The sequence below is a fragment of the Musa acuminata genome, chromosome BXJ3-10 (genome assembly GCF_036884655.1).
Source record: "Musa acuminata AAA Group cultivar baxijiao chromosome BXJ3-10, Cavendish_Baxijiao_AAA, whole genome shotgun sequence".
NCBI lineage: Eukaryota > Viridiplantae > Streptophyta > Magnoliopsida > Zingiberales > Musaceae > Musa > Musa acuminata.
The window spans coordinates 14,969,029-15,041,117 of record NC_088358.1 but is presented as its reverse complement, the minus strand read 5'-3'; the positions used below and the strand labels follow the sequence as shown (position 1 = coordinate 15,041,117).

Sequence of the window (72,089 nt, the reverse complement as noted above, 5' to 3'; positions counted from 1 at the left end):
CCGCTTACGGAATGCTGGATGGTTGATGATGCCTTATTATCAGATAGTGATTCCGTAGTCCTAGTGATATATCTGGTCCTTAGACTTGAGACACCAAGGATGTCCTATATGAGTGCTCCACTCTTTGATACCAGACTTATAGGTTTGGCTGTCCCAGATCTAGTACAACTAGTCATTGGGAGTGGTAGTCAACCTTACGAGGGCTATTGAGTGTCGATAGAGGATCATCCACTCTCGGCATCATGAGAGGAATATCCCATGTGTTCTTGCTCAGACAAATCCCTGGCCAGGGTCATTCGGGTTGAGAGAGAAAGAGTTCTCCGGGAGAATCTGATTAGAGCGAGACTCGAGTAGAAACCGTATGGGTCTGACAACACCATGCTCGATATACGGTCTCTGGGATATTAGATGGATGAGGGACTATAGGTACATCATAACTGAGGACAGACAGGTCCAATGGATTGGATTCCCCTGTATCGTCTGGGGACTACGGCGTAGTGGCCTAGTACGTCCGTAGTCGATGAGTTAAGTGAATTATTACAGAGATAATAATTCATTGAGTTAGAAGGAGTTCTGACGGGTATGACTCACGGCCAGCTCGATATTGGGCCTAGAGGGTCACACACATATGGTAGGCATTGCGATGAGTAGAGGTTCGGATATGAGATATCCGACGGAGCCCTTGTCTTATTAGATGCAGATCCAATACCCACTAGGGGAGGACCCATTAGGGTTTGACAGGGGACCTCTATAAATAGGAGGGATTCAGAGCCTCATAGGCTAGAGCCTTTGCTTGCCTTTCCTATTCTCCTCTCCCTCTCCACCTCAGAGCAGGCCTGGAGTTTTGAGGAGCATCGTCGCAACCCTGCTGTGTGGATCACCACTAGAGAGGCGGACGCTTGACCTCCTTCACCCTCTCCTAAGGATCTGCAAGGAAACAGGGATATACGATCTCCCTAGATAACACAATCTACTCTATACGCAGTTTTAAGATTCGCGGATTTTGCGCACCAATCTTCGCACGACGACGAACATCTCTTTGGGAATCGGGGATTTTGTTTTCTTGTTCTTCCGCTACGCATGTGATGTCACCCCCAAGATTTCCCAACAGTGGTATCAGAGCTAGGTTGTTCGTGCGAATGATTGGTTTTGAACTGCGTGTGTTGTGTTTAGGAAGAATTTTGATGTCAAAATCGTTGACGCAAAAACAAGGAAGGGCAACAACAGTTGCTGCCCTTGATCTGCGTACGTGCAGCGCAGCCGAAGGCGGGCAGCACAAGGGCTGCGTCTACAGCAACCGGCCGGCGGCCTGCTTGCAGCAGGCTTACGTCCGGTAGGGCTGGCAGCCCACGGGCAGAGGCACCCACCTGCAGGCGAGGGCAACGCCCACCTGCAAGCGAGGGCAACACCCTCGCCCCGCCGCACAGGCCGCCGCTAGCAAGGTGGCGGCGGCGGCAGCGTAAGAGGGAATTAGGGTTTTGGGCAAAAAGATAGTTTTGCCCTTGTGAATTTGAGAAATTCTAGTTTCTATCTTTTATCTAAATTACAAAAATACCCTTAGGAATTGAGAAATTTCCTACATGTCCTTGATTTCAGAAAATATTAATTAATTAAAAGGTTTAGTTGATTATTATTTTTATTATTATCTAGTAGTCCTACATGATGATGATTATTTATACATGTGATGTATGATGTGTGGACGGATGATCATGGACCGTATGATGTGTGCAATTGTGATTATTATTATTGAGGTCTGCGTGCCTCCATTATATTTCTCGTTTATTGTTGGGCCTGCGTGCCTATGATTAAGTTGTAATCACATGAGGAGGCACAGCGGGAGCATGGATACGATAGCGGGACCCACGAGATGGACGATCGTGATGCATGAAGATGCATCAAGATGTTGACGGAACCGACGAGGACGAGATGGACGATCACAGGGCATGGAGATGCACCGTTGCACACATAGATCTTGATATAAGTGATTAGACCTACTGGCTCGGGCCTAATCATATTAGGTTGTGGTCCATGATCATCCGGTGTGATTGCTTATACACATACTAGATATGTATATATATTTGCATGCGATGTAGATATATATTAAATATGTATATATGTAACATGTCATATTAGGAGACCAAATCATAGAAACATCTCTCGATAATATTAAGTCGGTAAACGTGAGGCAATTAGATTGACCCACGTGGCCTTCCATCGTTATAAGTAGGAATCGATTCCTGGTGTAGGTTGAGTTGGTCGAGTCCCTCGAGACTCACCTATATCGCGATTCGCTATCTTGCTTACGACATAGAGATGTCACCGGTGACCTGAGGGCATGGTATACTTGGTCGAGTCCCTCGAGGGTATATCATCAAATCAGACTAATCTTGTAACGAAGGTGTTGACTTAACCGAGCATTATGGTTAGTCGAGTCCCTCGATGCCATGGTGATTCGGAGACCGAACAGGATGGGAATCACAAGGAGTTGTGATCGATAAGAGTTGCCTACCTTTTAGGTTTAGTGTGATTGGACGAGTCCATCGAGATTACACTAAGACCCCGATTGGATCCTGATCCCCACTAGAAGTCTGCCGGAGACTTCCGTTTCATGTGCTGAGGGTGTCGCGTGACTCGTTAGTAAAATAGTGGGAGCATATTAAGATAGAAGTCCATATCTTGATAGTTTATTTCTTGCAAAATCTGCATGTTATTCATTTCTGCTACATCTTTATTTTCAGAAAATGTCACTTTCAAATCCCTTACGTGGCATACTTGATGTCGACTGCCTTACTGGTTCAAATTATACGGATTGGCTCTGTAACTTGAGAATTATTCTCACAGCGGAGAAAATCGTGTACGTCCTTGATATAGTGATGCCTACGCCCAAAGAAGGGGCAAACGAGGATGAGATTGCTCGCTACGTGAAGTACATTGATGACTCCACTCTTGCTAAGTGCTATATGTTGGGCTCTATGACTCCTGAGTTATAGAGACAACATGAAAAGATGGATGCCAGATCCATTCTCCTACATGTCCGCAAATTGTTTGAGGAACAGGGAAGGACTCAGCGATATGAGATATCCAAGAGCCTCTTCCGCGCTAGGATGACTGAGGGGACACCGGTTCAGAACCATGTCCTAAAGATGATTGAGTGGATAGAGAAACTCATAGGTCTAGGAATGGTCCTAGAGGATAACTTGTGTGTGGACATTGTGCTTCGGTCCCTACCAGATTCATTTTCACAGTTCATAATGAATTTTAATATGAACAAGCTTGAGGTGACTCTCCTAGAGCTCCTCAATATGTTGAGGGAGGCAAAGAGTACTATTAAGAAAGAGAAGCCAGTTCTCTACACTGGTGAGACCAAAAAGAAAAGGAAAGCAGAAAGGTCCCTTAAGAAGGGAAAGGGCAAGGGCAAACCAGGTAAAGCAAAGGTTGCTAAGAAAGACCCAGCAAAGGACAAAGGCCAGTGCTTCCACCGTGGTAAAGATGGGCACCGGAAGAGGAACTACAATGAGTACCTTGCAGAAAGGGCGAAATAGAAGCTTGGAGAAGCTTCAGGTATATTCATGATCAATCTCCAATTGGCAGATTTTTATGATAGTGCATTGGTATTGGATACCAGTATTGCTTATTACATCTACAATTTATTGTAAATTCTAGCAAAGCCGAGGGGAGATTGACGAGAGGAATATTGCATAAAGGTTTATTTATGCAAGACACTACTCCACATATCATGAATGTAAGTGTCTAAGAGGAAACGAGATGAGGTGAACAGTGCATACCTATGGCATTGTAGGCTAGGTCATATCCATGAGGGAATGATTCAAAAGTTGCTAAATGATGGATATCTAGATCCATTCGACTATGTGTCATATGCAACTTGTGAGCTTTGCCTTCGTGAAAAATTGACCAACTCTCCATTTAGTGGAATTGGAGAGAGAGCCACTGAGCTGTTGGAACTCATACATAGTGATGTATGTGGACCCATGTTAACTCATGTCATTGGTGGTTACTCCTACTTCATTACCTTTACTGATGATTTTTCAAAGTATGGATATGTGTACTTAATGAAGTATAAGTCCGAGGCCTTTGAGAAATTCAGAGAGTATAAGAATGAGGTGGAGAACCAGACTAGAAAGAGTATCAAAACTCTTCGATCAGATCGAGGAGGTGAGTACTTAAGTACAGAGTTTACTCAGTTCCTCAAGGACCATGGGATATTATCCCAATGGACACCTCCTTATACACCTCAGCTCAATGGTGTCTCTAGAAGGAGGAATCATACGCTATTAGATATGGTACGGTCCATGATGAGTTTCGCTGACCTACCCATTTTATTCTAGGGATATGCCCTAGAGACCACAACTTACCTTCTGAACAGAGTTCCAACTAAGTCGGTAGTGTCTACATCATATGAGATATGGAAAGGGAAGAAGCCTGAACTTACGGTTGTTAAGATTTGGGGCTGCCCTGCCCACGTTAAAAGACACAACCCCGATAAGTTAGAATCAAGGATAGAGCGATACAAATTTGTGGGATACCCCAAGGAAACTTGTGGGTATTATTTATATCATCTCGAGGACCAAAAGGTCTTTGTAGCTAAGAGAGCAGTGTTCCTTAAGAAGGAACACATTCTTGGCGAAGATAGTGGGAGCATGATAGAGTTGAGTGAGGTTGGAGAACCAAGCTCAAGCACCACTCTACAGCCCGAGTTTGTTCAGGTACCTAATACACAAGTTTCAACTTTATGTAGGTCTGATGGAGTATCCCATCCTCCTGAGAGATATTGGGACATATTAGATGAGAGGATATTGAGGATATTGATCCTCAGACCTACGAGGAAGCTATTATGAGTATAAACTCCAGGAAGTGGCAAGAAGCCATGAATTCTGAGATGGATTCTATGTACTCCAATAAGGTTTGGAATCTAGTTGATGCACCCGAAGGTATTGTACCCATCGGTTGCAAGTGGATCTTTAAGAAAAAGATCGGAGTAGATGGAAAGGTAGAGACCTATAAAGCAAGGCTAGTGGCTAAGGGGTATCGTCAAAGGCAAGGTGTTGACTACGACGAATCCTTCTCACCCGTAGTAATGCTAAAATCCATCAGAATTATATTGACTATTGCAGCACACTATGATTATGAGATCTGGCAGATAGATGTAAAAACCGCATTCCTCAATGGGAACCTCGAGGAGGAGGTGTATATGATGCAACCTGAGGGATTCGTGTCCAAGAACTGCCTAGATAAGGTGTGTAGGTTGCTTAGATCCATTTATGGACTAAAGCAAGCTTCCCGAAGTTGGAACATAAGATTTGATGAGGCAATCAGATCTTATGACTTCGTTAAGAACGAAGATGAGCCTTGTGTGTACAGGAAGGTAAGTGGGAGCGCTATCACCTTTTTGGTGTTATATGTGGATGACATCCTCATCATTGGGAACGACGTAGGAATGCTATCCACAGTAAAGGCTTGGTTATCTAGACACTTCTCCATGAAGGACTTAGGGGAAGCATCATATATCTTGGGGATTAGAATCTATAGAGATAAATCCAAGAGGATGCTTGGCTTGTCCCAGTCCAGGTACATAGAAACCATTGTTAAAAGGTTTGGCATGGAAAATTCCAAGAGAGGTCTCATACCGATGAGACATGGGATATCGCTATCTACGAGTATGTCCCCAAAGACTCCAGAAGAAAGGGCGAACATGAATATGATACCTTATGCCTCAGCAATAGGGTCTATCATGTATGTCATGCTATGTACTAGGCTTGATATAGCGCATGCTCTGAGTGTCACGAGCAGGTATCAAGCGGATCCAGGCTTGAAGCATTGGAAAACAGTAAAGTGTATCCTTAAGTACTTGAGAAGGACTAAGGATCTTTTACTTGTATATGGAGGTAATAGCCTTAAGGTTGAAGGCTACACTGACTCAAGTTTTCAGTCTGATGCCGATGATAGCAAGTCGAATTTAGGGTATGTGTACACCTTGAATGGAGGAGCAGTGTGCTGGAAGAGTTCCAAGCAAGATACCACTGCTGACTCGACCACAGAGGCAGAGTACATTATCGCATCAAATACAGCAAAGGAGGGAGTCTGGTTGAAGATGTTCATCACAGATTTGGGAGTCGTTCCGGATAGCGAGAAGTCGACTTCCTTATATTGCGATAACTATGGGGCGATTACTCAAATAAGGGAACCCGGGTCTCATCAGAAGCATGTTCTGAGGAGGTTCCACCTTATCAGAGAGATCATAACCCGAGGAGATGTAGCAGTGGAAAGAGTTCCATCCGAAGATAACATTGCAGATCCAATGACAAAGCCGTTGTCTCATATTGTCTTTGAGCGTCACAGGGGTCTGATAGGGATCAGACATATAGGTGATTGGCTTTAGGTCAAGTGGGAGATTGCTAATCATAGGTGCCCAACAAGCCAATCACGTGAATGATAGCACGTGTGACTTGATACAGAATCTTTTTGCTTATTATATTTTGGTGTATATCACTTTATAACTATTGCATAAATGCATAGATATATTGTGATGTCCTTGGATTTGTTCAATGGGAATCGGATCATGATGAGATCACGATAATGAGATCGATTCACCTTTAAACACATATCCTAAATAATCCGGGTCATAGGTTACTCGGGAGAGACATCGCGATAACCGGACAAACTAGTGTGCTGTATACCCGTCCATATGATGGATGCAATTGGTCTCATAGCTGCTCGTGTAGGGACACTAGGGATACAGTACAGGTGCTCATTGGAGAATGAGTTCACTGATTGATCCACTTACGGAATGCTGGATGGTTGATTATGCCTTATTGTCAGACAGTGATTCCGTAGTCCTAGTGGTATATCTGGTCCTTAGACTTGAGACACCAAGGATGTCCTATATGAGTGCTCCACTCTTTGATACCAGACTTATAGGTTTGGTTGTCCCAGATCTAGTACAGCTGGTCATTGGGAGTGGTAGTCAACCTTACGAGGGCTATTGAGTGTCGATAGAGGATCATCCACTCTCGGTGTCATGAGAGGAATATCCCATATGTTCTTGCTCAGACAAATCCCTGGCCAGGGTCATTCGGGTTGAGAGAGAAAGAGTTCTCCGGGAGAATCCGATTAGAGCGAGACTCGAGTAGAAACCGCATGGGTCTGACAACACCATGCTCGATATACGGTCTCTGGGATATTAGATGGATGATGGACTATAGGTACACCGTAACTAAGGATAGACAGGTCCAATGGATTGGATTCCCCTGTATCGTCTGGGGACTACGGCGTAGTGGCCTAGTTCGTCCGTAATCGATGAGTCAAGTGAATTATTACAAAGATAATAATTCACTGAGTTCGAAGGGGTTCTGACGGGTATGACTCACGGCCAGCTCGATATTGGGCCTAGAGGGTCACACACATATAGTAGGCATTGCGATGAGTAGAGGTTCGGATATGAGATATCCGACGGAGCCCTTGTCTTATTGGATGCAGATCCAATACCCACTAGGGGAGGACCCATTAGGGTTTGACAGGGGACCTCTATAAATAGGAGGGATTCAGAGCCTCATAGGCTAGAGCCTTTGCTTGCCTTTCCTATTCTCCTCTCCCTCTCCACCTCAGAGCAGGCCTGGAGTTTTGAGGAGCGTCGTCGCAACCCTGCTGTGTGGATCACCGCTAGAGAGGAGGACGCTTGACCTCCTTCACCCTCTCCTAAGGATCTGTAAGGAAATAGGGATATACGATCTCCCTAGGTTACATAATCTACTCTATACGCAGTTTTAAGTTTCGCGGATTTTGCGCACCAATCTTCGCACGACGACGAACATCTCTTTGGGAATCGGGGATTTTGTTTTCTTGTTCTTCCGCTGCGTATGTGATGTCGCCCCCAAGATTTCCCAACAGTGAGGAGTTCAAGTTCACCATCACTTGAGCTTATGCTCGAGTGGTCTTCAATTGTTCTAAGTTCGAAATCCTTCCTGTTCTTTAGAAGGTGGTTCTCAAGTTCTTTACATGTGTTGCATGTCATTTCATAGGTCATCAAAGACTCTATAAGTTCTTCAATTGGAAAATGGTTCAAGTTGTTTGATTATTATGTTACCGTTATTTTCGAATCCTAATTTTTAGAAAGCGATCCTAAAATCTTATTAATGAGTTCAAAATCTGAAAAACTTCTACCAAATGCTTTTAAACCATTGGCGATATCCATAAAACGAGTATACATGTCTCCAATGGTTTCGCTTGGTTTCATATGAAATAGTTCAAAATCATGCATTAAAAGATTGACTTTAGAATCGTTTACTTTACTAATGCCTTTGTGAGTGATTTTGAGAGTGTGCCATATTTCGAAAGTCGTTTTGTAAGTAGAAACCTAATTAAACTCAGTTTTATCCAAAGCGTAAAATAGAGTATTCATAGTTCTAGCATTTAAGGAAAATGCCTTCTTCTCTAAATCATTCCAATGGTTTATTGGAAGAGAAGACATTCGAAAACCACTTTCGATAATATTCCATAAGTTTAAATCCAACGAAAGTAAGAAAACTCTCATTCGAGTTTTCCAATATGTATAGTCCGTCCCATTGAAAAAGAGATGATGAATAAGAGAGTGATCCTCTTGAAAGCCGAAAAGAGCCTTTTCTCTTAGGTGTTAAACCAAAATAAGAAATACGAGGCTCTGATACTAACTGTTAGGAATGAGTCGCACTAATAGGAGGGGTGAATTAGTGCAATAGTAAAAATCATGTCGGTTCTAAAAATCTCTTTGTTTTGTACGATAAAATCGATTTAAAAAATGCATAACTTTGAAAGCAATAAGAAGAGCGTAACAAGTAATGAGAAGGCAGTTTACAGTGTAAAGTAAATTGCTCAAAGTAAAGGCAAACTATATTTTTATAGTGGTTCGGTCGTTGTGACCTATATCCACCCTGTCAATTCCTCTTCCGTCAAGGCCATCGGCAACCACTATCGGTCTTCCTTCAATAGGTGAAGACCAACCACCTTTTACAACTTGAATCTCCTTTTACCGGGTTTAGGAGATAACCCTTACACCCCCACTTACTCCTCTCTTAAACTATTCTAACACTTAGAACTTTTAAGAGAAGTTCACACAAGATTTGCGCAATGTTTCTTTCTATTTTTACCCTCAAGTCTTGTGTTTCTTAACCAGGGATGAGATGAGTCTTTATAAGCCTCAAGTTGATTCAAACTTGGAGCCTAAAAATATTTCATCTTGGGTTTCCTGGGTACGGGTGGTACCACCGCCTGACAAGGGCGGTACCACCACTAGTAGCATTTACTGCTGGCAGTACCACCACCCAGATCACTTGGGAGACTGAGTCTCCCTAGCGGTGCCATCGCCGGCCAGGCTTTTAACATCCTAGTTGGGCCTTTAATCCGGCCTAAACCAGCCCAATTTCGGGCCCAATTAGCCCCTAATAGAGTTGATGGGATTACCTCCCAATCCCAACTCCAATTATATGCCAACTATGATTCCTAAGACATATTCTAAGCATTCTAGTTTTGGTATATCAATTGCTCTTCCGATGAGCTTCCGATGATCTTCCGATGAACTTCCGATGAACTCCTGACAATATTCCGACAGACTCCTGGTAAGCTCCTAGACTTCATGATGATCTTCTTGGCGAGTTCCTATGAGCTTCTTTGGCAAGCTCCTAGACTTCTCGGTTGGTTCTGGCACAACTTTTGACGAACGTCCGGACTTCCGATGAACGTTTGGGCTTCTGACGAATGTCTGAACTTACGATGAACTCTCAAACTCCTAACGAAATCGTGTTCTTGACTCTATGACTTTATTTTGCTGTATGCCTTGCTATCGTAGTTAATCCTGCATACATAAAACACATTTCGATCTAGACAATTATTACTAAGCATGAATCATGTCGTCTGATATGTCATTGGTCCATCAACGCTTCATCCAATTCTTCTGTGCATCATCCTCTCTTACGGCCTATTGCCAAATCGGCCAGTTGATCTCCGTAGTTCTGATATTCTTGGCGCAATATCCACTCTTCTTGGCCCGATACCCAAATCTATGGCCCGAACCCTTCTATCGATATGTCGACCGATCCTTCGACGCGTCGTCCAATCTTCTAACATGTTTTCCTCCAGCCCAACATGATTCTTCCTACTTTAATTGTCTCTCCCTGATCGAAGCATCCTACGTCACTCAAAACGTAGATCAAATCATAAACACTTACCAATTGGTTTCATCATCAAAATCCGAGATTCAACATATATCTTTTTCAAATATCATCAATATCAAATAATACAAATTAGCCCTCAATTGACTTGAACCATAGTTAAATTGATCTAATTAAACTTGATTTACTAGAATCTAACTGAACTGATCTCTAATCCTCATTTAATTGGTCTGAAATCGCCCTAAACTAATATAATTCGAACTAGATTGTGTTCAATTTAGGTTAAACTGACTTGAATAAGTCAATCAATTCAGAATCACCCTAAATCGATGTAGACTAATCAAGCCTAGTTTAGTTCAATCAATATTTGGGCTCAAATCCAACAATAATATTGGGCTCGACTAGCCAGCCCATATACTGGTCACGTACACATGACTAGGCATGCATCACACTAGACTAGCCCAGCCCTTACCCATGGACTGGTCATGTGCGTCGCATGTGATCGCCTATGATGGTTGGGCTGCGTTAGCCTACGGGCTAGGGCCTGACCCGTGGGTTGGGCCTAGCCTATAGGCTGGGTCTGATCTGCTGACTAGGCTTGGCTAGTGGGTTGTGGCCTGACCTATGAGTTGGGCCTAGTTTATGAGTAATTTCAATCTAATTTCATACCACAACATATATTCACTTACAATTATATAAACGAAAAAACATAACAACACACATAATAACACATTAAAAGATAAGATTATGGGATAAGCTTTAATACAAACAAATAATCTTCTCAATTCAATAAGAATTAGAAATCATACTTTCAACGTATATAATCTCAACATATTCTTGACAAATAAATTTTAAATCATTCATAATAACATATTTTAAATTTCAGATCAAAGAATATCAAAAATTTTAGATGACATATTTTGATCTAACAAAAATTTTAATCCAGATAAGATTAAAGATAAGCTATAATGCTAGGAAACTTCATATATTTAATACATAAAACATGTACATTTTTAATATATTTAAATCTAAAAATAAAAATCTTAAGTAGGGGGTCAAAAAACATTATAAAAACTTCAATTGATAGATTTTAATATAACAATAAAAAATTTTGATATTTAAAAAATTGATAAATATTTTTAAACTATAAAACTTTCAACATTTAAAGAATTAAAATAAAAACTAAAACTTTTAGTTTCAAGAAAGGTAGGGAAACCTACCTCTCGTCAATAGGGTATAACTCCTCATTCCTCCCGTTGCTAAGCTCGGCTAAGTGAGAAACAAATGAGAGAAATCCCTCCCCTTAAGTAGGAGGAGGTGAGCCTCCATTAAAAAAAATTTATTTTTATTTTTATATTTATTTAATATGAATTATTTCTACTTAATATATTAATAAATATGATATCACCGTATTTGGAATGCTAAATAGTTATTGTTAGGATCAAGAGCACTAGGGGGGGTGAATTAGTGCAGCGAAAAATTTTCTAGGATTTAAAACTACATTCGTACGATGAAATCGTTTCCGACGTAAAACCGTTTTCGGAAACATAACTTGAAAGCGAGTTCATAAATTAGTGCAGCAAAAATAATGAGGAAGCAAAGCACATATGGAGGTTTGCAATAAGGTAAGCAGCAAGAATAAATGCAAACCAGAGAAGATGAGAGTTTATAGTGGTTCGGTCAATTGTGACTTACATCCACTCCTCCGATTCCTCTTCCGTTGAGGCCACCGGCATCCATTGACGATCTTCCTTTACTATGCGAAGATCAACCTTCTTCTTACACCCCTCTTCTCCTTTTACCGGGTTAAGAAGACAACCTTTACAAGCACTCACTCTCCTCTCTTAAACAGAATTCTAACACTTAAGTTAGAGGAGGGAAATTCTAGAGATTGCAGCAGAGTTTTCTCTCTTTTAATCTCTTTGTGCTTGTGTATTTTACCTAGGGATGGGAGGGGTATTTATAGGCTCCAAACTGGTTTGAATTTGGAGCTTAAAAATGTCATTTTCAGGATTTTCGGGGTCCTAGCGGTACTACCTCTTGACTGGGGCGGTATAACCGCCTGGCAACTCGGAGACTGAGCCTCTGGGCGGTGCCACCGCTTGACAGGGGCAGTTGCACCGTCCAGTCTTGCTCGGAGACTGAGCCCAAGCGGTGCCACCGCCTGACTAGGGCGGTTGCACCGCCCAGCTTTCCTAGGATATCATCTCCTGGGCGGTGCCACCGCTTAGCAAGAATTCTGGTTCGAATGAGTTGATTCATTCGGCCCAATTTAAGTCTGTCAAGAACCCAATTGCCCCCAGATTAAGTTAATGGGTTCACCTCCCATTCCTAACTTAATCTACATGTTAACTACGATATTTCTTAAGACATTTGCTACAACTTGCTCCGGTGCGTCAATCGCTTCTTCCGGTGAGCTTCCGGTGAACTTCCGACGAACCTTCGGTGATGCTCCGGCGGACTTCCGGCAAACTCCTGGACTTGCGACGATCCACTTGGCGAGTTTCGACGAGCTTCTTTGGCAAGCTCCTGGACTTCTCGGATTTGTTCATGCAGAACCTCCGATGACCATCCGGACTTCCGTCGAACTCTCGAACTCCCAACGTGATCATAGTCTTGACTCCGGCGTAACTCCTACTGCATGTCTTACTTCCATCGTAGTTAATCCTGCACATGTAAAACAAAACTTCGATCGAGACAATTAATCCTAAGTAATTAACCAAGTTGTCCAGCATGTCATTGGTCCCTCGACGCTTCATCCGATTATTTGGCGCATCATCCTCTCCTACGGCCTATTGCCCAATCGGCCAGTTGACTCCGCAACTCCGATATCCTTGGCACAATACCCGCTCTTCTTGGCCCGATGCCCGAGTCCACGGCCTGAAGCCTTCTGTCGATACGTCGACCGATCCACCGGCCCGACATCCAATCTTCTGACATGTTCCTCCGGCACAACATGATTTTTTCTGCTTTAATTGTCTCATCCTAATCGAAGCATCCTATGTCACTCAAAACGCAGATTAAAACATAAATACATATCAAGTGATTTCATCATCAAAATACAAGATTCAATAATCTTCCATTTTTTAATGATGACAACCACTTGATGACGGAGTTAAACTTAACTTTCGAAGTTTAAACAAACTCCCCTTATCAATATGCCATATTGATAGAACCTTGAATTCAAACTGAATTCAAGTCATTGCAATATTCATCATGAATACTTGCAACGCGTCATCATGAACTTATGCATAAACTTATGCATAACATCATACTTCTCCCCCTTTGTCATCAACAAAAAGGAAAAGTCCAACTATTCTTGTGTTTGAAATATAAGTTTAACTCATTACATGAAAAACATAATATCAAGTTTTATCATCATGCAGTTTTGAAGTTAGAAAATTTAGCAAGTGTTACATCATGCTTAGAACATTCAAGCTATCAAGTTTTAGATATGCAAGTTTTACAGCATACAAGATAGCACTTTTGGTAATGTTCAAGATAGCAAGTTCTACATCATGTAAGCTAGCAATGTTATAACATTTTAGAACATGCAAGCTAGCAATTTAGAGATGTTCAAGAAAGCAACTCTTGCTTCTTGAAATATTCAAGTTTGCAAGCTAGCAAATTTTTGCTTCCTTTGCAATGTTTGAGCTCGCAAGCATGTTTTCTTGAGATTTCAAGCTGGCAATTATCGGTGATATTCAAGATAGCAATTTCTTCTCTTTTGAGAAGTACAATTTTTGCTTTCGTCTTGAATTGTGCAAGCTAGCTAGTTTGCCTCTTTTCATGATATCCACGCTAGAAATTTTTGCTCCCCCTTTGTCATTGTCAAAAAGAAGGGAAGACCCTTATATCAATTTTCAGATTATGATAAAGGTAAGTATCAATCTTATTTGTGCATCATTATATATTTAAATTAAAACCTACACAATTTCAAAAACCTTATTTTTTATGCACGATACCGAAAAATAAATCAATCATCATTAATGGGCATATCATACATGATTAAAATTTTTAAGCATTTATTAACATATTGATCATGATACCAAACATTTATCATTTAAAGCATTCATTATACATATCATATGCAATACATCATGTATATTATTGTCATAAGTATTGCATGCATCATTTCAAATTCATGAATATTTCATCATTGCATGCATCATACCAAATCATAAAATATAAAATCATTATTAATGCATGATTCCAAATCATTATTCTAACAGAAAATGATAATTATTGATTTTCACATTATTTAAAAAAATTAAAGTATTGCATGCATTTTTATCTAAGGGAAAAATCATAGTGTTGCATGCATCATTCCAAAACATTTCAAGCCATGCAAGCCATAAATACAAAGAAATCATGTCATGAAGGATAAAATCATTTGAATACCAAAAGACATGATTTATATAGTAAATATCTTCTTTAAATAAAATGTTAAGAAGAATCATAGGAGTACAAAGAAGAGATATTGTTTTAAAAGAAAATGATAAGACCCTAAAGGTCTTATCGTCGCTCTGATACCAAATGATAAGACCCTAAAGTCTTATCGTAGGCTCTGATACCAAATGATAAGACCCTAAAGTCTTATCGTGGAAGAAAGGGGAGAAATGTGGATGATAATGATCGTTTCGAGGGGATCGGCCTCCTTGATCGCTTCGAGGGGATCGGCCCTCCTTGATCTCTTCGAGGGGATCGGCCCTCCTTGATCACTTCGAGGGGATCGGCCTCCTAGGGTTTGTCCAAAGACATAATAGTATTTTTCATAGATTACCGAAAAGAAGCAGTTACATCCCTATTTATAGAGTTCCACCCAAATTCCATCAAGACTTGAACTTTAATAATAAATAAATATTAAATAAATCTCTACTTGACTCTAATTGAACCAAATCGACTCAATAAACAACTGGACTAAACAGACTAAATAAACATTATTCAAAAGCTCAGAAAAAGGGTCCTAACAGTTCCTCCCTCTTCAAATCAGCCTTGTCCTCAAGGCTGAGCAGCATCAATCTCTGGGAGCTTCTCTTTCAGCACTTTAGCCATAGACTATCTGTAACGCATCACAACCCGTTGATCAAGTAAGTATGATCTCCACTTTTTAATAGTGTAAGCAACAAGTCGGTCTTTCAATGTAGCAATCGTTGCATGAAACTTCTGGCCCTGTATAATCAATTTTATCTTTGAACCTTTGCTATCACAAGTGAAAATCCGTCCATCAACGATCTTTACTTCGAATCTGTCATAGTCTTCAATGTGGTGGGCTAATCGGTCAATAGTCTCACTGTCCATAAAATTGTTAGTGCTACCAGTATCAATCAAAACTATAACAAGCTGATGTTCTAGAGTGTCGCCAACTTCCATAGTTTGTGGGTTAGAGTAGTCGGCTAATGCATGCATTGTATATATGGTAGGTCCAACATCTTCATTAAAATTTATACCTTCATGATCGGAGTCCACATTCTTAGCTTTCGGTTCCTCTCCAATTGGATCAATCATCAGAAGTTGCCCTTGTTTACATCGGTGCTCCATACTCCATTTTTCATCATAATACAAACCCCTTGCTGATCTTTCCTTGCTAATTTTTTTCTCATGTAGATTTGCAAATGAGATCGCAGCTATCATTGTACGGGGTTGACGAGCCTTAACTTCACACCGGATCTCTGGAATAAGCCCTTCAATAAATGTATCCAGAAGTTGTCGGTTCGACCAATCTCTAGCTTGATTTGATAATCTTTCAAACTTACTCTGATATTCTAACACTGTAGAAGTTTGATGAATTTTGGCAAGCTGACAATCAACATTCTCATATTCAGATGGGCCAAAGCGAACAAGAAGCCCTCTTTTGAACTGCTCCCACGAAGGAACTCCGTGAAAAGTTTCATACCAATCGTACTACTGGAGTGCATCTCCCTCGAGTTGGATTGAGGCCACTTCTACCTTAGATTCTTCTGGGGTTCTGTGAAAACGGAAAACATTTTCTGCCTTAGAGATCCAATTGGTCGGATCTCCATCTTTCCATCTCGGAAATTCCATCTTCATGTGTGAGTAGTTTGTGTCATAATCTTGGGGCCCTTTTCCTGTATTTTCAGATCTGTGCAACATAGAACTTGAGCTCCCACCTTGTTGAAATTTACTAAGGCTCCCCAGTAAGTCCTTTTTGAAATCATTAAGTACTTCTTGTAACCGGTTCTCAATTCTAATTTCCAATGCTTCCATTTGTGCTTTCACTGAGTCATCGATGGTTATTGCGTAAGACTGCAAATCTGTAATCTCAACTCCTATTTTTGGTGTCGGACAAGGGCATCAATACTGTAGATGCGAAGTTACCGAGGAGGTGGACACCAAGGGCAATGCTGCGATCACTGCGTTAGAGGAAGAGTAGCTACCCTGTGTTTGTGTCACTGCGTGAGATGAGAGCACCAAGGCTGAAAGGCGATGGTTGCGACTGTTGTGACCCAAGGAAGCAATCGCCCGGCAACCGACAACTGCAGCAGCGGAGGCAAAACAAGAGGGAGGTGGCGTTGAAGCGGCCGGGGTTGAGGCTGCAATGGTGGCAACCGGTGGCTGCGGCAACGATGCAGAACAAGGGGGCTGCAGCAACGGTGCAGATTGAGGGGGTTGAGGTGAAGGCTACGGTGGCTGGCAGCAGCAGTCGTTGCTGGCCGGAGCGCAGCGGCGGCGGTGGAGAAGGAGGCAGCGAGGGTCGTGGCAGGCTGGGCGGCGAGCGGCGTCGTCGCTGGCTGGGCAGCAGTGGCGACGGTGGTGGCAACCGGCGTTCGCAGCAGCAAGGGGATCCGCGACTGCGGCAGCAATGGGACCCGCGACTGCGACGGTGGTAACTGCCCTGTTTCGGTCACCACCGATGCAGAGCAAGGGGAAGCAGCGGCTGGGAAGCGAGCGGGAGCAGCGGCTGGGAGGCGAGCGGCGGTCGTCGCACGGGGGAGCAGCGGCTGGAAGGCGACGTCGGCGGCTGGAAACAAGGGCAGCAGATGTGAGTTGCCGTGATAGCCCTGTTTCGGTTACAAAAGATGCAGAGCAAGGAGGATCGGCTGCTGGGAGGCGTGCGGCGGTCGTCGCACGGTGGCCCGCAGCGGTGATGAGTCGGCTGGGCGACGACGGCGCTCGAGGGGAAGAGGAGTGCTGGAGGAGGCGCGGCTGCGATCGACGAGGGGCTGCGGCAACAGAGGAACTCTGTTTCTGCAACTGCTGCAACGAGGGGCTGCGACCCAAGGGGGGGCACGGCTAGGGTTGCGGCTGGGAGGCGGGCGGCGGGCGGCGGTGATCGATCGGCCGGGAAGCAGCGGCAGCGGTGGAGAAGGAGTTGCCCTGCAGCGGCGGTAGAGAAGAGGAGCAGGGCTGCGGCGGAGTGGGACGCTGGCAGCGTCGTCTCCTGGCAGCGGTGGTGGCTCGGGTGGGAGGCGGCGGTGGACTCTGGCCGGAAGTGGGGCAGAGTCGGTTGCTGGCCGGAGAGCAGCGACGGGCGGCGGGTGGGCTGGCCGGAAGCAGGGGAAGTAGGCGTGCGTGGCTGCGGGTGCGTGGCTGCGGTTGCTGTTCTTCTTTCTCTCTTTCTTTCTTTCTTTCTTTTTTTTTTTTTTGATAGCTTCGTTGCAGCGAGAACGCCAAGAATCGCTGCTCTGATACTTAGGGTCTTATCGTCGCTTTGATACCAAATGATAAGACCCTAAAGTCTAATCGTAGGCTCTGATACCAAATGATAAGACCCTAAAGTCTTATCGTGGAAGAAAGAGGAGAAATGTGGATGATAATGATCGCTTCGAGGGGATCGGCCTCCTTGATCGCTTCGAGGGGATCGGCCCTCCCTCCTTGATCACTTCGAGGGGATCGGCCTCCTAGGGTTTGTCCAAAGACATAATAATATTTTTCATAGATTACCGAAAAGAAGCAGTTACATCCCTATTTATAGAGTTCCACCCAAAGTCCATCAAGACTTGAACTCTAATAATAAATAAATATTAAATAAATCTCTACTTGACTCTAATTGAACCAAATCGACTCAATAAACAACTGGACTAAACAGACTAAATAAACATTATTCAAAAGCTCAGAAAAAGGGTCCTAACAGAAAATTAAGTAATAAATCCAAGAACTCACAAGGAAAAATTATGATTCATTTAGAAAATCTCCTCTTAAGAAAATATCAAGTAGAATCGTAGAAGATCAATTAATGAGAAATTTTGATTCATAATAAAATATCATGTATCGAATGTCGAAAAATCAAAATGATGATTTATATAAAAAATATCACAAGTTATATTCAAGAGAAAAATAATCATTCATTTTCAACTCATTCAATTTGTCAAATCAATATTTCTTAGATATGCATGATACTAAAACATGGTTTCAAATGTTTGACATATAGCATGCATAAATTCAAAAATTGAGAGAAGAGAATAATTTAAAGGTATAAAGATTTCAACCATCTCATAAACAAATGTAAGACCAAGTCATGAATCTAAAATTCCATGAATCATAATAATCAAAATGATCATCAAATGTAATCTCATGTTATTCCAAGAAATCGAGAACATGATTTTGATAAAACTCATCTCAAATTCAAATCATCAAAATCATTTTTATGGTTCACAAAATTCATAACATAAGTGGATTCATGATTGTTAGAATCGGAGCGGCACTAAGAGGGGGGGGGGGTGAATTAGTGCAGCGGATTAAAACTTATAAGTTCGAAAATGATTCCATAAAATGCAAGGAGATTTCGCTTTGATTGAAACTTGAGTAAAGTAAGAAACCGGAAACGATTGCAGAAAGGTAAGTACTCACATATTCAATGAACACGCCAATTTAAAGTGGTTCGATCAAATGACCTACATCTACTTGTGAAGCCTTCTTCAATGAGGCTTCCAACTTCCACTAGCAAATCACTTGAAGGGGAAGGACTAATACCCCTCTTACAACCTTTACAAGTGGTTCACACTCTTACAATTTTTCAACAAGAAGAAAGGAGGTGAACACTCAAGCAATTTGAAAACAAGACTTGCTAAGACTTTGCTAAGGCTCTTATCTCAAACTAATGTTTTGCAAAAGTTATATTCTATGCTGAGAATTGAGGGGTATTTATAGGCCCCAAGAGGATTCAAATTTGGGCTCCAAACTTTAAATTCTCTTGGGTTTCCGAGACTAGCAGTGCCACCGCCTGTCAATGTCTGTCAGACGGTGTACTGACGGTGCCACCGCCTGTCGGTGGCTGTGCCACCGCCTGATCTCGGGTGTTGGGCGGTGTCACCGCCTGACACTTCGGGCTCTGGGCAGTGCCACCGCCCGTCCCTACAGATCTCTGGTTGGGCTTTAATTCCATCCCAAACCAGGTCACTTTTGGGCCCAGTTGGCCCCTAACCAAGATATAGGATCGTCCTTTAATCCTAACCCTAATTACATGTGAACTACATACCCAAAACATAATCCTAAGCAAGTTTTCAACCGGCAAACGTCGAGTTTTGTTTCGGCGAGCTTTCCTGCGATCTTCCGGCGGACTTCCGATACGCCCTTGGGTATCTTCCGGCGGACTCCCAGCAGGCTCCCGATCTTGTGACGAATTCAACAAGTAGCCGAGCCTTCTCGATGATCTCTGCGAACCGCTGATGATCTCTTCGGCAGACTTCCGAAAGTTCCGATACATCTTCGATCTTTCTTGGTTGGTTCCTACAACATCACCGACGAATCTTCGGACTCTCAAACGTCCATCGAACTTGACTTCGGTATCCTTGCTTTATGTTTTTAGGCTATCATAGTTAATCCTGCACACTTAACTTCAATAATATGGATTAGATCAATTAACCCATCAATTGATTTCATCATCAAAATCCGAGATTCAACAATGATTTCATTGATAATATATTTTCCCTTTTTTAAGTATTTCATTTTAAGTGATTGATTTCATGTTAGCATGCTTTTTTATTTATATTAAATAAAAACATACATCAACGTTTAGGATTGAAAAATGAATTCCGTCATAAAACCATCAAGATCAATAGATTCTCAAAAATGAATTGTTAGGATTTAGAAAATCCGAAAATAAAATTTAACACTTTCATGCATTCGGACATGGTTTTGCCATATGTTTTTCAAATACACTCATGAAAATAACACATGCTTATCATCATGTATAACTTAAAATCTCATACATAAAATCGTTAATCATGGTATCAAAACATTTAATATTTTCATTACATCATTATGTATTACTTCAAATCAAACATGATTTCATTTAATCAAAATCGAGAAACAACAATAGAAATCAACGTGATACACATTATTACTTCTTAACCATACATAGCATGATTTCACAAGACATTTTTTAATCAAGTTCATTGTAGTCATACATTTTTCTTTTTAGATGAATCTAACTTTTCATGCTTCGTTTTTCATAAAATAGCCATGCATCATCATTAAGCATGATATTAAACTTCTTAATATTTTTATTAAGATATCAAGCATGGTTTTAATCAAAATAAGAAATTATCAAGATACACATTTTTCTTCTCAAGAAAAACATACATGTGATCATTAGATTTAAATCTAACATTTTATTCCATTAACATAAAACATGTAATTTTTAAGAAAAAAATAATTATTCTAAAAAAGAAAATACATCATTGAAAACAGCAAGTAATTTTAAAATAAATTAAGGGTGTTTCGATTACCTCATCGTTGAATGTCATTAAGGCTAGTTTGTCACCTCGCCTTTCCTGATTTTCTCCTCGTCTTCGGAGGAGCTCGATTCATCCCACTTTGTGTTTTTCTTCTTGCGTTCAAAGCAAGTAGTTCCGTTCTTTTAGTTCTTAAATTTTTGTTTATTTAATTTTTAAAATTTCTTAGTGAGTAGTTCTTGTTCACCATCACTTGAGCTTATGCTCGAGTGGTCTTCAAATATTCTATGTCCCAAATCCTTCCTGTTCTTTGGAAGGTGGTTTTGTTTATCATGTTCATCATGTGCATTGCGCACCATTTCATATGTCATCAATGAGCCGATAAGTTCTTTAAGTGGAAAAATATTTAAATCTTTTGTTTCTTGTATTGCTATTACTTTTGATTCCTAAGCTTTAGAAAGTGATCGTAAAACTTTACTAACAAATTCAAAATTTGAGAAACATTTGCCAAGAGCTTTTAAACCATTGACGACATCTGTAAAATGGGTGTACATGTCAACAATGGTTTCGCTCTGCTTCATTCGAAAAAGTTTAAAATCATGCAATAAAATGTTAACTTTCGAGTCTTTGACTCTACTAGTTCCCTCGTGCATGATTTCAAGTGTTCGCCAAATATCAAAAGCCGTTTCGCACGTAGAAATTCGATTGAACTCATTTTTGTCCAAAGTACAAAATAAGGCATTCATAGCCTTTGCGTTTAAAGAAAAATACTTCTTTTCCAAATCCGACCATTCGTTCATCGGTTTAGAGGGAAGTTGAAAACCGTTTTCAATAATATTCCATAAATCCAAATTTATAGAAATCAATAAAACTCTCATTTGAGTTTTTCAATAAGTGTAGTCCAATCCGTTAAACAACGGTGGACGAACAACCGAAAAGCCATCTTGAAAGCCATGAAGAGTCATTTCTCTTGGGTGTAAATCCCAAATGAGAAATACCGAGCTCTGATACTAATTTTTAGGATTAAGAGCACTAAGAGGGGGGGGTGAATTAGTGCAGCGGAAAACTTTCGAGGATTTAAAACTGCGTTCGTATGATGAAATCGTTTCCGACGTAAAACTATTTTCAGAATCTTAACTTGAAAGCGAGTTCGTAAATGAGTGCAGCAAAAGTAATGAGGATGTAAAGCATATATAGAGGTCTGTAGTAAGGTAAGCAGCAAGAATAAATGCAAACCAGAGAAGATGAGAGTTTATAGTGTTTCGGTCAATCGTGACCTACATCCACTCCTCCGATTCCTCTTCCGTTGAGGCCACCGACATCCACTAACGATTTTCCTTTACTAGGCGAAGATCACCTCCTTCTTAACCCCTCTTCTCCTTTTACCGGGTTTAGGAGACAACCCTTACAAGCACTCATTCTCCTCTCTTAAATAGAATTCTAACACTTAAGCTAAAGGAGGGAAATTCTAGAGATTGCAGCAGTGTTTTCTCTCTTTTAATCTCTATGTACTTGTGTATTTTACCCAAGGATGGGAGGGGTATTTATATGCTCCAAACTTGTTTGAATTTGGAGCTCAAAAATGTCATTTCTCAGATTTCCGGGGTCCTAACGGTACTACCTCCTGACTAGGGTGATACAAGCGTCTGGCAGCTCGGAGACTGAGCCTTTGGGCGGTGCCACCGCCTGACAAGGGCAGTTGCACTGCCTAGTCTCACTCGGAGACTGAGCCCAGGCGGTGCCACCGCCTGACTGGGGCGGTTGCATCGCCTAGTCTCGCTCAGAGACTGAGCCCAAGCGGTGCCACCGCCTGACAGGGGCGGTTGCACCGCCCAGTCTCGCTCGGATATTGAGCCCAGGCGGTGCCACCGCCTGACTGGGGTGGTTGCACCACCCAGCTTTCCTGGGAGATCATCTTTTGGGCTGTGCCACCGCCTAGCAAGAATTCTAGTCCGAATGGGTTGATCCATTCGGCCCAATTTGAGTCTGTCAAGGGCCCAATTGCCCCTAGATTAAGTTAATGGGATCACCTCCCATTCCTAACTTAATCTACATGCTAACTACGATATTTTTTAAGACATTTACTACAACTTGCTCCAGTGCATCAATCGCTTCTTCCGGCGAGCTTCCGGTGAACTTCCGGCGAACATTCGACGAACCTTCGGCGATGCTCCGGCAGACTTCCGGCAAACTCCTAGACTTGCGATGATCCACTTAGTGAGTTCCGACAAGCTTCTTTGGCAAGCTCTTGGACTTCTCGGATTTGTTCTCGCAGAACCTCCGACGACCGTCCGGACTTCCGTCTAACTCTCGAACTCCCAACGTGATCATAGTCTTGACTCCGGCGTAACTCCTGCTGCATGTTTTACTTCCATCGTAGTTAATCCTACATATATAAAACAAAACTTCGATCGAGACAATTAATCCTAAGCAATTAACCAAGTTGTCTGGCATGTCATTGGTCCCTCGACGCTTCGTCCGATTATTCGGCGCATCGTCCTCTCCTGCGGCCTATTGCCCAATCGGCCAGTTGACTCCGCAACTCCGATATCCTTGGCATAATACCCGCTCTTCTTGGCCCGATGCCCAAGTCCACGGCTTGAAGCCTTCTGTCGATATATCGACCGATCCACCGGCCCGATGTCCAATCTTCTAACATATTCCTCCGGCACAATATGATTTTTTCTACTTTAATTATCTCATCCTAATCGAAGCATCCTGCGTCACTCAAAACATATATTAAAACATAAACACATATCAAGTGGTTTCATCATCAAAATACGAGATTCAACAGTTATTTCGTAACTCATAATAACAAGCAAAAAAAATATATTAAGATTTTCTAAATTACAATGATAAGTAAAGAAAAAAATTAATTCCTAACTTAACTAGTAATAACTATTTCATGATGTTTAAAATATATTATTTATTATCACATCAAAAGTTATGCAAGATCATTATACTTGACATAAATTACAAATCTAATCTCAATCTAAAAGTCATAAATCATTGCTAACTTTATCTTCATCTAAAACTCTCTCAAATCTCTTAATAATTTAAATTACTTAATCTAACCGCTTCTAATCTACTCCATCGACCACCTCGTTTGCACTGTTAAATTACATAATCTAACCTTTTCTAATTAACTCCATCGACTTTATAGTTTGCACTGTGAAACTCCGATCCAACTCTGCCATTTAACGACGTGGGAAATAAAAATAATGTCCTTTACTTATAGGTCATATAGTTTAGGTATATACTATTTACGTAAGCTTGTTGGTTCCACTCGCTAGCTCTTGTAGTCACATAATTTCCATATTGTTTGGGGAAGAACTACCGAGATCATCATCACCATGGCAGGCCAATTGGCCGATGCCCAAATCTACGTTTCGTCTTCCAAAGCAAATTAGTTGGGGTTCAATGTTTGTGACTTCTCTTCATGTATGTTTGGTGGGCCCTTTTATTATTTGATTGCAAGAACGTGAAAGCAAAAAAAGAGAAAGAATACAGCCAACAAAACTGGTCACAAACCTTTCTTTTCGGCTGCAGCCCAAACCACCAATTCTGTCCCATCCATCAAATCTACTTGGCCTTTTTTAGGCTTCATAGAGTTCTCCTTGTAGAAAATATAACATCTAATTGTGGAAACCACGTTTAATTTCCCACTTTGGTAAAAAAGATAATGTTAATATTTGTTTAGCTCGTTAATTTTGTTTTCTAAAGTTTTCCAAAAGATTTTCTTATCAGTCAATACAGATCAAGTTATCAGAGTACACCCAACTATAGTTATTGCTGATAGCAGCAAATATAACTTTGTACCTACTTTTTCTTATATGATAGGGCCATCAAGGTAAAGTTTGTTTTTATGAAGACAAGTGACGAAGGATCTTACGAAAAATTGTTAAAATTTTTATCAACTAAATAAATTGATACTTTTAATCAATTATATCTAATGAGATTTTAAAATTTTAATCTTTAACAAATTGGTATAGTATATTATCACTAAATTAATACTTTAAGTATCTGTGTTAAGTAAAATAATTAGACCATCCAAATTAACGTGGCTTTAAGCAATTTATACTCGTTATAAGGGAAGACAATGCCATGCAAACGTACATGATGAATCTGCATGATTCCCTCGTGTCTCTCGTGTAAATAATTACATAAAGTTTCCTTGATGCCTTTCTTTCTTCTGACTCATACAGATACGACGCATCATCCTATTCCTCAATTTGCTTGAAACAAAGTAGTGGTGTGTGATGTGATTCATTAACGTTGTGCTGTGTCCCCATAGAAACAAACTTGAGCACCGGCTGAGATGGGACATCATCGATCGACGGAGCTCTCACGAGAGAGGCTGAGTCTGTTGTGATCAATGGATGTTTGAGATGGAGGACCGTATACGATGTGCCCAATGGCGTCTTTTACCCTTTAGTTCCCATTCCTCACCAAGAGATACCCACCCGGCTCCATTCATCGACACTTCAACGAGAAACACGTTCTCACGGCTTGCACGTCGTCGAGCTTTGCCCCCCCCCCCACCCCCTGTTGGCGATACTATTTGCGACCAAACTCGATTCTTGGTGATCTCCAAGCTCTTGTTCATGTGATTCTATTCTACAATCTCACATAACACAATTAACTCAGACATGCAGTTTCTAGATACGTCCTTATCTCATTATCTGAAATCGCAAACCGAGCTTTCTCACAAAGCTCTCCTCCTCCATTAATGGCAGAAGACATGACATCTCGTTGGGTGCAACCCACGAGGGCTTCACTTCCGCTCAGACGGCGGAGAAGCGGCGGTTTGGGGAGGGAAAGGGCACGTTGGTTATTAAAGTGCAAGTCGAGGGGCCAAATCCTATAACTCACTGCCACATTCCAGTTATTCCTCATTGGACGCATGCTACTTGCTGAGCTGGCAAGCTGTCACGCTGCTGAGCTGTGTATGCTCTTCCCTCCCTCGCCCTTTCTTCCCCATGGGGACGAAGGAAGAGCCCTTTCCCAACTATCCTCCATGGAGTGAATCCATCATCGTCTCCGTCGTCGTCCTGTTCTCTGTCCACCCACCTCGCCTTCCTTCTCCTCGAAAAAGGAAGCAAAGTCCCAAACCCTCCATCCCTCATCAGACGCCTGCCGACCCGCTCGCGTGACTTGCGTTTCATGTTTGGACGGCTGAGATGCTTTTGGGCATTATGGGAATATCGGGATTACAGCTAAAAGGCAAAAAGGGCGCAGAACGAGAAGGGCGGCTCCGAAATTTAATTTTCTAGCCTTTTTTTTTTTATTCTTAGTTTTTAATTTATTTCTCTCTCCTGTAATGCACTATAAGAACGGGTTTTAATTATTATTACTACTAATATTATAACAATTAGTAGGGCGAAAAGAAGAGAGTAACTACTGTTCTTTTAATTTGGTCGAGTGTCTTTTTTATTATTATATCAATTTTTTTATTCTTCCGTTCGCTCGGCTCTTTCCTCTCGCCATTTCCCTCCGCCTCCACACCACCCCCCTTTCGAGAAAAACCTAGGGTTTCTATTCCCATCCTCCCACACCCGCCTCACCACAGAGCTGGATTGCTCCTCCTTCCTTCGGCGGATTTCCATGCGCCGCTGGGCCAGCGGCTTCGTCGATTAGGCCGCGCCCGCGATCTCCGCCGATCGGTGCCAGGGAACCGCGGGTAGGTCCTCGGGTTGGGATTCCATTTTCGAGGCGACGGTTGCGGCCAGGCGGGCCGGGTTTGGGTTATCGGGAGCTTTGATCGGATGGCGTTGGGAGATCTGATGGCGTCCGGGTTGTCCGGGTCTTCGGCGTCCGTTTCGAACCATTTGGATGAGTTCTCCGGCCGGGAGGACGGGGACGGGGCCACAGCCGCGGAGGGGAGCGAGCCTGAGGTGGCTACCCCGGCCGGGGGTATCCTAGCGGTAAGGGCGTCCGCTGCGGCCACCAGCATGGTGTACTTGCCGCACACGGTCGTGCTGTCCGATTTCCGGCACGAGGGCTTCGAGGATTGCGCCGCAGTGGGGCCCTCGGATAACGGGTTGGTGTCTAAGTGGCGGCCCAAGGACCGGGTAATGTGTTTTCCAGTGCCTTTTCGGTTTGCCTTTCAACTCATATGCTTTCGTAGTCTTCCATGGTGAATAAATGGTGTTTGTGGTTCTGTCTGATCGTTGGTGGTGCTATTGTTGAGCAAGAGCACTCCTTGAAAAGAGGACCAGAAGAACAAAGGAATTCTTGGAAACAGAAACAAAAAATGCACAAACATATTATTCATATTTTTCCTTGGAGAGTGATTTAGTTTTTCACTGAAATTAGTCAGAAGAGCTTAGAATACTTGCTTTTTTCTGGACTTTCTGCAATTGAAAGGGATCATACAACCTGTATCAATCATACATCCCGAGGTGGATAACTGATTTTCTTGAAAGGAGGACCAGAAGAACAAAATCAATATTGGAAATAGAAATGAAAAATGCACAAACCTTTTATTATTCTTTTTTTTTTCGTGGGGAGGGATTCAATTTTTCACTGAAATTGGTTAGAAGAGATCGGAATACTTGCATTTTGCTGAACTTCTGCCATAGAAGGGGAGTATATCAGCCAATATCAATCATACATCATGCGCAGATAACTGATTAAGTTCTTTGTACTTTGTATTTTTGATTGAAACCATGAGTCGCTTGGTTGCAAAAAGGGTTTGCTTGTTTGCTAATGTCTGTTATTTGATTTTTCACTTTGCAGTGATGTCCTCATAACAAAGATCTATCGCTTGGTCATAGTAAATAACTCAACATTCTTGTTCAGATCTGTAGCATGCTGAAGATTGAACCTCTTGAAATTGGAAACTATGGAGAGCACATCTTTATGTCTATGCTCTTGCCATTCAACGATTTTTTCTTTAGTAAAATTTAAAAATATGGGAAAAATATTACGAGGCAATACAAGTTGAAATTATGGGAAGAACAAATCTTTGTTATTTAGGACATTAAAAAGAACAAGTGCATTTTGGATATGGATTTTGGTAGCTATGATGACCTTGTTAGGATGGTAAGACTTATGAATCTAGTCAATCTGTTTAACACAATATGATGGGGGAAGCATTTTATGAGAAGCCTTTTATCTTTCCAAATTGATAGATCTTTTAACATTGAGGCCCAGTTTGAAACTATTTCATGATTTTAATTTCCACATACATGGTGACTCCATGATAATATGCAATATAATGACAATAGCATGATTGCTTTCTCATATACCACATCATGATTAGATCTTCAAGTAATTTGCCTATTTGTAGATCCTATAGGAAACTGGCACATATTGCTGTTGTATATTAAAAAATAAAACTGACACTCATCCTGATTTAATTGATTGAGATGCCATTGTTGCAAACAATGGAACTGCTAGTGGGGAAAAAGTATATTAGAAAGTGCCTATTTTAGTTTTAATGGAGGTTTTTAGTACTGATTGGACCAATGCATACTGATTGGTACTTTACCGTGTGACCTAGTATTGATATCAAAATATGTAGCTTGTACTGGTACATATACTACTCATTTTTTTATTTATTTTAATTTAATGATACTGCATAGTATGAGTGGGTATACTATTTGGTAGATCATGATGTACCTATCCGATGGATTATTGAACCTGGTATAAGAGTAGTCTTTAAAACCTTGGTTTTAACTTGTATTAAAGTAAGAGGTTGTATTTGCTTGCGTTTTGCAAATTTCTGGATCTGATAAGGTTTGCCTGCTATAATGTAAGATTTGTTTATTTTAGTTCTTGAAAGGACACTACATTTGTCATGCCATCAAATAGTGGTACCTCTCGTAGTCAGACGGTGCACTTTTTAAACAGAGATTTCTTGCCGCAGAGATTATTAATAAATTTGAAAATATTTCTTGCTGAAGTTTTAATAGACGGTAGTTTTCTTCATTTGGATTCTTGATTGTTACTACTTAATACAATTGTTGTGTTGAATGAACAGGTAACCCACTTTTTTTCCTCCTTATATATCAGTATCATTGGGATTGTGCAATGCTTTTCTGCATTCTTTTTTATTTGCTTCCTGGACATGGCTTTGGGCCTTGAGGGAATGTGTGGGCATCAGACATTTTAAACCAAATGCATTTTACATCGAGATCAGGGCTGCTAATTTTGATGCTAATTGTCTCCTTGTGTGTCCATCACTTGTTTTTGATTTATCAAACTTTTGCATGTAAAGATAACAATTTGATTTTTTTTTTTTTAGTCTCTCTTTGGTTAGCTTCTGGACCCTGTAGAAAAATTATGTCTGTGACTTTTCTTCTTATTTTCAGATTATTCCTTCATTCTGGTGGTGATATTATAATAGATAAAAGATTGTTCCTACATTGTGGTTCCCATAGTTTAATACATAAGTATTGCTGATGAAAGTGTCCTGGTATTCCTTTCTGTTTTTAACTGAATTTTGATGTTCAATTTGCATATTAGTTTAATAATAAGTTTTGTAGTGCAGCTGAAGACTGGGTGCGTTGCGCTTGTGTTATGTTTAAATATTGGTGTTGACCCGCCTGACGTTATAAAAATATCTCCATGTGCTCGAATGGAATGTTGGATAGGTGATTTGAGACTTCTACCACTTTTTCCTTATTCCCCATCTGCTATCTCACTGGATGCTCTTTATTCTAATGTTGCCAAGTCATGTTTTTTATGTTTTGGCTGCCATAATAATAATAATAATAATAATTAAATACAACAAAATATATGCATTTATTCTTATGAGAAGTAATCCTTTCTCCTCTTCTTTTTCTACTCCTTAATTTTTGTCAAGTCATGTATTGCTTTCCTCTTTATCATTCCTGTTGCTGCATGCCATAACTAATCATGTATGATGCATTGTGTATGGATAATACTTGGTGACCTGCACACTTTTTGTTTCTGGAGATTTCTTATTGCTACCTTGATGCTGGTACATGACAAAGTCTCACATACCGGTCGGGTGATACATGCTAATGGTATTAGTTGTTCTGACCAAAGACTAGTACTAGAGCATATAGTTAGCTACCTCCCAAAATACTGTACCACATAGTTGTCTGGAGAGGTGTCGAGTCCAATACCAGACTGAGCTTTTAGGCCTTGTCACTTGGTACCAATCTTGTCTTTGGTCAAGTGGCATGTGAATGGCAAGGAACACTTAAATTGCTTCCAAGAAGTTGACATATGCAACTATTAAGGATAATTGCTGATAGGTTGTTGCATGGTTACAGTCTTTATGGTTTTAAAGCATGAAACCTATGGTAAAATAGTTGATGCTTTTGACGTTATAACTTAGCTTCAATTATGCAAATCAGAAGGATAATCTGGTGAGTGATTTGAAGGAAGGTTTGCAACACCTCCCAGCAAGGAATGCTATTTTGCATACCAGACCCTTATTGGTTGCTGGCCAGACCTGTATGTGTCCACCATCAGTCCTGGTGAAAGGGAGAACCATGTCGTTTGGTAGGGTTCCTTTACTGATTTGATAACTTATCAACTCGTGGAACATGGTAAACCGAGCAGTATGCCAGGTACATGATCAGTACCAGTACATGGTTTATACAAGGTGCTAATTTTTTTATATTTTCAGCCTTTTTCATGTTTTCTTGGAACTCAGTTTGTATGTACATGATATGCCGGAATCGTTGGACCCATACCGGTCTGGGCTAGGACCAGCATGGGTCCAACACCCAAATTTAAAAACCTCAGTTTGATTTAACTTATACTACAAAGAATTTCTCTTCTTGATGTGTGATATTAGTTCTCAATTTTTTGGAATTCTCTTTGCAAGCACATTCTGCAGAACAACATCATGTTGTCCTATAGTTCAAGTCAGAGTTGCTGTTACCTATTAATTTGATAGCCTCAATTGTTTTCTTTATTTCATGGTTGTTCCAAAAAGAAAAGGAACCATTAGGCTTGGTAATTCAATATTCATTGATACTAGTGTCTGGCTTATTTTACCGAAAGAATCTTTGCTATTGTTTTGATTGACTTTAGTTCTGATAATATTTGAACTATGGGCAAACCCGGTGCACAAGGAACTCTATGGGATCTGGTGAGGGTCAATATACTTAGCCTTACCTTACCTCTATATTTAGAGAATTTTTTTGTGACTTGTATCCTTGGCTCCTAGATCGCAAAGGAGCAATTTCCTAGATCGCAAACTAGCAACCTTACCACTCATCCTCTAAGATTTGAATGTGAAACCTAAAAGGAAAAATAGTTTGTTACCATATAGCTGAGTGCTGCTGTACTACCAGTTAAGGATTCTTTCCTAATTGCATAAGCTAGTAATTGTTATAGGGGGTGCTGTTCATGTTTACAGTATAGAAGGCTCTTTGACATTTGTCTTATGCATAGATGAAACTAGAAATTGCTTCTAAGGTTTTTCATTGCTTCCCCAAATTATCAATCTGTTACTTGGGTAGTAGCACCAAAGTATGGAATTTAAGTTTCTCCAAAATTTTCATGTACAGAATCAGGAAATATGAGATCTTGTAGACCAATTTAAATCTGTTTTAGTTTGTGGATATTTTCAGGCTGGTTGAGGTGAGTTCTTATCTGAAGTTGCAACATTTTTTTCTACTGCTTATAGAAATAGTATCTTCAAGTCACACTTCATAGTCTAGTAACGGAAGCTACATTGGTGCCTGGTACATATATTTTTACAATTTGAGGGATATTACTAGGGACATTTCTTGTTCATTATGGCTACAATTGGTCTTCTCATTCCAAGAAAAGTGATGCTTTGATCCCTCGATAGGATATTGGCCTAATCTAATTGGATTGACTGTCAGCCTTTTAGATGAATTGTGATGATTGTCAAGTAAATCTATAAGATTAAGACTGGATATGTTGTTAATCTTTTGGATGAATTGTTATTAGAATAAGATTTGATTGGTTGTGTCAGCCATACGGAAGAATTGTTATGATTGTGTAGGTAATCAATTATCTTAGTCCTTTGAAGTTATAATTATTCCGGTTTACTTTCTCTTGGTATTCTTTCTGTTTTTGAGGTAAATTTGCAGGATTGTCACCACATGTTTTAATTGCTGTCAAAGAGGGTCAAAAGCTCAGTGGTCATTGTTTGGATCAATTGGACAGTGCCATAATTTGATTTGTGGATCTATCATAGGATAAATGTAGCTAATGAGTAAAAAACAAGGGGATTGAAACCAAGGAATGCAAGCTCATACCAGACATTGCACTGGTCGCAGCTGGACCGATACATACCATTAGTGCTGATGCCAGTGTAAACAGTAGGTACTAAAGAGGAAGAATGAGAAGAGGAAGCGGTGGAAGAAGAGGAAGTGATGGAGGAAGATGAACAGGAGTAAGGAGGACGAAAGAAGGAGGCGGTGGAGGAGGAAGCATACCTGAAAAGAGGTTGGCGATGTGCTGTGGTGGACCACAATGGGTTCCCCGTGTCGAGATGGAGAAGAGGGCTTGTAAATTCACAGTGGGCTTGTAAAAAACAAGGGGATTGAACCCAAGGATTGCAAGCTCATACCAGACATTGTACTGGTCCCAGCTGGACCGATACATACCATTAGTGCTGATGCCAGTGTGAACAGTAGGTACTAAAGAGGAAGAATGAGAAGAGGAAGCGGTGGAAGAAGAGGAGGAAGAGGAAGTGATGGAGGAAGACGAACAGGAGTAAGGAGGAAGAAAGGAGGCGGTGGAGGAGGAAGCATACCTGAAAAGAGGTTGGCGATGTGCTGTGGTGGACCACAATGGGTTCCCCGTGTTGAGATGGAGAAGAGGGCTTGTAAATTCACAGTGGGCAGTGGAGAGCTAGGCGGCTCCACACCTCATCACTATCCTTGATTGAAGCCATGAAAAGCAAGTATGCTACAAACATGAATCAAGCATAAAGAAAGAGAGAGGAAGGTAAAAATAAGGTGTCAATCATAAAGAACCGACTCTGTTAATAGTCCATTATGTCAGTAATATTTCAGTATGTAATGCTTCACTCATACTAAATGGAAGAGTTTAGTCCCTCCTAAGACTGGTGGAGGACTTAAACCTTGTCTTTCCAATTTAAACACAACTGGAACTCCCTCGAGCTAAGATTTAAGTTGTATATTTCCAATTTTTAACTAAAGGAGAATGCTGAAGTAATGATACTAAGATTAGCATTTTGACATAGGGACCACCACCCATAATCTGCTCATGGAATACTTTAAATCCTTTAAGAATATATAAAAAAAAATTGAGTCAACATAACCAATTTAACTGAAATTTGACTCAGTTTTTATTGAGATGCATCATCTTTTCTTTGTAGCATTGAGGTGCTGATCATGTCGAGGATCTTGTACTTCATGCTTCTTTTCCTTTCTTGTCTGTTGGATCTTTTAGGTTGCTTGTGATGTAGGACGAGTAGCAATGGATTTTTTTTGATGATAGAGAGATAAAAAGAGAGAAAAAAAGAGATAAGAACTGAAAGATAATTGAAAAACATAAAGAGATAACTACTAGACTCGCTTTTGGCTCAAGGAGCGAACTCTCATGATGAGAGCCTCGCACCTCCGCGTCTCACATGTGGATGATTGAATTTTACCATTAGAAACATAATGTGGCCTCACACTACTTACACACAAGGTGAGAAAATAACACGATTCATTAATTCATCTCTCATTGATGCATTACAATGTTCTAACCCCTTTTTATAGGCTCAAGTACAAGAATAAAAAGAAAATTAGTAAATTACAATCACATCAAATCAAATATATGATCTGTTCCTTTCTTCGAAGAAGATAATATTTTTGATTTGATTTGAAGGATAATCTTCCTTTGTTTGACGATATTATTAATTCATAAACTTCCATATATGTAGAGATGAATCTTTAAAATCTTTCATCAAGATTTACAATCTTCATTCCATAACGAATTTGTTTTCTTTCACTCTTTTCTGCATTTGTTTCCTTTTTCTTCACCTTGAGTAGATGTTGTCATCTAACAACTTATCACATATGCAAATAATCTCTAACTAATAAAATTTATTCAGATAATATATAAATTAAATTGCTCCTGCATCAGTTTGTCTTGTTAAGTATGGTTACTTTTACTCGCTATATGTTGATCTACTGGCTCACATATGCTCAAATACCTTTTACATGTTATCAAGTTTGCTGCCTTTTTTTTGTTTTGTACTTCTTACGCCAGCTGTCTTTCTTGCTGGCTATTTATAGTTTAGTTACACAAGGTTTCTATGTAAGTTCTCTTCAATCATTCAATTGCTGCTTAATCTTGCTGCTGCAATTGGGTTTGTTTTACTCAGAATCATCCATGTTAAGTTGATAGATAACAGTGTTTGATCACTTCAGGAATAACATATTATCATAATGTTTGTGTTTGCTTTGATCACTAGTAACTAATCTGTGCATTATTGGTATTGGAGATCAGGCTAATTATATAATAGTTCTGACTTTGCAGTTGCACAACATTTTGCAGTTACTCTGATGATGGATTTGTAAAATTTAATATGTTTCCTGTAGTTATGCAACTCAGTGATGTGGGACCAAATTTTCTTGGCTGAATAATTTTTTTTAAAAATCAGAAGTTGTCGCGTGGTGACATTTCCTATGTTTTTTTACTCAGGCTACAGTATTTTTTTTTTGTTGATTTTGAACTTCTTTTGCATGGTCTATTATGATCTTATACTTGAGGGCTTTGCTTTGCAGATTCACTTTTTGGGTCAGTGTTTGATGCACTATCATATGTGAGCATGTAGAAGTTAATTTGTGTAGGCTGTTCTGGCTAATATTCTATAATGTTGATCGCACTTTTAACTTTGAGTTGCTATCAACTTTCTAAACTTGAATATTTTCTTGTTCTTAACCAGATCCACATTCTATGGCTGCTCCCAAAGCCCTTGAAACAATTGGAAAGGCATTGCATGCTCAATATGAGCGTTGGCAACCTCGGGTAAAGCCAAAATTGACCTTTGGTGCTGTTGTATTACACATTGTATTTACCATTGGGTGTAGATATGACCTTTGACCGGATGGCAGGCTCGTTATAAACTTCAACTGGATCCTACTGTGGAGGAAGTAAAGAAGCTCTGCAATACCTGTCGCAAATATGCTAGGTCAGAAAGAGTTCTCTTCCATTATAATGGGCACGGAGTACCAAAGCCTACTGCTAATGGAGAAATTTGGGTTTTCAACAAGGTTTTTCTCCATAATACTAGTATAGTGATTTATGCCTGATTTTTTACTTTTGTCTAGATGTTTAATTGTCTGATATATTTTTCCTTGTAAACAGAGTTATACACAATATATTCCATTGCCAATTAGTGAGCTTGATTCTTGGCTTAAAACACCATCAATATATGTCTTTGACTGCTCTGCGGCGGGGATGATTATCGGTGGTTTTTTAGAGGTTCACTATTTTAACCACAGTTTCTCAATGCGCAATTTTTGTTGGTATACAATGTTTTGATGATCTTTGAATCTTGTTCTTTGGTACCCAGCGCCAAGAGTGGAATTCTTCTGGTGCCACGGTTTCAGCATCAAAGGACTGTATTCTGCTTGCTGCTTGTGAAGCTCATGAAACCCTTCCACAGAGTGCTGAATTTCCTGCTGATGTGTTCACATCCTGCTTGACCACTCCAATTAAAATGGCATTGCGATGGTCAGTTTTCTTTCCTTTTTTTTTTTTTCTGTATGTGCTTCTTAAAAATTGATCTCAAGTACTTGCTCATGAATTTTAGAGGTTCTGTTATCATGACATATTCATTTCATCTACAATTTTGTGTACCATGTAGAACTTTTAAGCTTGATCTTTTGTTCTAGTTTTGTACATTGTTTAAAAGAAAGAATATTTTTCATGAATTTATGTAAGCATTTGCAATTTCTGGTAACTTCTTGTACTACATTTAAAGTGTTTAACATAGCCCCTTCTTTTCTTTCAGGTTTTGCTCTCGCTCTTTACTCCGTGCTTCTCTTAGTTACTCTCTTATCGATCAAATTCCTGGTCGTCAAAATGACCGAAAGACACTTCTAGGAGAGTTGAATTGGATTTTTACTGCTGTCACTGACACAATTGCATGGAATGTCCTACCTCATGGTATTAGAATTGGTTTTCTTTCTGAATTTCCAGTAAGATGAAGGATGGTGTTCAAAAGTTTTAATGTAATTGTGCAGATCTTTTTCAGAGGTTGTTTCGGCAAGATCTTCTAGTTGCAAGTCTTTTTCGAAATTTCCTACTTGCTGAGCGAATAATGCGGGCTGCAAATTGCTCTCCTGTTTCCTATCCATTGTTGCCACCAACTCATCAGCACCATATGTGGTAGCTATATGGAACCTTTCTTTATTTCTTTCTCTGTATCATTTGTGTAATATTGTACACTTTTATGAGGCTGTGTTCTAGCATAAGTGATACCTGTTTCAGGGATGCATGGGACATGGCTGCTGAGATTTGCTTGTCTAAGCTTCCACAGTTGATTGCCGATCCAAATGCAGAATTTCAGGTATCAGTTTTCTTTGACATTGTTTATCATATCTTCTAATTTTCTGTCTTAGCATCTTGCTGAATACTATAGAATGGGCAAATTGCTCATATAGTATCGTGGGTTGCTTTCTTTATGTTATCATTCTTATGCTGCTGATTGATATTTTGACTTGTTTACATCAGCCAAGCCCATTTTTCACCGAGCAATTGACAGCTTTTGAGGTGTGGCTGGATCATGGTTCTGAGCATAAGAAGCCACCAGAGCAGTTGCCGATAGTTCTCCAGGTAAGTGCTCAAGATAGAGGAACATCCCCATTTCCTATCATTTTGTTTAGTATTTTGTCTTATATGCTAAAGCAAATTCGCTTTGCTGGTTCTGCTGTTCTGTTGCATTTTTCTATTTTACTTGTTATATTGTGTGTAATTCACTCCAGGAAATGTTATAAACAAATATTACGTTTGCCAGGGAATCTCCATATTGGAATTGCCAGGATTTAGTAATATCACCATACTTGAATCAGGAAGTGAAAAATATACCATCATAAGTTTGTAAACGGCTAATTTTTGACCAACAAAAGAGGGTTTGTATGATGTAATTTATACCTTAGGTTTGTCTAAAACGAACAAGCTAGATTGTTTAGTGCAATCTAATATTTTGTGATGAGGAAGCTACTAGTGATAGTATAGTGGAGTTAGGCAGCTGCAGTGCTACAGAAAAGTCAGTGCATTCCTCTCTTTTGCAACTTTGCATGCGGATATTGATTAAGGCGACCATTTTTATCTATTTGGAAGTGTTCTTTTTGCATATGTAAGGCAACTATATGCATGAACATTTTTTTATAGTTTGCAAGATTGGCATCAAGATCGGATTGGATAGGGATGATATAATTGGATTAGCAGAACCGGTTGGATCAGATTGGCAGGATTGGAATTGATCTTGAAAATTGTTTAAAAGTTATAAAAATAAAAAGAATATTTCATATGTTATATGCCAAAATTTGTTAGCTATGTTATAGCTAACAAATTTGTTATGTTATATGCCAAAATTTGTTGTAGTGAAACAGAACATAAAATTCAAGGTTTTAGCTATGTTATATGCCAAAATTTGTTAGCTTAATATTTCATAAGATATATAACTTTTTTAAAAATTTTGAAGCTAGAAGATATGAAATTGTATAAAAAATAGCATTGAGAAATAATGGAGAATAATTTATTTCTCTTGTCCTTAACAACAGATTTACTTTCCATATTGTTTTTACAATTTCCTCTTCTACTTTGTTGGTCTCCTGAGTGTTGCTGAATTAATTCTTTTATTGTTTTTCCTCTAGGTTTTGTTAAGCCAATCTCATCGATTCCGAGCATTGGTACTGTTAGGAAGATTCCTTGATATGGGACCTTGGGCTGTGGATCTGGTCTGTGATTGCCAATTTCTAGTCTTTGTTCCATTATTTGCACATGTAATTATACTTCTGTTCTAATTTATTTCATTTGAAAACCTTGGTTCTTTCAGGCCTTGTCTGTTGGGATATTTCCTTATGTTCTAAAGCTTTTACAAACTACTGCAACTGAATTACGTCAAATTCTTGTGTTCATCTGGACCAAGATTCTTGCGCTTGATAAGGTATATTACTTCAATATAGTGTACCATGGATTATAGTGTTTCTGTCAATTCTTATTTTGTTGTAGATCTAATTGAATTATATCAATTGGTTTGGTTCAAGATATTCTGGAGAAAACAAAGCCTTTGGTAATTTTATATTTGTGGTTGGCCTGCTATATGTTAATTGACTAATTCAGAGTTTACATTGTTTCTGCAATATTAGTCTTGTCAGGTAGATCTGGTGAAAGATGGAGGTCACACATATTTTATCAGGTTTCTGGACAGCATGGATGCATATCCTGAGCAACGAGCAATGGCAGCTTTTGTTTTAGCTGTTGTTGTGGATGGACATCGGCGAGGACAAGAAGCATGCATTCAAGCAAATCTAATACATGTTTGTTTGAAACATTTGCAACTCGCTAATCCAAGCGATGGGCAAACAGAACCTTTACTTCTTCAGTGGCTATGTCTATGCCTGGGAAAACTCTGGGAGGATTTTCCAGAAGCACAAATCATAGGTCTGCAAGCAGATGGGCCATCGATAATTGTTCCTTTATTGATGGAACCACAACCTGAGGTAGGAATTCTTTTGTATATTTGTAATCAATGTTTGAAATCCTCCAATTTCAATCTAATGTATTTTAAAATCTGTTTGTCAGGTTAGAGCTGCTGCTGCTTTCGCTTTGGGTACTCTTATTGATGTTGGAACCATCACATTTGGTGAGGGACATGGAGGTGTTGAGGACATTGATGTTGATGAAAAAATAAAATCTGAGCTGAGTATTATTAGAAGTCTTCTGCAAGTTGCTGCAGATGGAAGTCCTTTGGTTAGGGCTGAGGTTGCTGTTGGTATGTGTAACTATCAAAACATTCTTAGTGTACCTGAAAATCTAGATTCTCTTAAGGTCCTTTTTTGGGTTCTTATTTTGCTGGGGGATTTACCTCTTCATGGCTTTACAACATTTTTGCATTTCTTTATAGCAAATTAAAATTGACTTTGATGAATAATTTGCTTAGTTTGATTTATGAAATATACATGTTTAACAGCTCTTGCTCGCTTTGCCTTTGGTCACAACAAGCATCTGAAGTCAATTGCTGCTGAATACTGGAAGCCCCAGGCTAACTCCCTTCTGAGCTCCTTGCCATCTTTGGCTAGCATTAGCAATCCTAGTTGCTATAACCCAAGTCAGTTTATTCAGGTAGGGAGCACCATTTCCTCAAACATTGGTCCTGTATTAAGGGGTAGCAGTGACAACACTGCTGGTGTTCGAGATGGAAGGATCTCTACAAGTAGTCCCGTCACATCAACTGGCGTTATGCTTGGTTCTCCGCTATCTGATGATTCTTCACATCATTCTGATTCTGGTATATTGATAAAAGAAACTGCCAGTAATGGGGTCATTGATTACCCTAGAGCAAGACCTCTTGATAATGCTCAATATTCTCAATTTATTTTGGCCATGTGTAACATGGCAAAAGATCCGTCTCCGCGTGTTGCCAACGTTGGCCGAAGGGCACTCTCTATAATTGGTATTGAACTAGTGGTTGCAAAAGCTGCAAGGTTTGGTGCTGGGGGTATACACCAAGGAGATTCTTGTGCTCCATCTCATCTTTCAAATCTTTCTGGGTTAGCACGCTCATCTTCATGGTTTGACTTAAATGCTGGTAAGATTCTTATTGTTCATGACTTGTAGCATTCTTTATCCTGTTTATAGTTTTCTATTGGTTTATCACTTGGCATCACTTAATTATGTGCTATTTTGGCAGAGAAGATATTTTTCTAGGTTTTTATTCTTATGTATATATGCACTTTTCAGTATTAAATGATTAATTTATGCAGGCCAGTTATCAATGACATTCCGAACTCCTCCTGTTAGTCCTCCTCGACAAAATTATCTGACAGGATTGCGTCGTGTGTGTTCTTTGGAGTTCAGGCCACACCAACTGAGTTCTCCAGACACTGGACTAGCTGATCCACTTTTAGGAGCTTCTGGATCTTCTGGGGGTTCTGAGCGTAGCTTACTCCCGCAATCAACTATTTACAACTGGAGTTGTGGTCATTTTTCGAGGCCACTTCTTGCTGGTGCCGATGACAGTGAAGAAACTATTGCTAGAAGAGAAGAAAGAGAGAGAATTGCTTTAGATCGCATAGCTAAATGCCAACATTCCTGTGAGTAGGATGCTAGTTATTCTGTTATTTCTATTTATGTTGCATTGATGTTTGATCATGTTTCATTGTTGGTTCTTTTGTCCATCTGGGTGGATTTGACTTTCTACATGTATATGCATGTTTCAGCTAATAGTAAACTTGGGAATCAAATTGCAAGCTGGGACACAAAGTTTGAAACTGGCACAAAAGCTGCTTTGCTCTTGCCTTTTTCTCCTATTGTAGTTGCTGCTGATGAGAATGAACGGATCAAGTAATTCGGGTGATTAATTTCTTTTCTACTTTTACCATTTTCTCCAATTAAAACATCGTAATATAACAGTGCACTGTATGATAGCAAGATATTATATTACAGTACATCTTCTGGGACTGACTTTCTAGACTGTACACCTTTAGCTGCATCAGATAAGTTTCTTTGTTTAATAATTTTCTGGTTTGATAATTTGATTGTGTGCCTTATGGTCATTCGCTATTTACTGTAAGCAATCACTAGTTATGGTGTGAGACTTTAACTGTTTATGAAACATTTGACACGTCTTAAGATTTCTATCACAGTTATGGTCATTTTCATGTTCGAAAGCATCTTTTATATTCTTTTATTTTTCAAGGATACAGGCTAACTTTTACATAAACATTTTAGGATAATTTATTGGTACAATTGTTCTTAGGGTCAATAAATGTTTGGATAATTTAAATATCTTTGAAATAAGTGGATTGTACCTGGTTCTAGATTGCTAGCTTGTGGGGCTTCTTCTTAATGTTCCTTTTCTCTTGTTGCACGTGGGAGTGGAAGCTGAGAACATTTTGTCATTAAAATCTTGTCCTAATGATAAAGCTAATTTTTTTTTTATTTGGTCCGTAAGTGGCCTCCTTTGTTGCACATTGTCGATGCCTTTGTGAAATTCCTCGATCCAAGCCAATTAGGTCCCACAGTCACTTGTAGGAACCTCGTACCCCACACCCCCCCCTCTTCTTTTTTGTATGTTTGGTCTTTAAGTCACGTTTGCTAATCGTGGATAGGCCTCTCTCAAAGCTAAATGACATGGAGATAGGGTAGTTAACAAGTTTGCATGAAAACTATTTTGCAGAACTCACAGGCCAGTCTGTTTATTATGATTCAATCAAATTATTAATGAATCTATTGATCCAATGTTTTGGCTAGAGGTACACTAAACCATAGTTCATGCTGTCAGTTGATTTCAATGTATTCTTGATCTTTATTGATATTATTAAAGGTTGATTCAATTATGAAAAATTTCTTTGACGCATGACTAGAAATTATACAACAGCTAGAATCTATCAAACTTGTTGGGAGTAATTATATTTTGGCAAGTTCTGGGTAATATGATATATTTAAAATCGAAAAAATAAGTGGTCGAAGGGAAAGAGGAGGGAATTCGGAGTACAAGATGAGTCCCCCACAAAAAGGAAAACATGACTATGATTGTTTGCCGCAATAGTAGTATTTGCTGTTTATACCATTGTTGCACTATTCATCATCCACTATCAATAGAACAAAGAGGACAGGATGTTAGGTCTTCTATAAGACATACATAGTTACTTACTACATCTATATCTTTGTATAATATGATTAATCTTATAAATCAATAATATTTATTAGGTTGCTTGTTCTACATTATTTCATTGTTATCTTCTATACAATTTTTTCATTTTTTAAATTTTGATCTTGTTTTCTTTTAGCAAGTTAGTATATTATGAAATATGAAGTTCAGAACATTTAACATATCGGTTTTTGTTTCAAATTTTAATTTATAATTTATTTCTTGTGTTTTTTAAAATATTTTAATTTCTATTCTTAGATTATCTTTCAATTAAATTCTTGTCTTACTGATTCTGTCCAATTGATTTCTTGACCGTTGTCATATTCCCCCTGACCAATTCCATTGCCCATGTGATTTTGTGAGCTATCCATTCATCTCATACAATACTAAATCAATGCTATTGATCTATCCACAGAATCATCTATCGCAATTATGTTAGAGTTTTGGATGACAGCTAAGGAATTTTATTTTCCCTAGAACAATATTATCTGTAGGTTAATGGGCTTTTACGTGGAAGTTGCATGTCATGTGTAAGTTCATAGAATTTGTGAAATTTGATGTGCATGAAGTCCTCTTTCCAGAAGATCTTAGAAAATCCATGCCCTGTCTTTGTCCACATTTTTTAGATGGTAGAACGCAGAACTTGGACCTTCAAAATCTTTAGTCCTCTGTGAGATATATAAACCATCTAATCACATAAATTTAGGGGCTAATCCTGTAAATATTCTAATCACCTATGCTACTTGGACCAAAGATAACTCTGCTTGAAAAGCTTTGGAACCAAAATCTCAATATGTTGGTCCTTTTCTGAGTTCATCATTATCAACTTTTCAATGTTATTTTGTTGAGAAATATGCCTTGATGTAGTTGATGTAGGTTTGCTGGATGTAGTTGATGTAGGACATTCAAGTGAGGTGTGGTCACTTGAATGACCTGTTGAACCTAGAAATATCTCTGGTGAAACTAGGCCCTGCTAATACTTGGAGTGCTTCTTGGTTCATCATTATGATGTGAATTGGATCCTAGGATCAGGCTTGGTTCTATGCTTAAATTCACCAGCTTGCAGGTGTAGAAAGGATTGCAGGATGCCTAGCCCCAATAGAAAAATGATCAGCATAGAACTTCTTTCTCTCTCTCTCATTCTCTCTCAGATTCTGTGTGTAAGCTCTTAGTTGTGGTAGTGTTGGTCTCCATTGTTTAGATCTAATCTACTATTATGGACAAGCTATACGTAGATGCAAACTCAATGTTGCTTAAAGAGGTACTGTAGAACTGATGCTGCTTAATATATTCTCTCGTTGCCCCTTCCTTTTGCAGGTTTATAAGATGGGTATGGTTTTCCTTTTCTTTATATATATTTATTATAGGAATGCAGTATACATGTTCTAACTTTTCAATGTCTGTTTATGATTTTGAGTTCTAGTGAGACATTAGTGTATGATACATAGTATATTTGTTGCATATTTGTAGCAACAGGCTCATTATAAGAGAAGTTCTTATTGTGGCAGTTCCACTATGGACTTCTATGAGTTTCCTTGTGTTTCTCCTCACTAGGAAGTCTTGTGTGGTTTGTTTTAGGGCCTTAACTTTTGGGCCACAGTATAGTATTTTGTACTTGATGATAATAAGGTCAATATTTCAAGAATCATGTGGCCTTTTCAATGCTTAGCATATAAAGTTCCTGTTCTAATAAAAGTTTTAAACAATTGGTCAGTAAATTGTACTTCTAAATGTCAGATATTGATATGACATATTTACTAATTTCCTTGCTGAATATCAGATACTGATCTGAAATATTTATCAATTTCCTGTCTTGGCCATTGAGATTACATTATCCTTTTTATCCTAAAACTGAATTTGTTCACAGGATATGGAATTATGAAGAAGCTACTCCATTGAACAGCTTTGATAATCATGATTCTTCTGATAGAGGAATATCTAAGTTGTGTCTTGTGAATGAACTTGACGACAGTTTGCTTCTAGTTGCTTCGAGTAAGCCTCCTGTGATTAAGCAGCAGCTGTAGTTTTAGTAGAGAACAGCACATTATAAACTTGTGGTTGGGTTATTCATGTGTAATGCAGGTGATGGAAATGTTCGCTTTTGGAAAAATTACACTGTAAAGGGGAAGCAGAAGCTCATAACTGCATTTTCTTCAGTTCAAGGTCATCGAGGTGCTGCTCGCGGTACAAATGCAGTAGTGGACTGGCAGCAGCAATCTGGTTATTTGGTACTATGTTTCCCAATTTGTAACCACTTTGTGTGAATATCTTGCAGTTTGTGATGCATGTGGTTCTGACACTATTTATTTGACTTAATTAGTATGCCTCTGGTGAGATATCATCTATCTTGCTTTGGGATCTGGACAAAGAGCAACTTGTCAGCTCTATTCCATCATTATCTGATAGCAGCATATCAGCACTGGTGAGGGCTTTCTTGCTTCTTATTTGTATAGTTGACTAAAAGTGATTCTTGGAATTACTTGTAGCATAGGCATGTAGCTTAATTCGTATGAAATCCCGGTTGTCCTGTGTTTCTCTTTTAAGGAAGTTTTGTTAAGCCTTTGCTATTAATATCAGTTTTCTTTACCTACAATTCTTCATTATAAGTGTTTAGAATTTGATTATTATCCTGGTATATTTTTGTTGTCATGTGCATGGTGCTCTTGGCCATGGTGGATGTGGTTGGATGGGATGTATATTTGTTTATAGAATCTTAACTAAAGAGGAACTAGGATGACTTCTCAACCTGAATTCTGGGCTGGTATATTTCCCCTCTTCCCAGAATTCAGATCTTGTAGCCAAAACTGGAGATCATGATGTTAATTGCATAGTTTCCTCCATTCATGAGTTAGACTCTTGTGCTACATGCAATTAGTACATGTGGAGTTTCTAGGTGTACTAAAGTGGAAATGTTGGGCTTCTTTCATTGTCATTGAATTGTTAAATCATTCCTTTTTATTGAATTTCTTTGGTAAAGCTTAATATATATAGAAGTTAATTGCGAATTTGGTGGAGTATGAACTTCGCAGAATCCCAAGGAGTTGCATGGATCACTGGGTGTTGGTAGTTTTTCTACTTGAATATTCATCACCAAGATAGTTCCTAAATTGGAATATTTCTTGACAACAGTTTGCAGTTTCGGTTAACGGACTTGTGCAAACCTTTTAATCTTTAGTTATACCATTTGATCTTTTAGTTTCACCTTTAAAACCCGATGCAAGAAACAGTCTTAAGAGTATGCGACAGGAGGCAATGTATTGTTCCCAAAGCATGAGGTTTGCCAGTTGAAGTTGGTACCATCCGTGATTAAATGCATATCTTTAGATTCAAAGGTTTCAGTGCTCTCCCTTCTTCAAGTCAATAGCTAGGGCATGCATCATACGTGTGGCAAATGTGATAGGCTGATTGTGTTGATGTATTTTCTCAGAAGAATCATTATGTCTAAACCTTTGAATCCTTTGTTAAGCTACTTTTGAAGTGTCAAGTAGATTTTCTCTTTGTTCACGTTTAGACTTGCTAACTCTCAAGACATGAGATTATTCAAGTATGCTAAATTTTATATACTTTATAGTTTGGGTGGTTGTTCTCATCTATTACATTTTCTCTAGGATATTAATTCATAAACTAAGTTGTCCATGCTCCATAGTATATGCGAGACTGGGATGGTTCCTTGGCAGCGGCTTCCTTCTTCTGGGGACATCAAAAATGAACAAGAAATTTTGACCCTTCAAGTTTCTAGGAGTTTATGTTGCTTGTGTCTCCTACACCCTGTATTTCTGTTTGATTCACTATTTGGTAATTATAATATCACATTTGAAAAGCTGATCTACTATGAATGGCACCATGTGCCGCTCATCTCTCTGCATGTCTTTATTCCACTCTTTAAATTCTCTTCCTCATGAGTCATGATTACTGCATTTGTATGTTTATCAGCAAGCAACTAGCAGTTAATATGAACAATAATAGGCAGTTCCAAAAGTTATGATACATTTATATAAATGTGAAATATAATCTATTGTTCTGTTTATATATATATATATATATATATATTTATATTTATATTTATATTTATGCATCCATTTTTTAAATTAAGTTATGAGCAGTTTTCAACTTAATTCTGAAACATGTAAATTTTTTTAATCAAATTTGATATTTGAATCTTAGTCAGAGTTATATTAAAAAGCAAAATAGTAACTTATAACTCCTTTGTGAATTGATGACATCATTATTTTAAAATTTTAAGTGATATTACTCTTTGTTTTCATCTGGTTGCAACTGGTTGGATGCTTCATTGTTATGCAAGTTGGTTCAATTTTTCTGGTTCCAACTTCATTGTTGTGTTGATGTGGGAGTGGCAGAAAGCTCAAGTATGTTCTTCTCATACACTACTTTCTACAGTAAGATTACTTTCACTGAAAAATACCTGTATCATAGTTTATCAAAATACCTAAATTTGCAGATTCTGGGTTTTTATTCTCTAGAACTACATTCATAACTATTCGAGGAGATATTAAATTTTGATCTTCTATTATATGTATGAGGTTGAAGAAAATTTTACACATTATTGAAGCTATATATTTGGGTACTTGGCAATCCATTATTGCTCAGCTTAATTACTTTAGATTTTTTAACTTGTTCCTTGTGACTATAACTTTTATATTTTTCTTTATTTGTTCTATGCTTTGATTGTCTGTATGGTGATGTCTCTGAGTCTGTTCCTCTCTTGCAGTCTGCTTCTCAAGTCCATGGGGGTCAATTTGCTGCTGGTTTTGTTGATGGTTCTATCAGAATATTTGATGTCCGCACTCCGGAAATGTGAGAATCACATATGTAGTTGCATGATAATTAGCCTGGTGTTTTGTCCTATAATATCACTTGTCCTATTTAATCCAGTTGTGTTGTAGTTTTAAAAAAGGTTTATGCAGCCCCATTTCAGTGAAGAGTGAGTAAACCACATCACATATGTCATATGTGGTAGCAGCATGCAGCTATCTGCATGGTTGGGCTGCATATAAGATGCAACTGCACAAAGGCACATATGAAGCCTTAAAAGTTCATGCAAGGCTGCATAGTAGTTTATTTATTATGCAGTTGGGTTTTTATGTTTGTACTTGTGCTCTCAAAATTTTGATCATTTGATGAAGTACATGGGATTTCTGCAGAACTTGTAACATTACTTTATGGTTTGAGGTTTTACACGTATTTTTGACTAATTTTGTGGTAAGAAACATTATATGGATCATGTTTATAGTTTGTCTAGGAAGGCTGTCTTCCTTATTCCTATCCACTGTCTGGAGTATCCTTTCTTGCATTCTTTCTGAAGTATCACATCTGGTCTTGTAGGCCTGTTTGCACAGCAAGGCCACATACCCAAAGAGTGGAAAGAGTTGTTGGTATTGGTTTTCAACCTGGACTTGATCCGACTAAGGTCAGAAAATTGTTTATTGTTTCTTTTATTCATTTTTAAGTGTGCAGTCTTACTTCTAGTTGGATATTCTATTTGATGTACATGTCGACTAAATTTTGTCGATATCTTGTGCGTAAAATATGTTGGTCTATGTTTATTTATTTAAATGCAGATTGTCAGTGCATCTCAAGCTGGGGATATACAATTTCTGGATATAAGAAACCAAACTGAGCCATATCTCACTATTGATGCACATAGGGGCTCACTTACTGCCTTGGCGATTCACCGTCATGCCCCAATCATTGCGAGCGGCTCAGCCAAGCAGATTGTGAAGGTGTTCAGCCTAAGAGGAGAGCAGCTAAGCATCATTAGATATTACCCTACTTTTATGGCTCAGAGAATAGGTTCTGTTAGCTGCCTCACTTTCCATCCATACAGAGTGCTACTTGCTGCTGGTGCAGCCGATGCCTGTGTATCTATTTATGCAGATGATAGCTACCAAGCAAGATAACTAGCTGCTATGAGTTTCATTTAGAACATGCAGACCTCTAACCAAGGAACATGGTTATAGCTACCTGATGAACAAGTGAGCTGATAACTGCAGCTACTACAGATCATCACATTTTGGGTACATAAGCCTCTGGCTCTGCATGTGAAATTTGTATCTCAGTGTTTATTAGCCTCCAATGAGCTTGGCACGTCGTCAAAATTCCTGCATCATCACTGGGGGCTCTCACAAATAATCATACTTAGGTAAAAGATGTAAATAGTTCCTTTTCTTTGGATGATTGTCTTTTTTTTTCTCATTGTCATCTTTTGTTTTGTTGAATTTGTAAAATTTCTTCATATTATAAATTAAGTATGGTGGCTTTTTGGGCTAGGTTTGTGATGTTACATCCCAAAAAGTTTCTGAGCATTAAACCACCTAGCTGCTGATGTTTCATTCTTTCTGTTGGTAAATGAGTTTCTCATCATTATGCATGTCATATTTCTATATGGCTAAATAAGTAGCAAGCTCTATCAGGGTTTCCGAAGATTGTATATTCTTTTATTACTTTGCCTTGATTAGTCTGCTGATGAATGTTTAGTTCACTGCTAAATTTTGCTTCACTTGTTGAGTATGTTTGGCATTTTGCGGTGGATGTTACTATTTGGGTTTTTTAGCTTTCATTTAGTTCACTGCTAAATAAGTTCAATTATATATGTTTTCCTGATTTCTGTGCCTCATGGCATCCATTTATTATGGTTTTACTTTATGGAGTCATTGAGTTCGTCTGCATCCTTCAAAATCATCAAATTAGCACAGAGTCCTTCAAGAGATGATCTCCGAATTTAATTCCATGTATTCAGAATAGCAGCTTATTTGTTTATTCCAATCAGATCCTTTTGGTGCTGAATTGGAGATGGATGCTTCTACTATTTAAGATCTCTAAATCCAGTACTTTAACCATCATTATAATTTTGTATTTTGGAGCAAAATGATGGCATGTACAGAGTATTGAGTTTTTTCTGAATCATTTTTAAAAGTGAGGTAGATTTTGTTCATTTGCATGGATGTCAAAGTAGCTGTTGTGGAAGGAATGTTGTTTTGCTGTCGATAGAATTGTGGCATGAACAATATTTGATTGCTCGACGCATTTGACAAATGTGTAATGAGTTTATGCAGTGGGTGGAGTGCAGGTGATTACCAAAAGCTGCTTATGCCATGAACTTGTAGTCTTTTTGTATGATGCCCAAAATTATTGTTGTATAAGGCGAAAACGTAGCAACTTTTATGCTTGTGCTCGTGCGTTGGTTGATTTATTCTGTTTAGGCGCTTGTTGATGTAGCAAGAATGCGGGGCGCAATTTTGTCCCCCTTGAAGCCATTTTTTTATTTGTCCGATATGTGGTACAATTGTTTTGGTAGATTTCTTTAGTTCTTTACCCAGAGTTGGTGTAAAACCAAAGAATCATTGGGTTATGTTCCTTGATATATAACGTCCCTTGTATAGCCGACATACGTTGCTCAGAAGGCATCACAGATACCAACTTTTCCGGTGGATGGTGGACAGTCCTACGCTATGGATAGTGCATGATGGACAATCCGATACCATGGATGCCAAGCGGGTTAGCCGCATGAAATCAACTGTGGATGGTGATGGCGTTGAACCTTATCAATTTAGGGTCGGTGTGAAACTTATGATTGTTCCGGTTAGTCCCCTAAGTGGATGGGCTTCATGTTAGGATTTTAGCTAGAAGAATTTTAATTGAGTTTCATTGAAAGGGGTATTCATGTAAAATCTACCTAATCGACCCAGGTGAAGAGGTCGTCTAAGGTTAGGATTAGTTTGAAGATTGCTTCTTAGAGATGCATTAGGAGTTGGTTAGAAGTATGAGAGAGTCTTATTAGGAGTTGGTTAGAAGTATGAGTTATGAGTAGGAGTCCAATTAGGAATTGGGGTTTAGAAGCCCTATAAGTAGTCATGTATTCACCCTCTTTTCTTAAGGAATAGATGAATCTTTTTAGCAGTCTTTGCGCAGTAACCTTGAGGAAGGAACTCCTATAAAGTTCTAAGGATGTCGATCCCCTAAAAAGATCAACCCCAAGCTTAAAATTCGCTAAGGTTCTAACACTTGGTATCAAAGCAGTGTCCTTCCACAATCATCCATTAGTCCTCCACAACTGCCCAAAGCAATTCCCACAATTGCTTAAAAGATCGTCGTTGAATTCCATCATCATCTCCACCACCGCGGATCATCCTTTGATCTCCCCGTGAATTACAATAGGTTATGATTTCCTACCTTATTGTTGTTGTAATTTAGTTATCCTTATTCAAAAATCTAAAAAATAATTGTTCATATATTGCTGCAAAAACTTTTTGTCGCAAAGTTTTTATCTCTACGACGAAAGATGCACTGCAGAATTCCAACCGCATAGCACAATTTGTTTGATCTTGCTACTATGTTTTTTTTGTCTAAATCTCTATGAAATTTTTACAATAGCTTTGACACTTCCTAACAGCGGATTTTCCTTTGGTTTCGTCAAAAATTCTCAATATAAACCATTGACCTTTTACGTCCAAACTATTATACTTTAGACGTAAAAATCTATTACAATACCTTTTCGTGATCCTTAATTTTTCTGAACCTTCTACCACCCCATGCTATTAACCCATCAACAGAAAAAAGATAAGGACATCTTCTACAAGCATATGCTATGGTTTCTCAAGATCCAATTGATTCCAAATTTGAAGCATCAGAATCTCGGATTGAATCGCAGCTTGAATCGCGCTTGGAGGACAAATTACACGTCCAACCAAATTTCAGCGAGGAGATAGTTCAGAGAGGCCTCCAGAGAAGGAGGGACAGCCCTTGGACATGCTTTAGCTACGCATGAGGGTGGACTTCCCGCGATGGGAAGAAAGAGACCCGGCAGGGTGGATTTCATGTGCCGAACATTAGTTTCACTACTACTGAACATCGGATGATGCTATGGTGGAAATTGTTGTCATCCACCTTGAAGGAGATTCTATTCAATGGTACAATTGGCTGGAATACAATCATTGGGCTCCGACATGGAATCAATTTAAGAACACACTGCTGAATCGTTTCAGACCTATGGAGTATGAAAATATCGATGGCCAACTCACAAAGTTCAACAAACCTCTACAATTCAAGAGTATCAAACTGGGTTTAAGAAGCTACCTTGCTCATGATTGGACTGACTATCAATTGTTAGGAACATTCATTGAAGGAATCAAGCCAGAGATAAAAGGGGAGGTTAAGGCGCAGTAGCCCCGTACAGTGACAGTTACGATTTCTTTCGCCTGAATTCAAGAAGAACGGCTCAACCAAGATGCTCGGAGGATGAGAACCTCTCCTAGGCCCATGGCATATAAACCTCCTTTTACTTCCAGCCGTCCTTCGCTGCCAAAAAAATTGATAAGAGAAGAACTATGTGACCGATCAGCAAAGGGTCTTTGTTGGCATTGCGATGAGCCGTGGAACCACGATCATCACTGCAAAAGGGCCACTCCTACTGATTGAACCTCTTGAAGACATGTAGTAGGAGGTCCAGGAGCATAAGGAAGAGGTTGCGGATGAAGAACAACAACTAGTTGATATTACAATGTATGCCCTTGTCGGTTACGCGAACCCACAAACGATGAAAGTGGGAGGACTTCTGAAGCAACAACCTATCACCATTCTTATTGATACCGGGAGCACTAATAATTTTATGAATAGCAAGGTTTCTGTCCGAATGGCCTTACCTATCGAGAATTATAGCAGGTTTGACATTAAGGCCACCGACGGACGGATTTTGAAGTATGATCATAGGTGCCCGTAGGTGAAACTGTTGCTACAAGACCAAGAGATAATTACAGATTTCTTCCTCCTCCCTCTTGATGATTATGAGGCCGTGCTTGGCATCGAATGGTTGATGACATTAGGTGATGTTTTTTAAAATTTTGTGAAACTAATTATTAAAGTTTACAGTAAGGGGAAACATGTGATACTGCATGGGAAACGTGGGGGCGATGTAACGACGATTTGCACACAACGAATGGAGAAGGTTTTGCACAAAGCATACAATGGATTTTTAGTATAACTTGAGCAGCAAACTAAGGGAGAGCCAACAAAAATTGAAGATCCAAACCTACTTCCTTTGCTTGCTGAATTTTCAGATATATTTGACGAACTGCGCAACCTACCTCCTACCCGTCGGCATGATCATTGTATACCGATTCTTCCGGGCAAACCTCCAGTAAATACTCGGCCATATCAGTATCCACATCTTTAGAAGGAGAAAATAAATATGATTATAAAAGAGATGCTTGAAATAGGAGTTATTCGGCTAAGTTGCAGCCCCTACTCTTCACCGGTGCTCCTCGTATAAAAGGACATAATATGGCGAATGTGCATTGATTACCGAGCTTTCAATGGCATAATCGTCAAGGACAAATATCCTATTCCAGTAGTAGATGAATTGCTTGATGAATTAAAGGGAGCATGAGTCTTCACAAAGCTAGACCTTCGATCCAGGTATCATCAAATATGAGTGTGCGAAGAAGACATACCGAAAATCGCCTTTCAAACATACAACGACCACTACGAATTTTTGGTAATGCCATTTGATCTCACCAATGCCTCCTCCACCTTCCAAAGCCTTATAAATGATATTTTCCAGAATTATCTTCGTAAGTTTATGATGGTTTTCTTATTTACAACCCTTCTTTTGAAAGTCATTTTCAACACTTACGACTTGTTTTGACGATTTTACGAGAACATGTACTTTTTGTCAAAAAATTAAAGTGCAGCTTTTTTCAACGTAAGGTGGAATATTTTGGGCATATCATATCAGAGGAAGGTATGATAGTGGACCCCTCCAAAATTGAAGCAATATATAACTAGTCGACCTCGAGAAATATAAAATCGCTACGCGGCTTTTTTGGTTTAACAGGCTAGTACCACAAGTTCGTGAAAGACTATGGAAAGATCAGTGCACCTCTTGCTTCCTTACTGAAAAAAGATGCTTTCCAATGGTCGGACAAAACCACCATCGCCTTCGACGAACTTAAAGCCGCAATGACGATAACACCCGTACTAGCTCTACTTGACTTCGACAAGACTTTTGTTATTGAAGTCGATGCCTCCAGAGTCAGAATTGGTGTTGTACTAATGCAAGATGACGACCCCCTTGCTTATACTAGTAAGGCATTATCTCTTTCCCATCTCAAGATGACTATTTACGATAAGGAGATACTCGCGATTGTGCATACGGTGACCAAATGGAGACCATACTTGATCGGGGGACGCTTTCAAATTAAGACCGACCATAAAAGCCTAAAATATTTCTTAGAGCAGAAGATATCTTCCCCCGAGCAGCAAAAATGGGTAACAAAGCTTCTTGGATATGATTATGAAATAACTTACAAAAGGGGGAAAGAGAATGTTATTGTAGATGCGCTTTTACGGTTGCCAGAGCAAGCTGAATTTTCGGCCGTTTCACTTCCGACCAGTGGCTTCCTTGAGGATATTAAGAGGGAATGACAGGAAGATCCGGAGACCAGTAAGATCATAAAAAAATAGAGGAAACACCAAGCTCTGTGACTCATTACAGTTGGGACTCAAAAGAATTGCGCTATAAGGGATGCATTATGTTTGTGCCAAATTTTACTTGCATAAAAACCACCCTTCAAGAGATGCATTCCACACCTACGACTGGGCACTCTGAGTTCCTTAGAACCTATAAGAGAATTAAGAAAAAAATTTATTGGGTAGGGATGAAAATTATTATTGCTAAATTTGTGACACAATATGATGTATGTTAATGTCATAAAGGTGAGATAGTGGTAAGTCGGGGAAAGCTGCAACCTTTACCCATCCCAAACTCAATATGGACTGATATATCAATGGACTTCATCAAAGAGCTTTCCTCATCACAAGGAAAAGGTATAATTCTTGTCGTGGTTCACCTTATAAAGTATGCTCACTTTTGCGCTGTTCGTAATCCGTACACTGCTTCTAGTATTACTCGAATCATTATGGAGAATGTTATAAAATTGCATGGGATGCTAAGATCTATTGTAAGTGATCGTGATAGGATCTTCACGAGCAGATTTTGGATAGAGTTATTCTAGATGTAGGGGACTAAATTGAAAATGAGTACGACATATCACCCACAAACCGACGACAGTTTGAAGTGGTGAACAGGTGCTTGGAGACATACCTCAGATGCTTCACCAGTGACTGGCCAAAAGAGTGGACAAAGTGGCTTCCTTGGTTCGAGTGGTGGTAATATATAACTTATTATTCATCCACAAAATATACTCCCTATGAGGCTATGTATAGTCGACCTCCCCTTGTGATCCCAAAATATGTGTTGAGCGCTTCTAAAGTAAAACAAGTAGATAGGGAATTACAGGACAGAGACAAAATGCTGAAGTTGCTAAAAGATAATCTCACTACAATTCAAGCAAGGATGAAACAATAATATGATCAACACAAAGGTGAAAAAGAATTCTCAGTAGGAGATTGAGTCTTCCTATAGCTCCAGCCATACAAGCAAACATCAATCCAGACCAGAGTATCTATGAAGCTTTCACCTCGGTTCTATGGACCCTACCAAATTTTGGAGCGTATCGGAGCGGTAGCATACATATTAGACTTACCCGCTAGCTCCCGAATCCATCCAGTCTTCCATGTGTTGTGTTTAAAGCTTAAGTTAGGACAAAACGCGACAGCTACCATCTACCAAATATGACTACCCAAGAAGAACTCCAAACCTAGCTAAGTGCCATTATTGATCGATGGATCATGACTCAACGACGACGACCCACTATTGAAGTGCTAATGTAGTGGATGAACCTACCAGCAAAATATGCCACTTGGGAGAACTATGACGAATTGAAGATCAAATTCTCAGAATTCATGGATCGTCAGCCTCGAGGACAAGGTTGATTTGAAGAGAGCGGGTCTGTTAGGACTCTAGCTAGGAGAGTCCTAATTGCATTTCATTGAAAGGGGCATTCATATAAAACCTACATAGCTGACCCTTATTAAAGAGATGAAAAGACCGGCTAAGATTATGATTAGTTTGAAAATTATTTCTAAGAGAAGCATTAGGAGTCGATTAGAAGTAGGAGTCTTCAATAAGAGTCATATTCGGAGTTAGTTATAAGTAGGAGTCTTGAGTAGGAGTCCTATTATGAGTTGGGGTTTAGAAGCCCTATAAGTAATCATGTATTCATTTTTGTTTTTCAAAAAATAGATGAATCTTTTTAGCAGTCTTTGAGCAGTAACCTAGAGGAAGGAACTCCCGTAGAATTCTAAGGAGACCGATCCCTTAAAGAGATCAACCCCAAGCTTAGAATCCGCTAGGGTTCTAAGCTTGGGGTTCTAACACTTCGTTCACAAGATCAAAATGTTTTGAACGATACAATTAGTTAAATGTCACAAAGCAGCTTGAAGAAACCAAGATCCTTGGATCTTTGTTGATGGTGTCACGGATGTCTGTGTTCATCGTCCAATCGTGGCTGATCGACAGATGACTTGATGTCTTCTCGATTCGGATGGCCCCTCACAAGTTGGAGGAAGAAGAGGGAGGGAGGAGAAGAAAGCTACCGAGGCATGATGTCTTCTCAGGGAGGAGAAGAAAACAATCTCGGATGGCGTTGCTCGGAACTCCCCAAGATAAGAGAGGAGATGGGATGACAACAAGCAAGTCGAAGACCCTGATTCTATGAATTGCACCACATTAGTGGAAAACATAGGAGAAAGAAATCATGAGAGAAATTAGTCCATGAGGTAAAAGAAAAAAGTAGCTCATGATATATATACCATTCGTATTCTTATGTGCACATGACGGTTGTGTCGAGTCTAAACCAATTTCATATCATCGTCACCACATCAAAATGCAAGCATTCTCGATGCAGAGATCATACGATCCCTTTAGGGTGATGGAGACTCTCGAAGGACTGCGCATCACATTGTAATGTCTAGTGCTAAAAAAGGGGAATATTTGATGATCAGTGGAAGGTGCGATTGCTAGATGAAGTTTTCCTAGAAAAGGAAGAAAATAGAATTAATGACACTGGACAAATTCCTTTTTCTTAGGAATACATATAAGAAAAAGATAATGATAACTCCTCCATTAACTATTTATTTTTATTTATCGATTACATGTTCTAACGAGATTGAATTTGTAATTTACTATTCTTTTGTCCAGCAGTAAAGATTTACCATAAATGGAAAGATTGATTCATTAGGATCATCAACATGAATGTCCAAATCCTACATCGTTGAATCTATATTGTATATTTAAAGTAGGTCGACCTCGTTGCTTCTCTCATGTACAATCAATGAGTTTTTATGCCCCTTCCCTTGTTTAGTTTTTACTTTGTAATATTCTCAACGAATTGTATACACTTCCAATGTGATTCACGTACTTTATGAGTTAGGTGCTGCTTCAGTTAGTTGATCAACTTTTAAGTCAAAATTTTATAGTCATATTTTTATATTGAAGCATTAGTTTGGTAATGATGTACCTGATTTTCTTATCAAAAGATAAAAGATAAAAAATTAAAAATTAAAAATTTATATTTTGAAAATACTGACTAATTTAATTAATAAAGACTTTGATAATTTATCGTACAATAACATATAGGTGGTTTAAACTAACGAACTAATCAGACTAATAAATTCGACGTAGGGTCTAATCGATCCTTTAGCTTTAAATTGGTAAAATAGAGAAATTATTGCAAATCGAGTGCATACTTGACTTGAATCACAACCTCAAGATTGGTTTTCATTGTTATCGTTCAAGAAATCAAAATAGTATAAATCCAATGATCTCAATTATTATTATTAGGGTAAAGGTGTGCCAAACTTCGTGTTTCCGTCTCCAAATATCAGATAATGAGAAGGCATCCGTCGAGCTTTATACCGCGTGATGATTACTGGTAAGAGGGATGAAGTTGTTGTTGCTTTCCTTTGTATCTTTTCTTTTGCATCCATTTGAGAGGTGCAGTTCCATTCTTTTGCATCAGTCGAGCTTGACTTGGGTGTCGATGGCCGTGTCAGTTGCCAGTGGGGTCTCCATATGAAACCAAGTTTCCGCACCTCTTGTGCAAGGAAAGATCAGTTCCTATGTAAACTTTATATATCCTGGGATTCCTAACGTAGGAAAATATACTGTGTGTCACATTTGATTCGAAGTACATTAATAGTTACAATTCATGGTGCCAAAATAGGGTTGCGGATATTTTTTTTGAAAAGAAAGAAACTATTATTCAAAAGAAAAACTTTGATTTTGCTAGCATCACATAAAGATGAGAACTTATTGGTTCTTTTAAATTTTGCAAGTTCATGAGTGGAGACATTAATATTTAGTAAGATATATCCTTTATTTGATCATGATTTAGGGGCTAGTGAGGAAGGTGTGCAGCGACTCCCGATAAAAATTGATTCCTTTTTCTCTTATACAACTTATTAATAATAGAATTGACCTTTAATGGACCGATCTTACGAAATATTTTTTATAATATTCTTGATTTGTTGGTTCTTTTAAGGGAAGAGAATTGTTCAATAGAATGACTAACAAATTTCGCTAAGCTAAATAGGATGAATGGTTCTTCGAAGGGTGGGTTTCCCATCGAATTATCTATTAAAAATTTATTTTATTTTTATTTATTTACTTGTTTCCTTGCTTTTGATTGATTTACATACTTTAATTAGATTTATTGACTATGATTATACATAGTCTTTCGGATTATTATTGCTCTTGGTAGTTACATATCTAACCCTTCTATATTTAAAGAGGATATGGTACTTGCTTTTTATTAGGGAAAAATCTTCTCACTTCCAAGATACTTGTATCTAAGAAAATCTTTTTGAAAATAAAATTATCCTTATCGGAGGAATGGATTCAACAACAAAGTTACACTAAGCGATGAAATCATTCATTAGAATAACTTAATTCTTTTTTATTTTATAAATAAAATCAAATTTAGTTTTTCTTATCGAGTTTTTATATCATCATTATATGGTCCGATTGCCTAATGCTAGAGGCGATGATGATTATGCTAATATTTTGAAATAATATAATATTTTTTGTTTGAAAAAAAATCATGAGATACGACTAATGTGAACAACATAAAATTGAAAATTAATGCACGAATGTCAACAAATAATAGTTCTATGTTGCCGAGGAGCCTCAACCAAGCCCTAGACAAAGTTGGTGATAGCCATAGTGTCAAGACCAATCCACACACATGTTGTAGCTGTACCATTGTTTTGCCTCGGTCACAGTTCCATTTGAACTGGAACTTAATTGAACAAAACTGAACTGGAATCCGCGAGTGGCGTTTTGGTTCCGGTTTCGATGTTTTCATCTGTTGGATGATTTTTTTTTTTAAAAGAAAAAAATACCCTCGATCAAGAGGCTGTGTTGAACGATCGTTAAACTCAAATGATGATATATTATGGTCGGTGGACAGGCAAATGATCGACTTGCCCCTCACAACAACCATAATAAACAGTTATATTCAAAGATATTTTGGTCATTTTATAATTAAAAATATAAAAAAAAAGATTTGCCCCTTCTAATAACCACATAGCAGTTATTTTTAAGGGGTATTTTAGGAAGAAAAAAAAATCTAAAAACCCTATAAATATCTCTTAAGAGTCCTTAGTTCTTCCCGCTCCTTCCAACTCTCTTAAGCTCTCTTTTTGATCCGATGACAAGTGGAAACCACACTTCACCGTCCAGGAGACTTTCAAAAATCTCGAACACATGTTATATGTAATTATTATGACCAAATTTCAAATTCAACGAGCAGGATATGAAATATTCCGAAAGCATATTGACAAAAAATATTCGGCACAAGCTAGTACGGATACGAATCAATCATAAATTTTTAGGTATCCTTCTTCTCTCATTTTTTTTTTTTAATTTTTTATTAAAAAAATCATAAAGTATTAGCTAAATTAATTATCGTTGGATATTTATCCTTTAGGTTTGATGAAAAAAAATCAGATTTATTGATTATTGTTAAGAGGCTTTAAATCCCACTAGACAATCAATTCCTTGTGCTATTCTTACTCATGCTTTACATAACTTTAAATAAAAAAAAATATATTTATAAAATATTTTTCGAGCTTTGTACCATAGTATTTCTTTTTGTGCTCCAAGTGATCATTAACAAATATATTCTTACATGGGACTCATTTGTTATTGGATAGACAGTGTTTGAACCATGCATTATTGCTTTTAGAGTTTTTGATTAATGACATACAACCAATAATATTTATAAAATAATAAAAATAAATTTAATTAATATTATTTAGTTTTAATTTTTTTAAATTTATTTTGATAATGTATTGATAAATACTGCTTCTATTCTAGAATTAAACAGTTCGTAAACTTGCTTTTGATCCCATGTTTTGAATTTATATGCACAAAATGATCTTAGATCTTTTGAAACTTTTTTTCTCCTATTAAGAAAGCTATTTCATTATTATCTACTTTTAAATAATTAATTTCTTAAAGAATATTTTAAATATAAAATATTATTATCTACTTTTATTACAAATAATATTTGTCAAATCTCATATTTATAAAAAAATCCATCATCATTTTATTATTCATAATTTATAAAAAAAAGTCTTTTTTTAATCTTTGAATTCAAATCCCTATTATTACAATACTAAATATTTTTTACTAAAAAAAATCATATTTTTTGGGTATGGTTACAATGAAAAAGTTTCTCCATCGAAACCTCAAATCTATTATAAAATAGTAGGTTGCTATGAAAATAAATATATTATAAAAATACATCAACAACACATATGATCCTTTGAAAAATTAGTGCAAAAAATTATATCGAATTGAAAATATTTGATTCCAACAAAAACCATTTCATTTTTCTTGAATGAGTAGAGAAAATGGAATTTGACAGTTTGTAATGAAGTTGAATGTAGTAAGGAGATTAAATAGTAAAGAATGAACACACCGAAATTTATAGTGGTTCGATCATTGTGACCTACATCCATTTCTGATTCCTCCTTCATCGAGGTCACCGGTATCGACTAATAGTCTTTCTTCAATAGGAGAAAGATCAACTACCTTTTTACAACGCTTTCTTCATTTCACGGGTTTAGGAGATAACCCTTACAAGCCTCACACATCTTTTTGGATGATTATAAAGCTAAAGAGAGGGAGGAGGAGGACACTTCTCATTTTTACAACACTTTTAACACCCCCAACACTTTAGAGTTTTTTCATACTTTGATTTTACTTTTGTTATGCTTTCAGAAAAAGATGGAGTATTTATAGGCCCCAATGACTTCAAAATTAGAGTCAAAAAGTGTCTCATCCCAGAATTTCGGGGTACTGATGGTACCACCGTCAGTATTGGGCGGTACCATTGCCTAACACTCGAACACTGGGTGGTACCACCATCCAATCTAGCGGTACTACAACCTAATAGAGTCTCGAATACTAAGCTCTAGTGGCACCACTGCTTGACAAGGCGATACCACCGCTTGATAGGTAATAACTACCGGCGGTACCAATGCTCAATTTGGGCGGTACCACTACCCAAACCACCTGGGAGACCGTTTCCTAGTTGGTTCCACCGCCCTAGTCTGGCGGTGCCTCTGCCAAACAGGGTCTAGCAACATGATTGGGCCTTGAATCTAGCCCAAACTAGTCCAATTACGGGCCCAAATACCCCATAACAGAGTTAGTGGGATTACCTCCGAAATCTAACCCTAATTACATGCTAACTATGATTCTTAAGGCATATACTAAGCAAATCACGTCTAGTTAGTCTAGGTTTCTTTCGGTGAGCTTCTAGCGAACTTTCGATGATCTCTTGGTGATGTTTTAGCGAACTCCCGATAAGCTCCTAGGCTTCACGATGATCTTCTTGGCGAGTTCCGACAAGTTTCTTTGGTAAGCTCCTAGACTTCTCGGTCAATTATGTTAGGATCAAGAGCAACACTAGGGGAGGGGTGAATTAGTGTAGCAGATAAAATTAACGGTTTGAAAAATTTTTCATTTGATAAAACTAATATAAAAAAGATAACTTCAAATCTCGTTCGTAAGTGTAGTGAAAGAAGTAAGCAGGTAAGACAGTTTGCAGTAAAGATAAATTACAAGAATGAAAATGTAAACTGAGTTTTATAGTAGTTCGGTCGTCATGACCTATATCCACTCCGCCGATTCCTCTTCCGTCAAGGCCACCGGCATCCACTAATGATCGGAACTTCAATGGGCGAAGATCAACTATCCTTACAACTCAATTCTCCTTTTGATAGGTTTAGGAGAGAACCTTTACACCAGTTTTTTACAAAGCTTCACTCACACTCTCCTTTAGAATGGTCTCTAAACTTTAGAAGGAGAGACTCTACATTTTATAATGGTTTTCAACTCTAGAAATATAGATTTTTTGTTCATTTTTCTTGCTACTCTATGCAGGAATTACTGGAGTATTTATAGACCCCAAATGAATTTAAAACTTGGGGCCAAAATTTAAATCCTAGAGATTTCGGGGTACGAGCGGTACCACCGCATGCAGCTTGACACTAGGCGGTACCATTGCCCAGTCTAGCAGTACCACCACTTGACACCTTACTATTGGGTGGTACCACCGCCCAGTCTGGTGGTACCACCACCTGATAGTCTCTCAGAGACTGTGTCTGGGCGGTACCATCGCCTGACACAGTCTCGGAGACTATGCCACGACGATTTCACCTATTGGGTCACTATTTAGGCATTTTTCACTTAGCCCAACATAGCCCAAACTTGGGCCCAATTGGCCCCTAATTGAGTTGGGCCAATTCTAACCCAATTATGTGCTAACTATAAATTTTAAGGCATACACTAAGCTAAATAAGTTCGATAAGTCTAGGTTTCTTCTAACGAGCCTTTATCGATCTTCCGGCGAACTTTTGACGATCTCTCGGCAATGTTCCAATGGACTCCTGACAAGCTCTTGGACTTCACAATGATCTTCTTGGCGAGTTTTGATGAGTTTCTTTGGCAAGCTCTTGGACTTCTCGATCAATTCCGGTAGAACTTACGATGAACGTCCGTACTTCCGACGAACTCTCGAACTCCCAATGAAATCTCGTTCCGGACTCCGGGACTTCATTTTGCTTTATGCCTTGATCGCTATTATAGTTATGTTAGGAACTCGGCACTAAGAGCGGGGGGGGGGGGGGGGGGGGTGAATTAGTGCAGCAAATAAAAACGTCGTCGGTTCAAAAATCTTCGTTTTGATTAAACCTGTTTCGGAAAGATATTAAACTTGAAAGCATTCATAAATGTAATGAGAAAGTAAAGCTAGTGAGGAAGTTTGTAGTAAGGTAAATTACACAAATACAAATTGAAAACCAGATTTTTATAGTGGTTCGGTCGTCGTGACCTACATCCACTCCACCGATTCCTCTTCCGTCGAGGCCATCAGCATCTATTAACGATCTTCCTTCAATGGGTGAAGATCAACTACCCTTTTACACTCTTTATCCTTTTCACGGGTTTAGGAGACAACCCTTACAACCTCTCTTTTGTTATACCTCACTTCTATTGAATCTCATATTTTGATGATGAAACCATTTGATATGTGTTTATGATTTAATCTGTATTTTGAGTGACGTAGGATGCTTTGATTGAGATGAGATAATTAAAGCAGAAAAATCATGTTGTGCCGGAGGAATATGTCAGAAGATTGGATGTCGGGCCGGTGGATTGGTTGACGTATCGACAGAAGGCTTCAGGCCATGGATTCGGGCATCCGGCCAAGAAGAGCAGAGATTGTGCCAAGGATATCGGAGTTGCGAAGTCAATTGGATGATTGGGCAATAGGCCACAAGAGAGGACGATGCGTCGAAGAATCAGACGAAGCGTCGAGGGACCAATGATATGTCGGACAACTTGATTAGATGCTTAGGATTAATTGTCTAGATCGAAGTGTGTTTTATATGTGTAGGGTTAACTATGATAGCTTGAAGACATAAATCAAGTTTAATGGAGTCAAGTTCGATGGGTGTTCGAGAGTCCATCGGAAGTCCGAAGAATCATCGGAAGTGCTGCCGGAACCAACTGAGAAAGAATCGGGGACTTGCCGAAGTTTTCAAAAGTCCGTCGAAAAGATCGTCGGAGGTTCACAGAGATCACTGAGAAGGTTTGGATATTTGCTAAAGACTCGTTGAACTCACCACAGGACCGGGAGCCTACTAGGAGTTCGCCGGAAAAAATTCGAGGGTGTATCAGAAGTCCGCCGGAAAGCTCACTGGAAGGAAACTCGAAGTCGCCGGTTAAAAATTTGCTTAGGGCCATGTATTAATTTCATAGTTTACATATAATTTGGGTTAGGATTAAGGGTTAATCCTATAACCGGTTAGGGGCTAATTGGACCCGAGTTTGGACTGATTTGGGCCAAGTTTAGAGCCCAACCAATGAGTTGGAACAGTCCATGCAGTGGCACCGCTGGACTGGCCGGTGGCACCGCCCAAAACCCGAGAGGTCTAGCGGTGGCACCGCTAGTACACTATCAGTATCAGACATTGACAAGCGGTGGCACCGCCAGTACTGAGAAATCCAAAAGTAATTCAAATTTGGAGCCCAAATTTGAATCCTCTTGGAGCCTATAAATACCCCTCAATTCTCAGCAAAGATAATACCTTTTTGTGTAGTTAGAAAGTGAGAAAAAGTCTAGCAAAGTCTTGTTTTCAACAGCTTAAATGTTCACCTCCCTCTTTCTTTTTGGAAAAATCTGTAAGAGTGTGAACCACTTGTAAGAAGGCTGTAAGTAATCAAACATAAAATTATATATTGCTCATAATCAGTAATAGAGCAAATCATATAGAAAAAACAGATCAATAATATCCGACGAATCATTCAGGCATCGTAAACAAAAATAATAGATCTAATATATTTGATCTCAAGAACCTAGCTCTGATATCAATTGTTAGCATAAAATCTGTAATCATGCTATCTGTAATGCGAAAAAAATTTTATGCTAAGATTGAAATCAAATAAATTGGATCTAATAATATTACGATGTGTACATTTCTTATTGTTTAGAAGAATAAACCTTATCTGATCTACAAGCGTTCCATCTTCGGATATGAAATATAAATCTGTAAGGATTTACAAGAACTAGATTCTTCTCCTCTCTTCCTATCTTTTCACAGGACCACCTAGATTGATGGATTAGAGGAGGAAGAGGGAGATTGAGAGAAAAACCTTAATATCTCAATTGTTAAGATACTACTCACATGCACCACTCAGATGCACTACTTAGATGCACTCTTAGCCCTTAGAGGTCCTGTCTATTTATAGGCGAGAGCAGAGGGTCTAGGATAAGTTATTAGGAGAGTTCCTCCCATCAAGGTTATCTCCTAAGGAATCCTACTTTAACATGGACTTCTTTTCTATTGGCCAATAACCATAATCAAAATCCAATAAAATCTATAATATATCTTAATTAAATAGGGCCACATAATCTTACAAAACCATTGTGACATAGTCTCCGAGACTGTCAAGCGATGGTACCGCCAGTCTCGGCAGTGGTACTACCCAGACACAATCTCAAAGAGACTGTTAAGCGATGGTACCACCAGATTGGGTGGTGGTACCGCCTAGTGGTAGGGTGTCAAGCGGTGGTATCGCCCTAGGAAACTCGGGATGAGACATTTTTTTGCTCCAATTTTAAAGTCATTTGGGGTCTATAAATACCCCAACTATTCCTGCATAGAGTAGGAAGAATTGAGCACGAAATTAAGTTGAAAAAAGGGGGAAAGAATACTTAAAAAAATTAGGAAACTATCTTAGGATTTAGGATCACTTCTTCATTATATTTAGAAGTTCATCTAAAGGGAGAAGTGAGGTCTAAGAAAGAGAGGCTTGTAAGAGTTGTCTCCTAAACCCATGAAAAGGAGAAAGAGTGTAAAAGGGTAGTTGATCTTTGCCTATTGAAAGAAGATAATTAGTAGATGTCGATAGCCTCGACGGAAGAGGAATTAGGAGTGGATGTAGGTCATGATCGAACCACTATAAAATCTTGTTTGCATTTCTGCTTTGCTATTTACATTTATTACAAACTACCATACTTCCTTATTACTTTAGCTGCACACTCTTACGAACATGTTTCAAGTTAACATCTTTCCAAAATCGATTTTAATCAAACGAAAGATTTTCGAACCGACGTAATTTTATCTGCTGCACTAATTCACCCGCCCCTCTTAGTGTCGACTCGATCCTAACAAAAAATATACATCAATGTTTAAAAATCAAAAAATAAGCTTTATCACGAAAAATCATCAAGACAAACATTTAAGTATTCGTAGAATTAATCTTATTTGGTGTAGAAGCATTACATTTTTAACATTTTTATCATAAAACATGTAATTGTCATGATAAAATATATAGATTTTTAAAACTAATTCATGAAAAGCACTAAGTAATTTCATGGTAAGGTAAATACATTTCGGGCGAGTTACATACCTCATTGTGAAAGGACACCTTGATTTTATTGGTTTGCTCCTTGTCTTCGGATGCGCTCGATTCATCCTTGAGTGCTTCCTTCTTCTTTGGCAACTTCTCCTTTAGTTGTGGATATTCACTTTTGAAGTGCTTCGACTGATTACATTTATAGTAAGTTGTTTTATCCTTTTTAATTTTATTTTTATTCTTTAATTATTGTTTCATGAACTTTTTAAATTTTCTAGTAAGAAGTTCAAAGTCATCATCATCATCACCTGAGTTATCACTCAAGTGGTATTCTATTGTTCGAAGTTTCAAATCCTTCCTATTCTTTGGAAGGTTGTTATCAAGTTCATCATATTCAACATGTGTCATACAACTCATTTCATAGGTGATTAAATACTCAATAAGTTCTTCGAGTGGAAGATGGTTCAAGTTCTTTGATTCTAGTATTGTCGTTGTTTTTAAATCCCAATTTTTAGAAAGTGATCATAAAAATTTATTAATAAGTTTAAAATTTGAAAAACATTTGCTAAGAGCTTTTAAACTATTGATGACATCCGTAAAACAAGTGTACATGTCAATAATAGTTTCGCTTGGTTTCATGCGAAACAATTCAAAATCATACATAAAAAATTTGATTTTCAAATCTTTAACTTTATTAGTGCCTTCGTGTGTGATTTTAAAGAGTATGCCAAATCTCATAAACCGTTTCGTAAATAGAAATATAATTAAACTCATTTTTATCTAAAGCGCAAAACAAGGCATTCATAGCCTTGGAATTTAAAGAGAAAGTATTCATCTCCAACTCATTCCAATCATTCATTAGAAGAGAAGACTTTTGAAAGTCATTTTCCATAATGTTCCATAAATTTAAATCCAAAGAAAGTAAGAAACTCTCATTCGAGTTTTCCAATATGTGTAGTTCGTCCCATTGAACATAGGAGGACGAATGATAGAGTAACTCTCTTGAAAACTGAAAAGAATCATTTCTCTTGGTTGTTAAACCAAACAAAAAAAAACGTGGCTATGATGCCAATTGTTAGGATTGAATCGACACTAAGAGGGATGGGTGAATTAGTGTAGTGGATAAAAACAACATCGGTCCGAAAATCTTTCGTTTGATAAAAGCTTGTATCGGAAATGTGAGTTTAACATTAAAACATACCAAAGAGTGTAATGAGAAAGTAAAGCAAGTAAGACAGTTTACAATAAAGGTAAATTGTAAGAAGTAAATGCAAACCGAGTTTTATAGTAGTTCGGTCATCATGACCTACATCCACTCCGAATTCCTCTTCCGTCGAGGCTACCGGCATCCACTAACGATCTTCTTTCAACGAACGAAGATCAACTACCATTTTACACTCTTTCTTCTTTTCACGGGTTTATGAGACAACTCTTACAAGCCTTTCTTTCTTAGACCTCACTTCTCCCTTTAGACGAACTTTTAAATACTAGGAATAAGTAATCCTAAATCCTCAGAGAGTTTCCCAATTTTTCTCAAGTATTTTTTCCCTTTTTCAACTCAATCTTTAACTCAATTCTTACTATTCCATGCAGGAATATCTGAGATATTTATAAACCCTAAATGACTTCAAAATTAGAGCCAAAAATGTCTTATCTTGGGTTTCTCGGGTCCTAGCGGTACCACCGCCTATGTTGGGTGGTACCACCACCTACAACACTGACATTGGGCGGTACCACCACTTGGGAGACTATGTCTGTGTGGTACCACCGCCTGACACAGTCTCGGAGACAGTGCCACTGATGGTTTCACTAGTTTGGGTCACTATTTGAGTCTTTCACTTGGCCCAATATAGCCTAAACTTGGGCCAAATTGGCCCATAATTAAGTTGGCCTAATTCCAACCTAATTACACCTAAAACCTACTTCGATCTAAACAATTATTACAAAACTAAATCAAATGTTATCTGGCATATTATTGGTTTATCGATGCTTCATCTGAATCTTCGGTGCATCATCCTCTCTTGCGACCTATTGCCCAATCGGCCAGTTGACCTCCGTAACTCCGATTTTACTGGGTGTAATTTTCGCTCTTCTTGGTCCAATGCCTGAACCCATAGCCCGAAGCCTTCTGCCGATACATCGACCGATCCTTCAGCTCGATGTCCAATCTTCTGACATATTTCATTTCAGCCCAACATGATTTTTTTCTACTTTAATTATCTCTCCTTGATCGAAGCTTCCTGTGTTACTCAAAACGCAAATCAAATCATAAACACATTAATTGATTTCATCATCAGAATTCGAGATTCAACAAAGGTAAATGACTAGTTTACCTGCGTAACTCCGATTTCCTTGGCACAATTTCTACTCTTCTTGGCCCAATGCATGAACTCATAGCCCGAAGCTTTCTGCTGATACATCGATCGATCCTCCGGCTCGACATCCAATCTTCTGACATGTTTCATTCTGGCCTAACATGATTCTTCCTGCTTTAACTGTCTCTCCTTGATCAAAGCTTCCTACGTCACTCAAAACGTAGATCAAATCATAAACATATCAATTGGTTTCTGTTGAATCTCGGATTTTGATGATGAAGTCAATTGTCATTTGTTGTCTAATCTATGTGTTGAGATAAGTGTGCAGGATTAACTACGATGAAAGATAGACAAGCAGCAGGAGTTGCGCCGGAGTCAAGTTCATGATCACGTTGGGAGTTCGAGAGTTCGACGGAAGTACGGACGGTCGTCGGAGGTTCTGCAGGAACAGATCCGAGAAGTCCAGAAGCTTGCCAAGCGAAGCTCGTCGGAACTCGCCAAGTGGATCGTCGCAAAGTCCAGGAGTTTGCCGGAAGTCCGCAGAAGCATCACCGAGGGTTCATCGGATGATCGACGGAAGTTCGCCGGAAACTCGCCGGAAAAAGCAATTGACGTACCGAAGCAAAGCTACAGAAATTGTCTTAGATTTAATCGTAGTTAGCACGGTGATTAAGTTAGAAATGGGAGGTGATCCCATTAGCTTAATCCTGGGGCAATTGGGCCCCTGAAGAACTCAAGTTGGGTCGAATGGTTCAACCCATTCGAACCCAAGAAGCTGTGGGAGGTGCAACCGCCCAGGCAGGGAGGTGCCACCGCCCAGGCTAAGTCTCCCAGCGAGACTGGGCGGTGCAACCGCTCCAGCCAGGCGGTGCAACCGCCCAGGCTAAGTCTCCCAGTGAGACTGGGAGGTGCAACCGCTCCAGCCAGGCGGTGCAACCGCCCAGGGCTCAGTCTCCAAGCGAGACTGGGCGGTGCAACCTCCTCTGTCAAGTGGTAGCACCGCCTGAGCTCAAGTTTCGAGCTCTGCCTGGTGATGCAATCACCGAGCTCAGTCTTCGAGCTCTGGAAGAGAAGTACGACCTCTCTGGCCAGGAGATGCACAGCCTAAGCTCAGTCTTCGAGCTCTGGCAGAGAGGTGCAACCACCTCTGGCAGAGAGGTGCAACCACCTCTGGCAGAAAGGGGCGATCACCTCTGGCAGAGAAGAGAAACTTCTCTGGTCAGGAGATGCACCGCCTGAGCTCGGTCTTCGAGCTCTGGCAGGAAGGTGCAACCACCCCTGACAAAGAAGGTGGAACCGTCCGAGCTCAGTCTTCGAGCTCTGCCAGGCGGTGCCACCTCTCCAGTCGAGAGGTGCAACCGCCTGAGCTCAGACTTCGAGCTCTGCCAGGCGGTGCCACCTCTCCAGTCAAGAGGTGCAACCGCCTGATCCCGGAATTCCGGGATTTGATCGTTTTGAGCTCGAAATTTGAATTGGGTTGGGGCCTATAAATACCCCACCCATTCAGCACTGAAAAGATACAGACCTACACCGAAATCTTGATCTTTTCTGTGATTCTAAGAGCTCAAAAGTGTTGTAAAGCCTTTAAGTCTCCTCCTTCTGTTCTTCAAGTTTTCAGTTGTAAAGTGAGGAGAGAAAGGTCTGTAAAGGTTGTCTCCTGAGCCTGTCAAAAGGAGAGAAACTGTAAAAGGGCAGTTTGGCCTTCGCCCATTGAAGGAAGGCCCCTAGTTGACGTCGGCAACCTCGTCGGTGGAGGAAGCCAAAAGTGGAGTAGGTCAAGGCTGACCGAACCACTCTAAATCTCTGGTTTGCGTTTATTTTTGAGCACTTTATCATTACTGCAAACCTCCTCCATTACTACTGCTCTCTGCGCTCTCACGAACAAGTTCTAAGTGCTGTTCTTCCGAATCTGCATTCAGACGTAAATTCGTATTTTCGTACATTACAGTTTACGTTTACGTTTGATTCTGCAGAACTGTCTTCCGTGCTTTTACGAAAGAGTTTCTTTGCAGTTTACACTTACATTTTGATCCTATTGATAACTGCAAACTGTCCTCTACAATTTTACGAACGAGTTTCAACATTTAGACGTAAAACTGCATTTAGACGTAAATCGGCTTTCCTCTCACAATCATCAGTTCTCAGTTCACGTTTACGTCTTGATTTCAACTGCATACTGCTTTTTGCGAGTATACAAACGAGTTTCAAAGTTTAGACGTAAATCTGCGTTTAGACGTAAATCTGCGTTTAGACGTAAAACTGCGTTTAGACGTAAATCTGAGTTTAGACGTAAACTGCGCTTAGACGCAAAACTGCGCTTAGACGCAAACTGTGTTTAGACGCAAACTGCGCTTAGACGCAAACTGCGCTTAGACGCAAACTGTGTTTAGACGCAAACTGCGCTTAGACGCAATCTGCGCTTAGACGCAAACTGCACTTAGATACAAACTGAGAATTAGCTTTTGCATCATAATAGCTTTTATTGAACGAACGCAGCTTTTGGTTTTTAATCGCTGTAAGATTTCCGCTGCACTAATTCACCCCCCCCCTCTTAGTGCTCTCGATCCTAACAATTGGTATCAGAGCCCGGTTAACTCTCAAAAGGATTAAAACCCAAGAGAGATGGCTTACGCCGGAAACCAAGAGGGCCATTCTATTACACGTCCACCCATGTTTAATGGGACGGACTACACCTACTGGAAAACCCGAATGAGGATCTTTCTTATTTCTATGGATTTTGAATTATGGAATCTTGTCGAGAATGGTTTTTCAAAGTCTTCTCTTCCAATGATCGATTGGAATGATTTGGAGAAGAAGGCTTTCGCTCTAAATGCAAAGGCTATGAATGCCTTATTTTGTGCACTCGATAAAAACGAGTTTAACCGTGTTTCAACTTGTGAAACTGCATCTGATATTTGGCACACACTCGAAGTGACCCATGAGGGCACAAGTAGAGTAAAAGAGTCAAAAATCAATTTGCTGTTACACTCTTTCGAACTCTTTCGGATGAAACCGAGTGAAACCATTGGCGACATGTTTACCCGTTTCACGGATGTCGTCAACGGTCTAAAAGGACTCGGAAAGAGCTTTTCGGATTTTGAGCTTGTTAATAAGATACTAAGATCCCTTCCTAAGAGTTGGGATCCTAAAGTCACCGCTATTCAAGAGGCAAAAGATCTGCGAAATTTCCCTCTTGAAGAACTAATCGGGTCACTAATGACCTATGAAATGACTTGTAAAGCTCATGAAGAGCAAGAAGACATCCTTCCAAAGAACAGGAAGGATATGGCACTCAAAACGTCAGAATGCCACTTGAGAGAAAACTCAAGTGATGAGGACTGTGATGATGACTTGGCACTTCTAACAAGAAAGTTTAAAAAGTTCTTTAAAAGAAACAAGTTTAAGAATGATGCAAAAAATAAACTTGAACCCAAAAAGGACCAAGTGATCTGCTATGAATGCAAAAAGCCGGGACACTACAAAAGTGATTGTCCCCAAGTCAAGAAAAGAACAACAAAGAAGAAGGCGCTCCAAGCAACATGGGATGATTCGAGCGCATCTGAGGAAGAGGAGTCCAACACCGAGCAAGTTGCTCATTACGCCTTAATGGCCATCGAAGACGAGGTAACAAATTCAATAGATGCTGATTTATCTTTCGATGAATTATTAAATGCTTTCAATGACTTATTTGACGAATGCAAGAGTATAAGTAGAAAATATAAATTGCTGAAAAAGATGCATGATAGTCTTACTTGTGAGTTTGATAAGTTAAAAGTCGAACATCATGATAGTTTAAATTCATGTATCAAATGTCATGATTTAGAAACTATGCAAAAAGAAAACCTGCTACTCAAGGACACCTTGAAGAAATTCGAGGTTGGTAGCAAGTCATTAAACATGATCCTTGCAAACAAGGGTCACATTCCAAAAAGGAGCGGGATTGGATTTGTGAGAAATCCTCACCAAAATCCAACCACCTTCATAAAAGGCTCCATCTTACATGTTCAACACCAAACCAAGTGCAACTTTTGTTGCAAATCTGGACACAAGACACATTGTTGTCCATTCAAGAAAATAAGTCCAAACAAATTAATTTGGGTTCCTAAAGGAACCATGATAAACTCTATGCAATATGATAGAAAATGTAGATCTATTTATGAGGCACCCAAAAGCAAATGGGTTCCTAAAGATCATCCCTTCCTATAAAAACATTAAAAGTCTAGGCCGGAGCAAGAAATGATATTCTGCTCCTTGACTCTCAATGGTCATAAACCAAGAATCAAAAAGGAACTCGCAACGCTTAAGTAACAAGTGGAAGTTGTGAAATCACAAATTCGATACAACCTTATTAGAAACGTATGATATCCAAATTCACATACCCCCCTGATCTTCAAAACCCGTTCATCTACGAATTAATTCTTGTAGAAACTAAATATGTCATGATCTTAAAAGGGATACCAAACAAACATACGTATGCACGTTAAAAGATCTATCTTGATCGTACAAGAGCTTCTTCCTTAAATAAAAAACTCATACGAAATCATGTAACAAACATTAATTGCTCTGAAACTCTCCTCAAGGCAAAAGCTCCCTAATCAAATCATATTAGGTGCTCACTGGCTGCAGGCGGTGGCACCTCTCCAGCTGGCGGTGGCACCTCCAGCTATCACGGGTTGCCAGAGGTTGCACCGCTCCAGCCAGAGGTGCAACCGCCAGCAGCTCTGCCCTTTAAACCCACACTAGGGCCGGCTGTGAAACCGACCCCAGCTCACTTCCCTTCCCTTCTCTACTCCCCCAAACCTCCTCCATCTCCACTTCACCCCGTTGAGC

At 39.1% G+C, this 72,089-nt stretch overlaps 1 protein-coding gene across 1 annotated transcript; it reads left to right on the top strand.

Annotated features, from left to right (window-relative positions):
• The first annotated feature begins 26,246 nt into the window (after positions 1-26,246).
• Positions 26,247-47,884, top strand: LOC103973785 (regulatory-associated protein of TOR 1). The gene is made up of 23 exons (XM_009388446.3): positions 26,247-26,868; positions 29,292-29,394; positions 34,659-34,741; positions 34,828-34,986; positions 35,081-35,197; positions 35,289-35,449; positions 35,730-35,884; positions 35,962-36,106; positions 36,209-36,287; positions 36,452-36,553; positions 37,597-37,680; positions 37,779-37,889; positions 38,092-38,445; positions 38,528-38,717; positions 38,916-39,533; positions 39,709-40,038; positions 40,165-40,288; positions 43,465-43,589; positions 43,680-43,825; positions 43,918-44,019; positions 46,327-46,412; positions 46,941-47,025; positions 47,177-47,884. Exons 1-23 carry the CDS (start codon positions 26,563-26,565, stop codon positions 47,513-47,515), a joined length of 4,104 nt encoding a protein of 1,367 aa, XP_009386721.2. The 5' UTR covers positions 26,247-26,562; the 3' UTR covers positions 47,516-47,884.
• The last annotated feature ends 24,205 nt before the right edge of the window (positions 47,885-72,089 follow it).

Excerpts from the sequence above, each read along its gene's own strand:
- LOC103973785 (XM_009388446.3), top strand. The coding sequence starts at position 26,563 with ATGGCGTTGGGAGATCTGATGGCGTCCGGGTTGTCCGGGTCTTCGGCG. Across the intron at positions 37,681-37,778 it reads GACCTTGGGCTGTGGATCTG|GCCTTGTCTGTTGGGATATT; the intron begins GTCTGTGATTGC and ends TGGTTCTTTCAG. Across the intron at positions 38,718-38,915 it reads TAGGGCTGAGGTTGCTGTTG|CTCTTGCTCGCTTTGCCTTT; the intron begins GTATGTGTAACT and ends CATGTTTAACAG.